Source organism: Lactuca virosa, chromosome 7 (assembly GCF_052849685.1).
Source record: "Lactuca virosa cultivar CGN04683 chromosome 7, Lactuca_virosa_CGN04683_v6, whole genome shotgun sequence".
Taxonomy (NCBI): domain Eukaryota; kingdom Viridiplantae; phylum Streptophyta; class Magnoliopsida; order Asterales; family Asteraceae; genus Lactuca; species Lactuca virosa.
The window spans coordinates 76,389,194-76,457,253 of NC_136432.1; the positions used below are offsets into that span (position 1 = coordinate 76,389,194).

Consider the following 68,060-nt stretch of genomic DNA (forward strand, 5'->3'; position numbering starts at 1 on the left):
GGGGAGGCATCTTGTTCTAGAAACAATCAGGTAGAAGAGGATGGTAAGTCCTCGAGATATATAAAATATATATATATATATCTCATCCTGATAATAATAATAGTGTTCTACCCAGCGATAAGCACAGAAAGTTTACTAATGCAAGTAAGTTATTGCTTAAGGAAGAAGGGGTAGCAACACTTAGAGTGAATCTGTATACTGAGTTTGGCTCTAGCTAAAATACTCCTATAGTATTTTATGTGAGAAGATCTTGGTAAGTTTTAGGCCTGCTGTAACACCGCAGTCACTCCCAAGCACATGTTGGTCATGTCTCGACTGAATATAGTTGATCAGGCTATATTCACCCTAGACATGATTACATAACTGCCCAGGTTTAACCTCAGTGTCCAACATCCAAATACTTTTGTTTTGTTCTACCTATGACACGAATTCTGATTCTCGGTTATGCTTATATACTTTTATAAAAATACTTGTATTTTTGAAAGTATGCTTTTAGTTTAGAGCACTTAGGCCCCTTAATATTTATAGTTGTATACCATGTAAGGTTCGGTATACTTAGTTCACTATAAACAAGGGCTCTGATACCAATCTGTCACACCCCGAAACCGTGATGGCGGAAACGTTCCGGGGTGGAGGACGTCATGCGTAGTATCACAACATTTGTATAGCAAGCATAGTAAACACAACCAAACATTGAATACAAATATGAATAATGTTTACATCAGTTTGAAACTTGTTTTAAATATATCAAAAGTATGTATAATATAGAAAACATGACTCTTATTGCTCCGGCTTCACCAAATTCCTGGAAGTACCTGTCTACTAATTCCCTGAGAATACAAGCAGTTTGAAAGAATATGAGCATAAAGCTGGTGAGTTCATAAGCATTTAGTTTTAGTGAGAAAATGATCTTTTGAATCCATTTGAAAAATGTTCTTCAAGAAAATCCTGTATTTTCTTATGAAAAGCGGTCTTGAAAGAGTGTCTATTAGTAGAGAATAAACCATCAGTATTAGAAAACATGTTATCCGTCCTAGAGGTAGAGATGCCAGTTTAGAAATCTTGGGAAAATCCTATATTTTCCCTAGAAACAAGTTATCCGTACTAGAGGTAGAGATGCCAGTTTAGAAATCACATGATTACTATCGACATATAAATGCATATATAAAAACAGTTTTATTAATCAAAATAAAACAAACGAAGAGTAGAGTCTGTAAACAAAATTTAGTTTATACTTCTTTTGTGAGTCGTATAACCATACTTGATATGACCTAGAGACCTTTATAACGTTCTTCAGGCGTTTATGCTAAATGACATTTGTCCACCACAGGCGTGCCCGCCTAACTGTAGCTAGCAGTTCTGGTGTGGGATTGTCAGTCCCGAATAGATCTATTCACAAATCTCACGCCCTCCCTCCAGGAGACTCTGGTTATACTAAGATAGGATTTATCACTATACACCTAAGGGTACAGTATTGAAGTAGCGCCTCACAATTCTGTATAATCTAGTATACTAGCGAGAAATCAGAATAAAACAGTAATTATCCTTGAATAAATGTACTTTATACTTCTGAGAAAATATAAATCATAAACTAAATCTGCCATAGTTTAAATATATTCATTTATGAAATCTGATTAAGTAGAGATACCTAGAGGGTTATCCCAAACTATACCCGTTATAGTTTATTAGAGTTGATATAGAGCTGCTTTGTAAAAACCTTTCTGAAAGCTATGAAGTTAGATTTCCAAAATAGTAGTTCCCTTATGCTCAACATATTACAAAAAGAGATAAAATATCCGAATATGTTATTAAACATGGAAATCATTTATTGCATTAATAAATTTAAAACTTAATAAAATACTTTGAACTTGGCTTGTATTCCCCCCCTGAAAACATTAAAAACACGGAAAATGTAGGGGTATGAACTCACCTTTTGACGTAGGATCTGGGTGTATGATCGGTTACGAATGTTGAGTGTCAGCCGATGTTTCGTACGCAAGTGGATCCTATTAACATGCGATAACACATATGTGATTACACTTAGGGTATATAGCCACTATTAGACACATGGACACATCTTAGGGACATGAAAACACCTAGGACTAGGTGTTATAAACACCTATTGAAGTCCCCAAATGAGTGTAATGCTTTAGATTTGAGTGTAAGGCCACCAAGCTCGACTTTTATGTGTGTGCGGTCAGGTGTGCGGCCAGACTGTGTGTGCGGCTGCACACAGGAGTGTGCGGCCGTACAGAGTGTGTGTGCGGCCGTACACAGGAGTGTGCGGCCGTACAGAGTGTGTGTGCGGTCGTACACTCCTCGTTTGTGTATTATGAAGGTGTGCTGCCACCTTATGAAGGTGTGCGGCCGTACACCTTCAAAGAATGAAGAACACGAAGAACACTTTGCGTTTTAGGCTTAGATTCATGTGTCTTACCACTATAACAAGTTGGATGATGGAGAAATTCACGTTCTTGAGGCCCTTAGAGTGTTCTTGGATGATGTTTCTAGAGAGAGAAAGTAGAGTGCAGCCAAATGAAAGGAATGAGTGAAGGGGTCACCCTATATAAATAGGGATGAGTGTGCGGCCGGAGGATGGGTGTGTGGCCGTACACTCGGGTGTGTGGCCGCACACTCATGTGTGTGGCCGTACACTCGTGTGTGTGCGGTTGGGATGAGCGTGTGTGGCCGCACACCCATGTGTGCGGCTGCACACTCCATATGTTGGAGTGTTTGGCCCAATTGCAAGGTGTAGAACTCATATACACTCATCCCAAGACCCATATCTTGATTTTACTAGGTTTAGAACACCTAAATGAACCCTTAAATAGCATCAAAAATCAACAACACAAGTTGAATATTGATTAAATTGACTAAGAGTACAAGATTGAAGTTTCCGGGTTGTCACATGTAGTATCAACATTAATTGGGATTGGATCAGCTTCTGCAACAACTAATGAAATGAATGATTAGAGTCGCTTAATAATAGTTTTCAAAGTAACCAGCCATACTTCATTACCTATAAAAACTAAAAGTATTATATAAGTTTTCATTCTGTAAGAATGAAACACAAATCCAAAACCTGTTTCTACCAGAATTAAAACCAAATAGTAAATACAAATAAATTAAATTATCAAACTTCACAATAATAAAAACATATACATTTACTTAACAGCAATCTCCAGATTAAACAGTCACATTCCAATATATATGACCCCAATATACACTTACTTCTGTTACAATTCAGTAAGCATGTACACACATACCCTAACAATGATTGTATTAGGATTTTAATTCTTAGGATCAAATTCTATCAGAATGCTAATAAGTACAATGTACACACACAATTCTCTTACATTGATTATATTACAATGATTCCATTAGAATTATAATTCTTAGGAGTAAATTCTATCAGAATGCTAATAAGTATAATGTACACACACACAATTCTGTTATAGTGATTCTATTACAATTTTGCTTTTCATCATTCTGTAAGAACGCAAAACACATAAGTATAATGTTTATGTTAAAGTTAAAACCATAGCTTTAATACAAAAAAACTAAATCTTCACAAATCACAATAACAAACACAAACAAACAAACACATATACAAATACCAAATATTAATCCCCATAAGAACATTAATTTTTAAACATTGTGTGAGAATTAGACTTATTTAACCACTACATCCTCTTCTCATGTTACACATTCTTTACGAATTTAACACATTTAATTAAACTAATTATGTTAGAATTACATATACACCCTACATACAACTAAACTGCAGCATCAAAATAATAGGAATAAAACTACAAATTATAAAAATAAAAAAACCAAATTAAATAAAACAATACAACATTATATTACTAAATTCTATCATAACATAAAGAGCTTGAAAGATTTATGCATTTTTTTTAAAAATAATCTCAAAATACTATAAAAAATTTCAATAACAAACAAAGCATTAACACCCTAAATTACCACAACAGCAACTACGTTGACTCCTTTTACATATTTAGTATTCTGGAAGAATGCATTTCAACAAATAACCTTTTAGTTCTTACAGATTATCCTCAAGCCTGACTTACATCACAACCACAACAATATATTTCTAAGCGAAATAAAGGACAGAAACAACATCGTTTTTCGCGGTTACCATATCTGTACAGTAAAAAATTTTACTTCGTTTGTAAATCCCCAATTTCAGAAAACCCTAATGAAAAAAATTCTCCATTTTTACAGATTTTTGTTCTTTGTTACTTAAACGAACTTAACAACCACATGCATCTACGTCATTGTTCAAAAATTCCAAAAGAATGTTCTGTAATCAAACGATTACCTTAAAAAAAACTTTAAAAAAATTTACCTCTAGGCGGAGTAACGAAATCATCATCGTCTTCATCTAGATTCAAAACCGTTGCTTTTGTGTTCTTAAATTTCGATTTGAAAGAACTCGTCCTTGTATTCCTCATTCTACTGCAATTTCTTTTTTTTTCGAACGATCACAGTGCACTTTCTTTGAACGATCTTCAATAATATAACACTTTATACTAAGAAAACAACAGAATCTGCCGCTATTTTTGGTTGATTATAGACGATTTTCATTGATTTCGTGTTCCAAAACAGAGGGTAGTGGAATCCGGACTTATGAGAAGTTGTAGGGATTATGCGGGAAGTTATGAAAATGGAGCAGTTTCCTATTTTAATGGAGAGGGCAAATGTACACATATACCCTTCCTGATCCTTTTTCATTAAATGTGAAGACTTTTTCATTTATTGGATATCTATTTTATGATAATCTTTTTCATTTAAAAATTCCATATTTCATTGGCCCACAATTAATAATACAATAACACAATAAATAGTGTTAACAAAATAACCTAAGCTATATATATATATATATATATATATATATATATATATATATATATATATATATATATATGGAGATTCATGGAATTAAACATATGCCACACATAATAATAAACAGGAACAGAGGGAGGGAGTAAATGATTGTAACTACTTTTCTATTATCAATAATAAAATTATAGTTAAAAAGTAATTCTATACATGCATTTCCTAATAAGGCGGGTCCCGTTCCGGTGATAACTTTTTTTCGGTAAGTACTCGTAAAGACACCTTAAAGAAATTGAAAAAAAATACAAATCATTAAATCAAGCGTAGTACTATATTGGAGAGAAAAATAATTGGAAAAAAAATTGGATCATTAAAATTAAATCATGAATCATAAAAAATGAATCATGGATCATAAAAATGATCCATGATTCAATTTTAATGATCCAAAATTTTTTTTCTAATTTTTTTTCTCCAAAAACTGAATCATTACTACAAGAAAAAGACTTATTAGTGACCAGTTTTTTAGTGACCACTTAAATCCTGGTCACTAACAATGCCATTTAGTAACAATATATTAAGTGGTCACTGAATTTTGGTAATGCTCTAAATTTAGAGACCAAATACCATGTGTCGTCACTGGTCATTATGAAATTTATGGTCACAGAATTGTGGTCATTAACCACGATTAATTAAATTTAAAGAAATGCTAATTACATTTCAAAAACGTAAGAGAATGCCTTTAATTTGGGATAAATTGCATTAATAAACATTTTATCTCCAAAATACATATGTAATTTGACAATAATGCCCTTAAATTAATCACATTTGAAGTCTCGTCTCCATTACATCTCCATTACCCACAGACCTCGCCTCCTTCTTCCATCGACGCTTCGTCCTCGCCTTTCGTCTTTCAACGGCGCTTCTTCCTCGCCTTCCGTCTTCCACCGGCGGTGCTTTTGGTCGGCGCTGTTTCCTGGAACTGCTACCGCATCGACAACCACCACTTTCTCCCTTGTTCACTTCAGTATCGTGCTCCAAGTGTAAAGCCCTAATTGCTCAATTGAAGCTTCGATTAGGTAATAAAACATCTTCTGATTGGATTGATCAGTCACTTGAATTTATCAACAAATGTGTCTAGCCACTAATTATCTATTATCATATAATGTTTTCCTAATGCTCTGTTAGAGTTATAATCGGTATTTTTAAGATCTGTTAGAATATGATATGTACATCACATACGCAGCTGTCTTAACTGCTATAACATGATATGCAATCTTGATTTGTAAAGATGTAATAATGCGATTTAATTTACCCCTATTGATATTGTTTTGATTCATCTTGTTCCTGTGAATGTTGAATGTAATCATTATTGCTGCAAATATATGTCACACCCCCGAACCAGACGGCGGAAACGTCCAGGGCTTGTGCGTGACTTCATCTTGAAATATCATTACGGTGAATATAAATGAAACATAACATCATCATTATCATGCATAATATAATACAACTGCCATTGTTTACATCAAGTACAAATTTTTAAATAACATGACCAAAACATTCAATGTATGATGTTTGACAGTACATAACACAAAATCCCCTATTCTTGTTGATTCTTCTGCCTAACGAGTCCCTGAGAATACAAGTTATTTTGAAAACGTCAACATATATTATGTTGGTGAGTTCATAAGCATGTTTGATTGAAAAGTTTTGTATAGTTCGTAAAGCACCAGAAAATCCGATATTTTCAGTAAAGTGGTTTGAAAATGATATGTCAAATCAAGTATTAATGCATGTGTGTTTATTGTTTTTTAAATGTATAAATAGACAAAAATGTAATCCAGATAGAAACCCTGTATTTTCTGTTGTAAGTGGAATGTGATGTATAAATGTATTTATCCCAGAAAATCCGATATTTTCTACATATAAAAGTATCGAAATCATAAAATTTCCAAGACCGTGTATCGTTGTATGTATGTTTTTGGTATCGTCTAGATTTGTATAAATATACCATAATCCTTGATGAAGTCCGTCTCTAAGTGAACCGTTATAACCATGCATGGTAATGACTAGGTCGTCCGTCTTGTTATTTTTCCAACACTCATTTTTGCTATTTTAAGTGTATAAATCCCAGATCTACAAGTTTGCATGTATTATATGTGATAACACATACTTTTCTCAAGGTTTTCATGTAGATCTAAGTGATAAACTTCATATTCTTAACATATTTCTAGATTTATGAAGAAAATAACACATAATCACAAAATCAACTAAGAAATCACACAAGACATGCATATAACACATAGATCTACACATTTTACTTGTATTCTCCCCTAAAAATCATATGAAAACCAAAAACAAGGGGGTATGAACTCACCTTTTCTTGTTGTTCTCGGTTTTAGGTGAAGAAGTGAAGAGATCTTGGTCCTAGCAAGCTTCTTGAAGAACTTTAGAACTTAGATGGCTCTAAGATGCATGATTCACAAAATGGTATGAGTTAAGAAGATATTTTTGAAGAAATCAAGAAGCTAATCCATGGATCTAAGCAAGACTTACCCAAGATTGATGGTCTTTAGTGAAGATCTTCTTGAAACACCTAGAGATCTTGAAAATTTAGATGGAAGGAAGGAGGATGTTCTTGAGTGTTTTGAGAGAGTTTTCTTGAAATATTTTTGAGAGAATGAGGGTGGTGTGAGGTGTTTTGGCGGAGAATAAGAAGAAGAGAGGAGAGAGGGAGTGAGGTGATGTGCATGGAGATCCTCCATGCAATAAAGAGGTGGCAAGCTCTCATAATTCCTCTAATTTCCCTTTATTTTTCTTTTCTTTTCTTCATTGGGACGAGAATTGGGCTTAAGATGAATAAAATTGAATTGGTTTGGCTCACTCTTGGCTTTGCTCGATTTTGTGAAGCCCAATAAATATGTTTCGGCCCATTGGGCCCTTAAGTGCATTTACGGCCCAATTTGACATAAAAGAATGGATTTATAGCCTATTAGGGTTAATTGGATTAGTTATGGCCCAATAAGGCCCATTAGGGTTAGAATGAATCATTCTAGGCCCAAATGGTCCAAAATGTTATAGATTTGTGAATTGGGTCCAATAAGAGAGTCCTAGTCCATAAAGAGCTGGAACCGGGATTTCTAAGGTTTCCAACCCTTAGTTAAACATATGAGATGTATTTGAACGAGAATAGAGTATAGTATTCATTTAGAGTAGAGTATAGTATTCACTTAGAGTACAGGCTTTTACAATGGATGATGTTTACATGGGAATAAAATTTTCTAGCAAAATGTCAGTTGTGACAATATCTTTCATGTTTTCAACCTCAGAAAAGGATGATGACACTGGTTTATAAATCTTATCTTACTCTTTGTAAAAGATCATATGCTTTGACTTGCTAGCCTCCCCCCACACCAAGAGCTTGGGATGCCTTCTCTTTCACCCATAATGACAGAGGTCGGTGTTATTTTAAATTCAAGGGTATCTCAATACAGTTCTTTATATTGCTATGTTTACTGAGATTTTCCCTTGAGTCCTTCAACCATGGTAACATAACAAGATGGTTAAAGAAAAAAGGAAATCAAGTTGCACTCAGTGAAGTACCCTGTGAATTTGAAACAGTATGTCTCCTTCTATCTTTACTCTTTAAGTTTAACTTTGTTGACTCAATATTTGTTACAGATAGAACCACTGTACAAACGTATCATGTTATATTTTGTGAAACCTGATGTATTCTTTTTCTTACAGGTGATTCTGAACCTACAAAGATGTTTGACAGAACAACTAATCTATCAAACAATCAGATAATCAACTACAGATATGATCCATTTGGGAAATGGTTGGTGTTAATTGGAAATTCCCCTGGCTCACCAGAGGTTTCTATTTGACTATTTGATAGTATAGCATATTAGCATATGGTAAATTCCTGAGTTTTAATAATACCATCCTACCATTCTGATTTGAGTAGAGGCCTCATCTAGTAAAAGGAAACATGCAACCTTTTCAGTTGATCAGCAGCTAAGTCAAGCTCTTAAAGCACATGCAACATATTTGCTCTTTCAAAATACAAAATATAACTTAAAATGGGTTCTTTTTGTAGCCTTCATCTTAAGTACATTGGTAACAATCACATATTTATATGCCTTCAACAGGTTACTGGCAATTAGAATCCTTTGATTCTTGTTTCTTTTACAACAAAAAGTTCTAATGTAAAAGCTAATGCTTCATGTCATTGAGCTTCGTTCCCACGTCCCAACCAAGTTTATTCTCTTAACACATTCTTTTCATTTTCATTCATTTGGTGTTTCTTATTTATAAAAGCTAATGTTTCTTGTTTCTATACATGAAGGAAAACCCTCATTCACTTAGAACCAAGCAAACTTTTTCTTCCCTCCTGACTTTCAAGATGATTTTCCAATTGCCATGTAGGTAATCTGTTACTCATTTTGTGTTTTTTGCATACTTGCATTGTCAACTAACATATTAATTTCTGACTTTGCAGATATCCCACAAATATAGTTTATACTTTATACCTTTGCATCACCAATGAATAATTTAGGCCTTGTTATTTATTGTTAAAACTCACTAAAGAACTAGGGACTAAGAAATTCCTGGTTGACTTTTAACTGTCACCCTCATATAAGCTATATGATCAGGAGACTACATTTTAAGATGAAGGGTAAGATACCCCTCACCCTCATATAAAACTATTATTATTCTCGGGTTTAAATTGAAGGGTATGGTGGTAAACCCGAACAGGTAATTATCATTTATCAATCAATTTTTGTAATTGTATTAAATGTTTCACACAATAAGCTATATGGCAGAGCGCCCAAAGTTCTTTTGGAATTATGTTTCAGGTAATACTTTAAGTCTTTAAGCAACAACTCTAGAGAATTACTGTTTTACCCTCTTGTGCAGGCCAAGTGCTTAGAAACCGGAGAATCGTTTATATTGTTGGTTAGCACTAACACCTCGTAATGTTTCATCTACATCTCTTGTGAACTTTTGTTTCTTACTTTAATTTAGGATCTTCTGAACACACCTCTGGTTCTGGTATCCATATTCCTTTTGCTGGTTCAGCTTATACAAGTAAGACCGTAAAATACTCGTTTTCCTGAAATTTGTTGATATATAAATTTTTGAAATTGTAATATAATCATTTCAATATGGCCTCAAAATGTGTCTTATTTTCAAGATAATGGATTTTGGTGAAGGTGGTTTTGTTTGTTGTTCTCGTTGCAAACATTATTTCCATTCAAGATATTTGTTAATCGCGGAAGATGTTTTTCATCTGTAACTTTTGTGGTGAGTTTATATCTCTTGATTTATGTACATAATGATATGCACAAATGTATAAATGTATCTTATAATAGTGCAAATATGCATTACATGTTGCTCTTTACATGTTTCACAGATGGAAATCCTTATCGATGTAATCTCAGTCCAGATGGCAGGCAAAGAGATGCTAATGAAATGCCTGAGCTTTGTAGAGGAACAGTTAAATTTGTTGACATAAGGAATAACTTAAGTTAAAAATAAACAAAAATTATATTCTTGTATTATTATTTGTAGATTCAATGGCAGTTGTATTCTTCTTCTTAATTGACAAATCAATTTGTAAATGGGTTAAATACAAGAAATAGCAACCAAAATCAACGTAAATGGGTTAAATACAAGAAATAGCAACCAAAATCAGTGACGACTTTTATTTTGTCACTAATTGGATAACTCAGTGACGACTTTTATGGTCACTATTTGGATCAAATAGTGACGACTTTTTATTGTAACTATTTGAATAAATCAGTGATGACTTTTTATAGTCACTAATTGGGTGAAACAGTGACGACTTTCATTGTTTAGTGACAACTTTTAGTGACGAAACGGGTTGTCACAGATTTAGTGACGAGTTCACTAAACCAGTTTAGTGACGGACCTATAGTGACGAAAAGTGACGACCATAAATTTGGTCACTAAATCATTTAGTGACGACTTCTTCTATTGTTAATGACCATTTTGTTTTTGTCACTAATTGGCACTTTTTTTGTAGTGCATGGATCATAAAAATGATCCATGATTCATTTTTAATGATTCAATTTTTTTTCTCTCCAATATAGTACTATGCTCGATTTTATTATTTGTCTTTTTTTAATTTTTTTTCAATATTTTTATGTCCTCACGAGTCCTCATCGAAAAAAAAAGTACATTGATACGGACCCATCCCATACTAGGCCCGCATCATGCCATAAGCCCAAGTGTAGAACTCACTCCCAAAAGCCAACTTGTAGGAAGAGGGGACACCTAGACTTATAAGCCACCAACTTATAGTACTTTCGGCCGATGTGGGATCATAATAATACCCCACGCTTTGAAGAGCCAACGTCCTCGTTGGTCACGGTTAGCACCCCTTTTGGTCCTAGCCACCACTCCGAGTAATTGTTGGTCACGACTACGTTCACTATAAGAAAATTTCAATTTAGCTACGGAAAAATTTCATAGCAAAAAGCTGAAATTTCGTAGCTAAAGTTGAATAACTACGGAATTTGCTACGCAATTTATCAATTTGAATCTGTAGTTTTATTTCTTGTAGCAAAACGTTTAGCTACGAAATTATAATTCCGTAGCAATTTTGCTATGATAATTTCAACGACATTTATTTCGTTGCAATTTAAGTTCCATAGCAAATTCTGTAGCTATTTTTCCGTGGCAATTTTTGTAGCTTTTTGTTTCGTAGCAAATTTTGTAGCCACCTGTTCCGTAGCAAATTCCGTAGTCGTTTGTTCTGTAGCAAATTCCGTAGCCATGTGTTCCGTAGCAAATTCCGTAGGTTTCTGTTCCGTAGCAAATTTCGTAGCCGTCTGTTCCGTAGCAAATTCCGTAGGTTTCTGTTATGTAGCAAATTCCGTAGCCGTCTGTTCCGTAGCAAATTATGTAGGTTTCTGTTCCGTAGCAAACTCCATAGCCGTCTGTTCCGTAGCAAATTCCATAGTTTTTTGTTCATCAACAATTTGTCCCGTAGCAATAGATTCCAAAGCAAATTCAGTATGATAAAAATATTCAACAAAATCCATATTTTCATTTATAATATTCATAAAAATATATAAAAATGTAGTAAATATAAATTTAATAGTTACATCAATTTTATAGATATATTACAATCAACAATTTAGATTCGAACCGCCATGTACACACAAATAGCCACATATGCTCAACCAAAATGGCAAAACCTGCAAAATCAAATTTACAATCAACTAGATTAAAATCCAACTATTTTATTTGACATAATATTAAGAAACAAAATGAACCACCTTTTGAGAACCATCAAATCCAACATTAGTGTGGTTGTTTTTTTCTCTTTCCAAGTTGTCACATGATGCCAAAAGGATATGAAACTGTCACATGATGTCAAAAGGATTTGAAATAAAGTTGAAAAACAAATGATAATAAATTGATCATAGATACCTGAATAGTGATTATTGACTTATTTATATAACACTTGATTTTCTATTTAAAAAGAAAAAAAAACTGATCCTACATAATGATCTTATTATCGATATTGCTCTATGTTAGGTATCCCTGCTTTTGATCCCAAAAGTGTGTATTCTCTAAAGTATCGCTAATAAATAGCAACCTAATTTCATTTATTTCTTTGTTATAGCATCCTACTTTTATTTCATCCTATTACAACATTGTAAAAATCTACCCAACTGTACACACATTAATTTTCATTGATACAATTTGGTAGCTTTTTCAAAGTATAGTGTTCTAATAAGAAAAACTTGAAAGTGCAATGCTATATCAAGCAAATAAATGGAACTGCATTGACACCAAAATCTTGTGTAAGATAGAATTTTAATCTGTTGGTTCACAAATATTATAGAAATATCTTATTGAAAATTTAAGCATACTACTTTTTACTTTACAATACCAATGTACTTTTGTTTGCTTATCTATTTTAGCATCCTACTTTTTACTTAGAAAATTTACCTAATTGTAGCAATGTGATCTAAATGCAAATACTTTAATGAAAGTAATTGCTATTTTTTTTTATTTAGGCTTAGCCCATTAAAAATTTAAAAAATAACAACTTATTTTTAGGATAAAATGGAACTATTTTCTAAAGCACAAAGCTTAAACATGGTGGTTTTGTTATCACCTGGAGTGGAGTGGAGTGGAGTGAAACCTGAAACAATAAAAAAATAAATATGATCTCAACAAGTTGATCAAAAAGGTCAACTTGCAAATAAATAAACTTGCAAATAAATACGAAAAAAGATATATGCAAATGCAACTAGAAATATCAAATTGAAATAACAGCTAGTAATCATCTAACCTACAATAATCTTTACTTGATCTGTTTTGATATCCATACAAAATGTGTTTGTTGGACTAAATTATGTTTCTTTTTAATCTTTACTTGTGTTATTTGTTCTTCACGACATAAGAAAATATGTAATAAATTTTTCAATGTAGAGTTCCTTAAATAAATGGAATCATGGATTAAAAAAAACTATAATACCTAATCAGAAAATGACCATGATGAGCATAACTCTTTATCTGTATTATTTTGTAGGTTTGGAAATAAAAGCTGAACCAAAGTGCTAAAGAAAATCAAGGCTAAAAATAACACAAATAAAATTTAAAATATAATTATTTGTTAAAAGTATTATATCGTAAGCATTCTAACCTTAATCAAGTTAGTTGTGTTACCAAGGTTAAGAGTGGAAATCCATGTGAAGGTCATTCTACTTTTCCTATTATAAAATGCAGTCAACAATGATAGAACAATTTTCAAATAACAATAAAATTAGTTTAACTTAGCACTAATATTGAACCCAAAAAATAAATGAAAAGGACCTAAATCGACACTAGAGCAGGTAGTTCTTTTAATTTCAACCCTGCATTTCTCTTCCTAAGAAAAGAAATAAGATATGATTATTTACCTTAAGGCTAATGATTATCCATACTTATTGACCCAAGAACTGAAGGCAAACGAATTCCATGGATTACAAGATATAATAAGATTTTTCAAATCCTTAAAACACATTTCAACTCTCAAATCCAAAACTTCATTCGTGGGCCAAATCAAACGATATATAAAAGTACAAATATTGCTTCTAAAAAAGTTCTACCCACAAGTACAAAGATACCTTTTTCTTTCTTCATTCGTGTTGTTGTTGCTTCAAACAACAGGAACCTTCTCCCCATCTTCAATGAAGTAAACTGCACTTTCAGGAGCCTGCAATATATTCAAACATTTACAACATCCTAAATTACTATCTCTAATTATGGATCTATAACAGAAGTAAGAAGCTTATTCTAAATAAAGAAGACCATATCAACTTTTGCATAGTAAGTTGAACCCAAAAAAATTGAATCTGGAAAAAAGAGACTACTAAAAAAGAAACAGGATGAAGATTCATTTTATTAACAGGAACACATACTTTGGGTTCCTAATATTGTTGTTGCCATCTTTTGTTGCTTGAAAATAGAGATTCTGAGAATTTATGGACTCCATTTGTCTTAGAACAGGGACATATGAGGAGTTCAACAAAGTATCTCCTTCAACTGTTTTCACCTCCACAAAAACACCCTTTCTACTGGCTTCTTTTAAAAGCAAACCTTCATTGCAGTAAGATTCATTTTATCAGTGACAATATGCAAAACATGAGACAAATTTATGTTATTTGATTGCCTTATTGTAAATAAAGATGAAAAAACAGAATTAACACCAGTATTCCTACAAGAAACTGCATGAGTATCTTACCTTCAAAGCCTTAGCCTCAACAACATTCGTTTTGTCCTATGAAAGTCAAAATGCAACAAAGGAAAATGAATTACTATAGATAATCCAAAGAATAACCGGTAACATTAATGACTTCAATGTTCCATGGTTACATCAGATCTTGGGAAAATAAGCCAATCAACTCTGTGATACATAAATTCCAATTTTAGTTTACACATACATATGAATAATATATTGTATGCAAAATAATCAATATTCTTCAATGTTGCATTTTATCGAGCATGTGGTATGCACAACGAATTAGTAAGCTAAAACGCACCACTCACATCCAATTGGAGGGAAGAAATATAATAGAAGAAAAGTAGTGGATAATTTAGTCAAAATTGACTGGCCTTTTTACAATTTCCATGTTACGACTCGTTATACATCAATTTTCAATAATCTCTATCGACTAATGTTTATCAATCTTTCTTGACACCGATCAACACCAGTTACAGTGTCGATCCTATGTGGTCTCCCTCTACTTGAAATTTTCATAAACACAACAGCAAAAAATCATTCAGAGCTGATTGGAACATAAGAAAGCAAAAATACCTCTTGAAATTGGAATGCTATAAAAATGGAGGATGAAAAATACCGTTGTGAGCAAAAACGACTGGTGTGATGGGGACGTTGAGCAACGACGACAGGTTAAGAGAGAGAGAGATGTGATCGGCGACAGGTAAAGGTTTGATCGGGATATCTCTGATTTGGGGAGGAAGTATATTTGGGCCATGTGATTTTACCAATTCGCCCTTAATAAGAATACATGATTTTTGATATTTCTCATTTGCATCGTATTAACCCAACACATGATACCTTCCAATTGAATCATGTACGTTTTTATCCAAATTAGCCTAAATACGTTTTTACCCAAATTAGCCAAAATAAAAATAGTAACATATTTATAAACTTATTACCGATAATATGTTTTACCCTAGCAAGAATGCCCATCCTTTCCAACTTGTTTTATTGTTAAATTAAATATTATAATAAAAAAATTGTATTTATATTTACATTTTATTAACAAATAAAACAAATCAACATTTTTTACTATTATTCACTTGTTCAAGTTGAAAGCTTAGGTGAAAGTGGGATGGGCGATAGGGTTATGGTAAATGTGGGGTGTTTTTTCTATTTTTTAAAATTAAGAAAAAAAAAGAATTACAAATATTAAAAAAAAAACATTAAGGGCAAAACAGCTATGAAGTTTCGGTACGTAGCAAAGTGGATACATAATTTAGTTCTATAGAAATTTTTGTAACAAAAGAGCTATGGATTTTTCCACTGTAGCAAAATAGCTATGTAAATCAGTTTTGTAGCAAATTTATGTAGCATAATAGTTATGAAATTTCATTTTGTAGCAAAATAGCTACGGAATTTGTTTCTGTAACTAAATTTCGTAACAAAATAGTTATGGAATATCATTTTGTAGCAAAATAGCTACTGAATTTAGTTTCATAGTAATTTCCGTAGCATAATAGCTATGAAATTTGACTTCGTAGTAAAATAGCTACGGAATTCATTTCCGTAACTAAATTCCGTAGCAAAATAGCTATGGAATATCATTTTGTAGGAAAATAGCTACGGAATTTAGTTTCGTAGTAATTTTCGTAGCAAAATAGATATGTATTTTAACTTCGTAGCAAATTCGGTAGCAGACTAACTACAAATTAAAATTCCGTAATTAATTCTAAGTTTGCAACGGAATTTTATTTTGTAGAAATTTTTGTAACAAAAAATCTACGGAAAATCGTTCCGTAGCATATTCTGTAGTACTTTTCCGTAGCTAAATTGAAATTTTCTTGTAGTGGTTGGTCACGGTTGGCACCACTCTTTTCAGGTCCAAGCCACCACTCCGTAGGCCACCACTCCAAGTGTTGGCACCCCAAAAGATGGCCAAGTGTAGAATTCACTCCCAAAAGCCAACTTGTAGGAGGAGGGGACACCTAGACTTATAAGCCACCAATTTATAGTACTTTCGGCCGATGTGGGATCATAACATTCCCACATGATCCTGTTTCATAAAAAGGCTGGCTTATTCCTTTTACCGACAATAAATGGTTAAGCAATTTCATATCTAGATGAGTCTAAAATAGATTTTTAGACTAAAATATGAATATGACTTGGAATACATATAGTGAAATAGACGTTTTGGGAATATATTATCATCCAGTTAAAACCACCAATCCAACATGTGCCGATAAAATACCCATGAAGAATAAATAGGGGTAACACCGGAAATTATGTCCAAAATAAAGAAACGCCTATAATTATTGAAACTAGACTGTCAAGGACCACTTTCACTTTTCCTAGTAACAATATGAAAAACAGATTCCAATGAACATATCACAAATTACTGATAAAATATTTGATTTACCTCTTTAATTTACTGATAACAATTTTTTTATTTGTAGAGACAACGGAAACCAAAAGGCAGGTAAAACAATTTTTTTTTGTTACCGTTACTTGAATAAAATATCCAATCGATGCCAATCCGCGTGAAGAATGATGATTCATCAGCGCCAACTTATAAGTTTTGCTTATATCTCTCAATGCATCCTTGTCTTCTGTTATTTATGCCCCGATATGCCCTCGTCTTTCTGGGTCAGTCCTGTCAACGGTGGAGATTTGATGTTTACGGTAGAATGTAGCGGTGGTTATGGTTGAAGAACAAGCAAATCAGAGAAGAAGAAAAGGCATAAGGAAACGAGGGGTATAGCTGTGACGCAAGGGTAGATAACACAGTCAATAACCCTAACACCCCGTTCCCGAGTTCAACTTAACGAGAGAAAAGAAAGGAAATGGATGAAAATGAGAAGAAAATAAAAGAAATTAGTGTTCCCAAGTTTCATTAAAGGAAGGAAGTGAAAGGAAGTTGAGGGAAATGGAAGAATCATTTTCTCTCCTAACTTTCCTTCCGATTTGGGAGGATTTGGAAAGAACCATGTCTGTTACATGTCGCCGCTAAAGGCGTTGTCGCTAATGGTGGCATAGTGTCGATCCGCGTCAAATGAACATTGTCCGTTCGATTTGCTTCTAATCTAACGGTGGGAAATGAGTAAAAAATGCGCTGACTTTTTCGCTCAGGGTTGTCGCCACTAATACCCATTTGTCGCCGCTAATACCCTAGCGTCGCCGATAATACGCGTCGTCGCTAAAGGCTATCGCAAATTACCCCCCGACTTCAGTTGTTTCCTGTGTCTACCTCCTTTGCAAACGCCTGAAATGATCCCCCCCCCCCCCCCCCCCCCGACTTCCTTCCTTCTGACCGACGAAGTTCGATTGCTGCCACAGCCTCGTCTCCGACAACATTTACCGTTGACCACCGCTGGACCTCCATTACCGGTGACGACCACAACGTCTCCGGCAACAGAAGCAGCGACAATTCGTGAAATTTGACTATTTAAGGTCGAAATCCTCCCTTATTTTCTATTCCTCTTCTGTTTTGGTGTTTGTTTTACTGATTTTAAGCTTTAATTTAAGGATTATCGTTAGAAAAATCTAGTTTCTGCCGGAATTGTGGAACTCTTGCCGGAAAATTTCGAAATTACACCACCATAGGTTCCTTTTCATCTTTTTATCTTTAATTTTGTGTGTGGAATGTATATGCATGTGTATGATGCATGTATGTGTTTTTTCATGTGTATTTTTTTGTATGTATGTGTTATTTGTATTGTATTATTTGTGTGTGCATGTGTATGACTTTTGAAATTATATATGTAATTTGTATGTATGGAAAAAATGAAAAAAAATTAGGTTGCTATAATGGAAAAAAAAACTATGATGCAATAATGAATATGTAAGATGTGTAGGAAGCACGTTTATGTGTATTTGTATGTATAATGTGTGTATTTATGTATGTAATATGTGGAAAAAATAAAAAAATATATATAATGCTATAATGAATATGTAATATGTGTAGGATGTATGTTTAAGTGTATTTGTGTATATTGTAATGTGTACGATGTATGATGCAATAATGAATATGCAATATGTGTAGGAAGCATATTTAAATGTATTTATGTAGAAAGTACAATGCTATATTGGAAAAAAATGAAAAAATAAAAAGTTTGTGTATTTGTATGCAATTTGGAAAATACAATCTTATAATTGAAAAAAAAAATTAAAAAGTTTGTACATGTATTTGTATGCAACTTGAAAAGTGCAATGTTATAACTGAAAAAAAAAATAAAAAAAAAAAAAGTTTGTGTATTTTCCCTGTACCCGAACTCCAATCACCACACCCAACCTCGACCCCGACCCACCAAATACCCGACAGATTCGGGTGAAAAAATATATGTCGGGCACGACAAACCCGATGGATACCCGATTAGTTCAAATTTTCATACCTAAAATAAGAAAAGTTATTTTAGTTCTAATTTTTAATTTAAAATCTAACAATTTTTGCTAAATTAACAAAAAGTTAAAAACAAAGTAACCAAAGATCGACTTGGTCACATGCTTTAGTATCAAGTAAACACCTTTCCTTTATATATAACAAACATGCTGGACAATTTTTGTTTTACCGGCAATGTGGGATGTTTGGTGCTTCCTTGTAAACTATAAATATAAGCATCCTATTTCACATTGTTTGTAATAGAAACTTTATTTGAAGTGTAACTTTTATTCATACTGTTTGTCTAACTTTTATTCATGTTGTTTGTCTAACTTTTATTCATATTGTGTTTCTATATTGTACATCTTGTAATTTTACAGGCTACAAATGAGGTTTAGTTGGGTGATATTCTTTACCATGATGGCCGATGTTATGGGCCTTGGACACGGAGGTGATGAAGTCGGGGATTCACCACCTCTGGTAGGCTTTGGTCGCGGTCAGCACGAACAGGATGGTAAGTCTTATTATGATATATTTATTAGCTATTTTTATTAATTTATTATAAATTAGTGTGACAAATATTTTTAATTATATTTTTTCAATTGAGCTTCTAAAGAAAAGAAGGGGTTTATCTAAAAACATCAAGCTAGGAAAGTTGATAAGGGCAAACAAAGGAAAGCCCATGGATTTGGATTTCGACAGGGAGATCACATATTTCCCTGTCGGGAAGCGTGCGAATTGGTTTTCACGTGAGATTGAGAGATATATGTGGATGAACATCCCTTTCAGCGTATCTGGTTGGGACAATGTTTCCCCTGCTTTAAGGAATGCAACGGTCGTGCATCTAAAGATAACTTGGATAGTATTTTAAGTATAGTTGTGATTGGTATTTAATTAACTAACTTTTAGGTATTTGTAGAATAAGTTTGATTTGGATAGGTTAACTTGGATCCCAAGCGTGCTCAATTGTTGCGGAGCATTGATGCGAGTCTTGCGAAAATTACAGAGGTTGTAAAAATAAAGCCCATACTTATTTTAAGGATATCGGGGGGGGGGGGGGGGGGGGAGGGGGGGCTGCAGATATCCCAATGGCATTAAACACCCCCCCCCCCCCATGGTATGTCACATGAAAATTGGGCGAAGGTAGTCAAACATTTTCAAACGCCCGAATTTTTAAAGTGTTCGACGTCATACAAAGAAGTCCGTGCAAAACAGCAAGTTCTAAACAGAAGGGGGTCGACCTCGTATAGCAATGCCCATTTCAAATAAGTAAGTAATGATATATTTTTAACTGTTTATTTAAGTATAATTAATTTAATTTTTAATGTTAAATAGGACATCACTCGAATCGAAGCATTTCGTAAGGCTAATATCAATCGCCAAGGGGTACTTAGTAGTCCTGCAGTCGAGCAACAATGCGTAAGTGGTTAATTTGTATTTTCATATAGGTGTTTATATCGTCAAGGGGTATTTAGTAATCTAATTTTATGGTGTTTATCATTTTTTGAACATACAATTGGCTTTACTCCAAGAGATCAATCAACAAACTCAATCTTCTTATGAAGCAAGCGGTCTAACACCAAGTGATATAAAAAACTGTGTTGAAAGAATATTGGGTGTTCGACGCGGACATATCAGAGGCATTGGGCGTAAACCTCCTACGGTTGTGTCTATGTACGATCAAGAACAACCGATGACACAACAACCACCAAAATCACAAATAATTGTTAGTTTAAGTTGAAAAGTATAACGCTATAATGATATGTTGGTAATTGTTTGTTTAGTATATAGTACAATGCTATAATGGAAAGTAGAATGTTATAATGATATGTTGGTTATGGTTTCATATGTTGATATTTTGTATTTTGGTAATTTTTGGAAAGTACAATGCTATAATGGAAAAATGAAAAAAAAGTACAATGTTATAATGAATATGCAATATTATTTATCATGTAGTTTGACTATAGTTTGATATGTTGGTATTTTGTAGTTTGGTAATTTTTTGGAAAGTACAATGCTATAATGGAAAAATAAAAAAAAAAGTACAATGCTATAATGTATATGCAATATTATGTATCATGTAGTTTGGTTATAGTTTGATATGTTGGTATTTTGTAGCTTGGTAACTTTTTGGAAAGAACAATGCTATAATGTATACATTGTGGATGATGTATGTTTAAGTGTATTTGGAAAGTAGAATGCTATAATGATATGTTGGTATTTTTGATTTTGGTAATTTTTGGAAAGTACAATGCTATTATGATATGTTGGTAATATATTTCGCTTTCTTAGTTGGAAATGCTGCAAACAGTACTAAAGGACCCGACCTGTTCTGCGGCACTAGAAGACTGGTTTCGCTCATTGCCGCCACGAAATGATAATGAAGGAAACAATGGGAGTGATGAGGACGAGTAGCTACATTGTTAGGATTTTATGAAATATTTTGTTTGAGTTAATATTTTGGATATATTGCACTTCATTTGGATGAATATTTGGTTTGCATGAATATTTGGACCGTTTGTGTATAGACTAATATTTTGGATTAATATTTCTGCAAAATTAAGTTTTGTAGCAGTCTGTATGCATGTTATAGCAGTTTTATAATTTTAATGTTACATAAAAAAAGGGAAATGTTTTAGCGGCGACACCTATGTATTAGTGGCGACAACTCTTTTATGGCGACAGATAGTATTTGCGGCGACAAATTGAAAAATTGCGACGAGGCAACAACGGCGAGCCTTTTGCGGTGACGTGTCGCCGCAAATAGTTTTAGCGGCGACAACCGTACTCTTTAGCGGCGACACGTGTCGCCGCTAATGCTCATATTTCTTGTAGTGATTGTATGATATTAAATATGAGAAATTAAATATTAATGATGCAAAAAGCCGAAAATTTGAAACAAAAGCAGGCGACCCAGTGTGGATGTTTAGGGTGTGCGACTGAAGACCATGTCGTCAAGAGGTCCTGAAATTTGTTTACGTTTTAGTAAATTTCTATCACTAATTCATCATCAATCTATTGCTAATCGGTTGGTATCATTTGCTTTGCTGAGTATTTGTAAATGAGCATTTATTTTATTTTATTTTATTTCCACTCACTAATATAAATAGCTACTGTATATTAGGTGTCAAATTTTAGTATAGTTTTAATGATTTCTGCATATATATAAAAAACTATATTTAAGGATTTATTTATATTTTTCGTACAACCTTTTAAAAATAATAGACCCACCCGACCTTAAAAATAATAGACCCACCCGACCGACACTAACCTCTAAACGAACCAGTTTTTATTTTCTAATAAATTACCAAAAATATTCATATTCTATCCCAATTAATTTTCCCCTTTTTTTAGGTAAAAAATGGAAGTGTTTGAAATATTTTCATTTATGGTGGTATAGCCACCATCACTGTCAACGAAAAAAAAAAAAAAGAGGACGATATTTTCACGTGTTCCTATTTATAAATGTAGCATTACACTTCACAAATTATACTGAGAAACACAGATCCAATGGAACCAAAATTCGCAACCAACAAAGGCTTATTGGAAACTCATGAGTTATACAAGGTTGCTTCACAACTTCTTTATTATTTTTGCTTCAAATCTTCAAAACTAACCAACTTATGTGATTTACATGCAGTATATTATGGAGAATAACGTGTACCCTCGCGAACCCAAACCATTGAAGGAGCTTCGGGATCTCACCACTACACACCCACGGTAAAAACTTCACGTTTTTTGAGCTATGAACATGATTTTGTGCAAATTGAATTACAGGATTAATTTGTAGGGCTGTGATGGGCACGGCACCCGATGCTGGCCAGTTGATTGAGATCTTGTTGAAGGTCATTGGCGCGAAAAAGACCATAGAGATTGGGGTTTTTACAGGTTACTCGTTGTTACTAACTGCTCTTGCGATTCCTGAAGATGGCAAGGTTTGTCATTATGTTACAATTTGAGTTTAAGGATAAACAAACTTGTAATTATATATGCATGCTAGTTTACAAAGTATTGAGTTTTGAGCAGATTGTAGCTATAGATGTGGATCGGGAAGCTTATGAGATCGGTCTACCGGTTATACAAAAGGCCGGGGTTGAGCACAAGATCAACTTTATTGAATCCGAGGGTCTACCAGCTCTTGATAAACTCTTGGAGGATGTAAGTGTACATAATTTGGTCCAAATTGTGCTTTGAAACGTGGACTAGGTTTTGCCTCTTCATACTTGAGGTTCACGATTTAATCATTAATCCAAAGCAAAACGACAAATGATTCTTGACCAAATTATATATCAATAGTATTTAATTTTTTATTTTCTCCTGAACTTGGTTATTACAAACACACAAAATTAACTGCTTACCTAATCAATCAACCAAAGGGCTTTTAGCCCAGCGGTATCCGATGTTGCCCTCACTCCTTGATGTTGAGGGTTCAAGTCCTGTTGGTCAATTATAGTGAAAACTTTTTTGTATAATTAATCAGGAACAGAATAGAATTTTAGAATATGGGATCTTACATTATAATATTTGAAAAAAAAATTAATACATACTTAGGTACTATTAAGAAGTTGAGGTATGTGGTGTTTATACTACCTATTTACCTATTATGATTGAAAATATTCGGATCAAAAGTCGAACAATACATAAAGTAATTCTGTTGGTAAATATTAATTGTGTTGGTAAATATCCGAATCAGAAAAAATCTGAGTTTCCGGATTTGGAATTAAATAGTGATTTTAAAAATTTTCGGATATTTCAGAATATCCAATTTTATTTATTTATTTATTTATTTATTTATTTTTGTATTATAAACATTTTATTATTTTATGATATTTATGATATTTTGGATATCCCATTGTTTAATCAATGAAAATATGAAACAACAAAAAATACTTGATGTAATGTCGGTAGCTGCTTTTTGTCTATGTGTCGCCTAAACAACTAGATTTAGTGGTCTCTAGACAATCTCTAAAATGATGGTGATTTGATTGATCCATGGCATAAGGTTATTGTTTTCTAATGTGTAGCGTTTTATTTCTAAATTGTTTAACTTATTAAAAAGGGGAGCTTGGTTCTGTTTTTCTAACGAACTAAGAATAAAAAAATTGAATACCACAGATTAGATATACTTATAATTAACTTGTGATGATGATGAACTAATATATCTAGATAGCACAACAGTAAAATCATGAAATAATTTGTATTATGAATATTACAAATAATTACCTTGTAAATATTAAAAAATAATAATAATAATAATAATAAATATAGTTTTACATATAAAAACATTTGGCGATGAATAATATTTGTTATATTATTATATATATATTAAAATTGTGGAAGAAAGCAATAGTAAAGTTGAGATACTTTGTCCAGGTTTGGTCCCTTGATTTACATATCCGGTCTCTGTATTTCTTTAATTAATTTATTCATATCATTTTGTTTGTATTCCATTCAACTTCCCATTTTTTGGCAGAATTGGTCCCTGTATTATTGTTGGAAGTTAGGAATACTAAATTTGGATGTTTTTTGGCAACTTTGGTCATTATTCTTTACCCATTTTGACACTTTTGGTCCTTGCAATAAATATTTTTACACTTTTTTGGAACCTTTTAATATTTAAAGTTTGGCCACAAAACTTTAACGGTTTGACAACTTTGATTCCTTTTCTAAAAATTTGCTAATTCCTACCCCTTTAATTCTTTAGCCATTTTCACATTTCTGGTCCTTGCAGTCAAAACTTTTATATTTTTTGTCCGGGGCAAAGTCCGGACTTTTTATCCTTGCACTTTCTATGTCTATCATATTTATCAATTCAGAAACAACATTGAAAGCTTCTGGCCCCCGCGTAGCGGGGTAACCTTTCTAGTTAGCATTAATTTGATTTGATGATATGTAATATTATTATATAGGATGGGGATAAAGGGCTTTATTTGGTATGGATTATAATTGGCTTTCTGGGATGGATTTGTGACTGATTATTATTTAGCTGACCATTTAAGAACGTATGAATAGTTATTTATTTATTTATTTATTTATAGCTTTAGATTTTCTACATGTAATATTTCTCAAAATTCATTTTATCTCTTAATCTTAATTGAATTTTGAACATTTTTTTTATTCTTTTACTAGTTAATTTAGCTTATTAAAAGACAAAATTGCAAAAATGGTCCATGTGGTTGGCAATTTTATATGATTTTGGTCCAAAACAAAATGTTGGTGCACCACTGGTCCAAAATTGGATATTTCTATTGTTTTTTGTCCTTATCTATTTAAAAAGACCATTATGCCCTTATAATTTGTTTTTCCATTTTTTTAAAATCTATTTTTATTATAAATAAAAAAAACCCACCACCATCCCGTGTCTTTCTCTCTCTCGTTCTGCAATTGAAACTCACACAAATTAGGGTTCGAACAAAGAGAGGAGGTTTAGAGTAATGGAGATCTCTCCTGAAGAACTATGAAAACACACACACACACGTATTTACAGATCTGTTGAATTGGATGCCCGAGATGGGATGGCTTTGGATTTATTCATGAACTAGCAAAAAGGGGAAAAGAACATTGCACTAGAAGTGCTCGATGAAATGGTTGAGATAACCTGCAACTCTATTGAAGGTATTAAATCCAAAAAAACAAAGCATTCATGTGTTTGTTTAAAGATGGTTTACATCTTCCAGCATCGACCACGAACAGGGGCCACATCGGATGATGGAGTTAAGGACGGAAGAACAAGGGCCAAGATTGAAAGAATATCGAACCAGCAATGGAACGTAATGGTGGCACCAAGGGTGGTGGGGGTTGTCGGAGGGAAACGTTAGCAACGTACAGTCCCTGAGTTGGTTAAGACACAGATCCCCGTATTCCGTTTCTAGCAATATCGATCTACGACGATGTAGATTCCTCCTGGGAGAAATAAATGGTTCAGGTTCTCGAGTTATGACTATCGGTGGTTTGGTTTTGTTTTTAGATTCGGGTGGACGACCTCTTGGTCGTCCGGCCACTTCGATAGATGCTCCATCGTTCACTGTGGTGCTTGACACCTTTCTTGGTTTGGGTGGGTGTGATCGCATGGTTTAGACTACGACGACTGCGACTATCAGCTTCCTCTGATGTGTTGCTGAGCTGAAACTGGTGGCTGAAGATGGCGAAATGCTGCTACGGCGGTGTTTGTTGTTGTTCTTGATGGTGGTGATGCTAGAATTTTGAGAACATGGTGGTAGTGTTTGAGAAACACACTAAACAGAGAAGAATTACATGAGGATTACTTTGTGCAGGAAGATATTTGTGATTAATGCGAGAGAGAGAGAGAGAGAGAGAGATTTATTTAGTTTTTATTTTTCATTTTATTATAAGAATAAGAAAATAAATAAAAGAAATTAAAATATAATTATCTAAGGGGCATATTAGTCATTTTAGGTGGGATGTGGACTAAAAACACAAGAAAATATAACCATAGGGACCAAAAACCACACAACCTATTTAAAATTGGACCAGTGGTGCATCAACATTTCGTTTTTGACCAAAACTACATAATTTTGCCAACCACAAGGACATTTTTGCAATTTTGTCTTATTAAAATTAAATTTACACCGATTATATAATATTTTCAATGTTTTTTATTTTTTTTTTTTTATAAATTTTTTATAACTTAATATAAAGTTTTCTCATAATTTATGTATTTTACGTAAAGACCCGGTATAGTTGTCTTGAAATACTAATTTCTATAATATTTTTTATTAAAATGTCCGTAATATATTTTGATGTGAGTTTGAAAACGCAAATTTAAACGAGGGAGTTTATAGAAAATTTGAAACAGGTGGTTAACAAATTAGTTAAATTTGAAAAAAAATGGTATTGAAAAATATTAATTAACCATTAGTGAAATATAAAATTAATGGTTAAAGTTAATGTAAATATAATCTTTCAAGTTTTAATAGGTTTAAGTCTTAGCAAAACTCAACTTTTATGGATGCTTTAAGGTTAATTTTAAATTATCGGTCAAATAGGATTAAAGGGTTAAAGTTAATGTAAATATAATGTTTCAAAGTTTTTTTATTTTTTATTTATTATTTATTATTTATTATTTTATTTTTTGTTTGTTTGTTTGTTTAAAGATATAAAAAATAAACATGTTTACAAAAACTATATTACTCAAAGAACATTATAAACAAATCGATCCAGTAGGTTAAACAACTGTTAGTCGGTTAATTAACCCATTTGACTTCTCATCGTTATAGTAATTTATTTAATCTATTTGACTCCTTTTCAATAAAACACAATCCAAATTGACCAACTTTCAACTTACCGAGTTCACGAATTGAGATTGTGACATTTACAAAACCTTCTATTTTAGCCTCTTCGGACTTATATTCCCAATTCAAACCACGTTGTCCCAACTTCAGCCAAAGAGTTTCTTTAATTCATTTCACTTGATAAATGTAATGATTTTGTATTACACAACTAACGACGATCTTTCTCCTTGTAGCCTGAAAACCAAGGTAGCTTCGACTACGTTTTTGTTGATGCAGACAAAGGAAACTACATCAACTATCATGAGCTAATATTGAAATTGTTGAAGGTCAATGGGATTGTTGTATATGACAACACACTTTGGTTTGGAACGGTTGCAAAACCCGAGGATTCAGTTCCTGAAGGATATAGAAGAGGGAGAACTGCCATTGTAGAGTTTAACCAAGCACTCGCAGCTGACCCTCGTGTCAACATCTCTATGGTTCCATTAGGTGATGGTCTCACCATATGCACACGTCTCTAGCTATACTAAGATTTGAAACATCGGTTTCTTATCCCCTTTATGTATCAATTTCGTATGTCACGCCTATTGTTCATCTTTTAAATAATTAGTTTTAATTGTGGAATGTGAAGCCTTTGTTGAAGTAGTTGTATGAAAAAATAAAAAAGGAAACGAATTAAAATAAACAAAATACCAAGCTTTTTGTTGTCTCATCTTAACTATTGCTTAAAGCTTCATGTTGTTTTAATTCACTATTAATCCCTCAACCCAAGACACAAAGTACCAAACAATATCATAAGACCATTCGGTGAGGGTCAAACGATGTCCAATTGAGCTGAAAATTTACAAGAGTCCTACCAACTGGTTGATCTTCGATCTCGGAAAAAATAAACTGATGTGGACATGTTTTGATATGACTTTTGGCCTCAAGAACAGAAGAGCAGGAGGCTGTCCAGCAGCCTATCTTGGCAGCCCAAAATGCAATTAAAAAACCATCATCATATTTTATTTGGGCAGGGAAGGAAAGATACGAATGAGCACAAATGTGAGTCAACTTCGGTGATTTATTCAGCAGCCCATTACAATTTAATTTGCCCATTTTTCTTGTGTGGGGTAGGGTAGAAATGCACCAAGTAGAAGAAATAAATGGGCATCACATTTCATTTAAGCCAACACGAGCCGAGGGACGATAAGGCTAGAGCTGGAAATGGGTCGATTTGGGTTGGATTTGGGTTCAATCCATTTATTAATTGGGTTGAAGATTTCAATCCAACTCAACTTGTTTATTTAAATGAGTTGATATTTTCAATCCAACTTAATCTTTCAGATAAATATATTGTCACCGGGTTGACCTGTTTATGTATTTATTAACCCAACCTATTAAATAAATGGATTAAACCTGGGTTTACTCATTTACAATAAAGTAAGTAAATAAATTAACTAAAGTTTATACTATTTAAATTAGTTCCAAACTTAAATAAAATTTCAAAATATGTCAAAAACACAATCCAAATTCACAAATACAAATAAATGTTCAAATAACATTAAAAATAATTAATTCAAAGTGATTTTAGAGAGTGCCTCCTGTTGTCGGTGCCAGAAAATGATAGGAATTATGATTGCATTTTTTTTAAAACATGAATAATAACACAACATTATAATTTATAAAGTAATATTTAGATTAATACATTGTAATATTTAAATAATTATTAAATTAAATATATATTAAAGTTAAATGGTTGGTGGGTTGAAAACATGTTGATAACTTTTACCCGACCCAACTTATTTAATTAAATGAGTTAGACGGTTTGACCCATTTAATTTAAATTGGTTGAAAAATCTCAACTCAACCTGCTAATATTGGGTTGATTTGCTGGGTTGGGTCGATTTTTGCCAGCTCTAGATACGACGCATTTTTTTTTGTTTGATCTTTCTTTGCTTACTATTATTTTTCGAACTTAAACAATATTATCATCGATATTTATATCATGATTTTATTGTCTCGTAATTAGTTATTTTCTTAAGACTAGATTAGGTTAATTTTTACTTTGATTTACGATGAAGTTTTTGGAGCAACAAGAAGTGACGATTTCAAGAGGTTATGGTTATCTTCATTTGACAGTTGGTATTGATATAATTTTCTATCATTTTTTTTATTATTATTATGCATAGTTAGTTTTTATTCCCAATATTGGGTGAAGCTATAGAACTATTAATATTAGGAGTAATTTTGTGTAGGTTTTGATGATATTCTATGAACGTATTTTCGAGTAAAACATCTATTTATGTTCATATGTCTTTAATCATAAGTTTAGATATGTTAATGTTTAATTAGTTGGTTAATTTCTTGATTACATTATAGATCTTTCAATTAACAAGCAACAAATGATTTTTGTGTTTGTTTTCTTTTCACACAATCATGAAATTTTTTTTCTCCAACATGTTAGTGAAAGCATTTTGAATCCTCTTGGATTTGGTGACTTTTAAATATTAATGCTAGTTAATTTTCATTAATTACATGCTCCATGGAAATTGTGACTTTAACTAAGAAAATATCTTATGACCTTCTCTAACCATTGTATTAACTAAGAAAAGTCTAGGTAATATCAAACTTCTTAGATTGCTATAGCCAAATTAGGATCCATCAAACTCATTGCACCACAAAATTATGATAATTAGTCAACTAATTGATCTTGTGATTTATCCCGATATTCGAACATTTTGTTATATAGATTTTATACTTCTGCATTTTGTCATTTTTGTAAATTAGTTTTTATCACATTTAACATTTTGAAAACCTTATATAACTTTATATTTTTATTTTGTAGAAACCGAATGCATAAATTTGATTCGAACCAATCCCTAAGGATTCGATCCCTATTACCGCTACTATAATTCATTTTGTATTGCGTCATATTTAGGTTTTTTATTTGGTGGTCTTGACAACCACCAACAACCTTAAGGAGGAGTTGACCGAAAATGATACCAACCTCGATGAAGGGAACTTGAATATTGGGGGTAGAGGTGTTGGTGATGACTTTCTAAAGTTGTTAGAAGAAGTACAAAAAGAATTATATCCTTTTTGTACTTCATTTTCGTCTCTCATCTTTATTGCAAAGATGTTGCATATCAATGTGCACAACAAATGAACTAATAGTTCTTTTGATCAATTGCTTCAGTTGTTGCAATCAACATTTCTGAAAGAAAACAAAGTTCCCCCTTCACATTATAAAACCAAATAGAATCTTATAAGATTAGTTTGGGCCATGAATCGATACATGTGTGTAAAAACGATTGTTCTCTTGTAACATCCATAAAAATCACAACAAAATTTAAACTTTTAAAATTCAACCCAAATTCATAAAATGTTTACAAAATAGTTTTCAAAACATTTTCCAACATCAAAGTCTCCGAAAATCATAAGTCATAAACAAGAGGATGTGTACAGTCACACCTTCGTCTTTTCGCGGGCATCCGAAGTACCTGAAACATTACCCAAAACTGTAAGCCAACGCTTAGTGAGTTCCCCCAAGTACCACCACATAAAGATAATAACAAACAACATGCATATAGAGCCTTCAGACTTACTGGAACACCGCACCGGCCTACAAACTATCTGGAACGCTCACAGAACCATTAGCATGGCTGGAATGCCTCACCGGACCTTCAACCTATCTAGACTGTTCTCTGGGCCTTCGGCCTGACTGGTACGCCTCTCAGGTATGTAGTCTATTCGGGACGCCCTGGGTCTCTTGGCCTTCAATCTACACTGGTCCGCCTCAACCCAAGCACACACAACATGTCGAAATATACATAACAGATAAACATACATATAAACAGTCAACAAACAATCAGGCAGATCTTACATATCACTAAGCATAGCATCATCCTATATACCAAGATACCGATCTAACAGATTACTACAGTACTATAACATACTATCACATAACAAGATATCTAATCCAATGGGTTGGCCTTGGTGCCTTTGACTCGTAAGTACAGTGAGGAAAACCACCTCACTAACTGGACAAAAGATGATGAGGTCTCGACTCCGAATCTCAGCTTTAACCGTCACCTATTCCAACCAAATGACCAATCTCAATAAAAATTCCAAAATTCTCAAAATACCCTTAAGTCAAACACGGTCAAAGTCAACGTCAAATAGGTCGGCATATCGCCGACCTGAAACTCCAAATCTGATTGGCGCCGGTCGACATAACTCTTTTGTCGACTCTGAGCGGTCTATAGTCTCCGCCTGATCTACTAGATAAGCTCCATGTTCTGAAGGACTACTTCGTTCCTTCCCATAACTGTGTGACCAACCTCTCCCCAACAAACCGGGGTGCAACATCTCCGACCATACAAGAGCTTAAATGGCCGAGCACCAATGTTGGAGTGATAATTGTTGTCGTAGGAGAACTCTGCAAGAGGTAGGTAGGAATCCCAACTCCCACCAAAATCAATAGCACAGGCTCGCAACATATCCGCAAGGGTCAGTATAGTCCGCTCACTTTGGCTGTTAGTCTGCGGATGAGATGCAGTGTTGAAATGTAACCTTGTGTCCAGTTCCTCATGGAACTTCTGTCAGAAACAGGAAGTGAACCGAACATCACGGTCGGAAACAATAGAGACATGAACCCCATGATGAGCAATGATCTCCCAGACATACACAGCGACCAACTTTTCGACCGAAGAGCTCTCCCGGATGGCCAAAAAGTAGGCACTCTTGGTCAATCGATCCACGATGACCCATATAGCATCACAAACCTTTGCCTACTTCGGAAACTTGGTGATAAAATCCATGTTGATATGTTCCCATTTCCACATGGGAACCTCCAGAGGTTTCAGCTATTCATGCTGCCTCTGATGCTCAGCCTTGACCATCTTGCAGGTCAAGCACCTCTCGACATACCAGGCTATTTCCCTCTTCATACACGTCCACTAGTAACTCAATCTCAGATCCTGATACATCTTGGTGGCTCACGGGTGTATAGAGAAGCGAGACTTATGAGCCTCCTGCAACACTATCTGCCTGATCCCACTAGAAACTAGAATCCAAACCAGACCACATCAGGTCAATAACCCTCGACTATCAGTGACGAACCTGTCGACCTCACCCCTGATGCTTTCCTGATTCCAGTTCTCCTTTCGAACTCCCTCTACCCATGCCTCTCTGATTAATCCCAAAAGCAAATAATCAACAAATATCCTCATACACACTTCCCCAACCGAAGACCCAACCGATTTACGGCTCAACGCATCCGCTACCACATTCGCTTTACCCGGATAGTAAAGGATCTTGCAGTCATAATCCTTGACCACGTCCATTCACACGTGTTGCCTCATGTTCGGGTTCGGATGATCTATAATATATCTCAAACTCTTGTGATGCGTGTAGACAGTACAACGGACCCCATAAAGATAATTTCTCCAAATCTTTAGGGCAAACACCACTGCCCCCAACTCTAGATCATGTGTGGGATATCGCGTCTCATGCAGCTTCAACTATCGTGAAGCATAAGCGATCACTCATCCTCTCTGCATAAGGACCGCCCCCAAACCTTTGATGGATGCATCACAGAATACCATAAAATCCTCGACTCCCTTTAGGAGGGTCAATACCAGGGCCTCACATAACCACGGACGTAGAGTCTCAAACGCCGACTGCTGCTCAGAGCCCCATAGGAAATCGAATCCCTTCCTCGCCAGACGAGTGAGGGGCACTGCAATCTTGGAGAAATCCTACATAAATCTATGATAATACCCTTCCAAACCCAAGAAACTCCTGATCTTTGAGGGAGATTTCAGAACATCCCACTGCATCATAGCCCCGATCTTGGCCGAATCGACCAAAATTCCATCCTGGTTAACGAGGTGCCCGACGAACTGGACCTCTCGTAACCAAAACTCGCACTTCGAGAACTTGGCATAAAGTCATTCCCGCCTCAAAACCCCTAGAAGCTCGCGAAGGTGATCCTCATACTGCTCTCTGGTCTTGGAATACACCAAGATATCATCAATAAACAAAATGACGAATCGGTCGAGCATCAGCCTGCACACCTGATTTATCAAATCCACGAAGATAGCAGGTGCATTGGTGAGCCCAAATGGCATCACCACGAACTCGTAATGCCCATAACAAGTCTGGAACATGGTCTTCTCCACATCCTCCTATCTCACTCTCACCTAACGATAACTAGACCTCAGATCTATCTTGGAGAACGAAGATGCACCCTACAACCGATCAAAGAGGTCATCAATCCGAAGAAGGGGATAACGGTTCTTCACCATTAACTTGTTCAACTCCTGGTAATCAATGCAGATCTGGTGTGAACCATCATTCTTCTTGACAAATAATGTCGACGCTCCCTACAGAGAACTTGTGACATTTGGACCTTGTAACTTTTCCCTTTAACCCTTGTTAAATAAAATTCTTGCATTGGTCCTATGGCTAGTATGTGGGGCGTACTCTATGAGTACACTTAGCGTACTAGCTAGATCATGGTCATGGGCATCAACCACATACGCTGGGCGTACGTGGGTTACGATATGCGTACACTGGCTTAGGACAAACCCTAATTTTTAGGTTTTGTGCCCTATTTAAGCTTCTTTAACCCACCTTTTGGACATTTTAGACTAGCCTCCATATCCTCAAACCCTAATTTCGTCCCTTAGCCCTTGTGTGGTGCTTTTGAGCTATTGTAAAGATCCCTGGTGTGTTTTATGCATCTTGAAGAGGTAGAAGAAGAAGATTGAAGACTCATCCTTTGGAGAAGAGCTTAGTGATCTAGATTTAGCTTCTCCATTTCGTGACTTTTGAGGTATAAAGTCTGTGGACTTGTCAACTCTTTGTATAGATCTTCTTTTGGGCTTGTTTATGGCTATTTTGGTCCCTTTTGGTTGGTTCTTATGAGCTAAGGTCGTTTCAGAAGCTTTCCATTTTAGATCTGGACATTTTAGGGGTCCTTCAAGCATAAAAATGCAAACTTTATGGTGAATATGGACTCATGCATATGTTAATACCATTTGTTATTCTCTTTTGAGCTCTAGAGCCCCATTAAGCCATGTATGTATGTAAAGTTGCCAACTTTACGTGATAAATCATCTTTTGAGACAAGATCTGAGAATATGGAGTAAAGACTAAATGGATTAAGTGCTTTTTGATGTGGGTTGGCCAACTGGGGAGTACGCTGGGCGTACATGCTGGTACGTTGCGCGTACTAGCCCCAGAACATGTACGCCAAGCGTACGAGTTGAGTACGCCCAACGTACTCAGCAAATGGGCTTTGGTTTTGGGCAATGTGTGGACTTTAGGAGTTTAGGGCTTTGTTGGGCCATCAGATTTCTAGTGTGGACTCTCTTGGATGAAGGCCCACGAAGGGGTTTGGGCCCAATTTGGAAAATTGGTCCATAATTGGGTCTTGGGTGGCTATTTTTGGAATTGGGACTTTTTGAGTAATCGTGTTGGGATTTGGCTTTGGGCCAAGTTAGGTAAAGGGTAAAATGGTTTTTTACCCTAATTTGGACTCTTGGTATGAGTTAGGATCCAATCATTAATTGTATGTTCTTTTATGATGATAGCACGGGGATTTTCTGACCAGCAGCTAGAGATTTTCCTGTGAGATTCAGCAGTCTGAGGTGAGTCTTCCTCACTATGTTTAGCGGGTCGAAGGCATCAATGCCGACCGATGGTTTATTATGTTAGGATGCTAGATGCCTGCATAACTTTTGCATGTTTATGTATTTTCATGCTTAGTGGGTGGGGTCGAATGGATAATCTGTATGCTATTATTTGTTATACTTGTATGTTTGTATGCTGGGCGGGGCCCGTTGTGCGAGTTAGGGTGAGGCCCATTACACTCAGTGGGCGTGGCCCGTTATGTGAGTTAGGGCGAGGCCCGTTATACTCAGTGGGAGGGGCCCGTCACACTTATCGGTCGGGGCCCATTATATGTATGATATGTGTGGTATGTGGTATTTGGGGGAAACTCACTAAGCTTCGTGCTTATGGTTTTTAGTTTATGTTTCACATACTTCTGGTGCAAAAGGGAAGAACTCGGGGTGACTGCAATGAACACACGATATTGTTCCGCATTTTCATGTTACTCTGATATTATATGATGTTTAGATACATTTGTTCCACTTGGGATTTATGATGATGTTTATGGATATTGTTTTTATTAATCGAAAAATGAAATATTTGGGTCTTGTTTTTGGGACGTTACAGAATTGCTCGAACTGATTAATTGATTGCCTATCAGCTCCTAAAGCTGAGATGACAACTCCTGCATCTCAGGTGGCGCCAAGTGGTAAGGCGCCTTGGCAGTCGGGGCCGCACCTGGCACAAGGTCAATCCTGAACTCAACCTGCCTCTCAGGAGGCACATCGGGTAACTCCTCCGGGAAAACATCGGCAAACTCACTGTCAATTGGTACCTATGAAACTAAATTCTACTCCCCAACCCGAGTATCAACCACATAAGCTAGATAACCTACACATCCATGCTAAATATACTGCCAAGCCCTGGCTGCCGAACAAAACACTGAACCAACCCTGGTGCCCTCTCCATAGATAACCAGTTCTCCAACACTTTGGGTTCGAACTACCATTAGCTCTCCCTTGCAAAACTTTGGGTTCGAACTACCATTAGCTCTCCCTCGCAATCAATCATGGCACCAAACCTGCTTAGCCAGTCCATACCCACTATCACGCATACATCCCCCATGGGGTCATGGATCAGATCAATCGGATAAGGAACCTGAAGATCTTCAATACACATCCCTTATATACAACGGATGCAGAAACCCCATGTTCGTTGGCGATAGAAACCCGCAATGGACACTCTAACTCCCTAATAGGCATATCAAATTCCTTACTGAAAGATCGAGATACAAAGGACCGACTCGCGCCCGAGTCAAATAACACAAGAGCAGGAAAAGAGTTCACTAAGAACGTACCTATTAGGAGCATATACATGACCATAAAATAAAACATAATCAACAGAACAATAAATAGAAACATTCTAGTCACGACATCTGAAGCTGCTTTGGCCTCCTCGGCAATGAGTTAAAAAGCACAGCCCCGAGCCCTCGGGGGATCTGCCCTCCCTTGGCGTCCGTCGGTGATCCTTTGAGCAGCTGGTGCCGGCCTTGTGCCGGCTTGGCGGTGAGCAATGGAAAATTGACCTTCATATGGCCAACCTGATCACAGTGGTAGCAAATCTTGGTACTCGGAACTGGGGCCGACTGGCAACAATCCCTCGCATAGTGCCCCTCCTTGCCACATTTGTGGCATACACCGGCAGATCGACAAGCCCCATCATGAACCTTGCCGCACTTCCCACATGTGCGACCCCTCTGACTCCCAGATCTAGTATCAGTGGCCATGAACTGCTTCGGCGTTGCTACGACTGCGCAGGGGTCTGTCTCCGCTCCCTAGTCTGGAGTTCCATGTCAATCTCCTTCCGCCTTGCAGCCTCTGCAACTCCAACAATGAACCATAACACTGCTTGGATACAAACTGCCTGATGTCCATCTTGATCATGCAGAAGTAACAGGTCATCTGAGCTTGCTCAGAAGCAGCAAGCTGAGGACAAAACATGGCCCTATCCATAAACATCTTAGTGATCTCCGTCACCGACTCAGTCCCCTGTCTCAAATCCAAGTACTCCTGGGCCAACCTCTCACTCTCCACTAGCGGAACATATCTACAACGGAACATCCCCGAGAACTGCTCCCAAGTCATAGCAGCCCTCTGCTCAGAAGAATATGATCTAGTAACAAGTCTCCACCAATCCTTCGCTCCGGAACACAGAAGGTTCATGGCGAACTTTACCTTCTGGTCAGTTGGGCAAGAGCAAGTGAAGAAACATCCCTCGATTTCAGACAGCCACCTCATGGTTATGATTGGATCCTGAACTCCATCAAATGTCAGCGGCTTCATATTGTCGAAGTCCTGATACTGGAAGGCTCTCCCAGCGCTGATCCTGGCAGCCGCAACGGTTGCGGTCGCTTCAGCAGTAGCAGCCTCCGAAAGTGTAGCTTATCTGTCATCAAAGAACTCCATCATAGCGGTCTTGATAGACCCAAATAGCTTAGGTATCTGATCCTGAACAATAGAAAAAACTCCTCTCGCATAATCTCCCTAATTCGATCCTCAGTTAATCCTGGCCCATCCTAGCCACTTGTCCTGGCTGCTGATCTGGATCCCATCTCAAATCGTCTCGTAACCACCATACTGAAAATAAACCAAGGAGATATTAGATAAAAACACATATCATACCAGGGGAACCAACTCCCAACAAATCCCTAGGGGTTGTGACTTCCCTACCCATATTTGTCTCAGAGGATAATCACAACAACCCTAACAATACTCACTAATTACACATATACTCTATACTCACTTCCTAAATGAAGGCTAAACATTACGAAACTGGCTGGCTGACCCCACACAACTCATCCATGAAACTTTCACCAACCCTGCAACACTCGTGTATAATAATCAGACATAACACTGGATCCTATAGACAGTCGAATACCTGATTCTACCCTAAGCCCTTCATCAAACAAGAACAAGAAATAAGGCTAAATCAAACATTCTCAGGCTATAAAATCTTAGTTATGTACAACTATGATGCATACACTAAGCAACTACAGAAATGATGTCAATTTGATATAAGGAAGAACCCTAGGCCATCAGGCATCATATAATCATGCAATTCCTGAAGATCCCTAGCCTATCATTAGCATGTTGTTCTAACATATCACAACATCAAATAACAGTGTGGTAATTTGGGGTCTACTTACTGGCTTTGTGTTGGGTATTGTTATGTTGCGTCATGGGCTTAGTTTTGTATATCCGGATTGGGCCTGTCCATCCGTGATTATTATAGGGTTTAGCTATAAATGGTGCATGCATGTATGCCTTAGAAACTAACGTGATTATAGTGATTATTGCTTTGTAATCCTAAACACCTCTACAGTCGAAGTTCTTAATTGAGCTCTTCTGAGGTGTTAAAGTTTAATCATTCGACATCAGTTAAACCATTCCTGTGTTCTTCATTACGTCTTTAATTGTTTATCTGCTTAGAATCTATCGATCCTACTAGAACTTTGTTTAAACAATTGGTATCAGAGCAGGATACTGTGTGATCAATACACATTCCTTCTGTGTTAAGAATTCTTTAGGGTTTCCGCTTTTATCGAATATATAGAAGTCGTCTTCTTCCTGTCGACGGTAACTCTTGTGTTTGATAAAACCCTAATCTCAAGTTTACAGGTCTGATTCTAGCGGTTCTAAGGAAAGGCTCACCATGTCTCACGAAGATTCTCAAACTAATCCCATCAACATCTCTAACAGCATTAGATCCACCACAAGGGTTCCTATTCTTTACACTCAAGACTATGAAGTATGGGCGCATCACTTTGAAGATTACGTGGTTGGATCTGAAGATAATGGTTATCTCATCTGGGAAGCTATCACGCTTGGGCCGTTTGTTCACTCTGGAACGAACACGACTGTGAAGACTCAAAAAGAGTATAATAAGCTTGTGGCGGACGTAGATAAGATGCCACAGGATGAAAAGGACAAGTTGTTATGTAATGTGAAAGCCATGAGAATGATCAGATTCGCACTGCAATCTGACACTTTTCGGTTAGTTTGTTCATGCACGACAGCTAAAGAAATCTGGGATAGGTTGAAGGAACTCTACTCAACCGATGAAGATCTAGAACACTCTATTCAAACCTTGCTGCTCTCAGAATTTGGAGTTTTCGAACAGAAACCTGAAGAGAAATTGATACAAACCTTTGATCGCTTCAATCATCTCCTAAGCAAGATGATCAAGCATGGTATAGAAAGAAAGTTGATCGAGCAAAAGGTAACCTTCATGAATGGTTTGAGACCATAATGGATGGCAGTGGTTTCAACAGTGAAAGCTCACGAGCAATTTAAATCTTACTCACTAGCGAAACTTGTGGGCATACTTAAATCCCATGAGAGTGTGGTAACCAAGGAAGCGAAGGTAGTTTCGGGTGTGGGATCTTTGGCCCTTGTTTCAAAAGGAAAAAGTGTTGCAGAAGAAGAGGAGGAGTCAGATATGTATGAATGTGACCTTACAAGCGAAAAGTATGCAATGATGGTCACCAATCCAAAAAGGTTTGCACGGAAGAAGTTCCATGTCAATAAGAACCGAAACTGGCAGGGAAGTTACAGTTCTGAAAAGGTGAAAGATGAAGCGAAGAATACTTCTCAAAAGGATGACGACAAGAAGGAGAGCAAGCTTGCAGGAGACTCTGGATTCAACTGCAATTACTGTCATGGCAAGAACCACTTTGCCAAAGATTGCATGCTGAGGAAGATGGCTGAGAAAAGAGATGGTGAAGATGATGAGGCATATTACATGCGAAAGTTGGAAGAGATCAAGAAAAAGAAGGCAACTAACAGTTCAATGAATGCCTTGATTGTACAGGAAAATGCAGATGAAGATGAATTCGGTGGCGTTGAAGTCTGGTCAACCGATTCTGAGGATGAAGAGGTGAGAAAGCCCATACATGGAAGAGCGTATGTGGCGAGGGATACAGGTTCGGCTGGAAAATGTTTGATGGTTACAGCTGGTAGACCAACCGAAAGTGAGTGTAAGGAGCCGAACGTGACTGAGGACAAGTGCTTTGCAGCCAAGCCCGTGATTGAGAAGATCAACGACTGCGATCGGTTGATAAAAAAGGTACAATCCATCCTTGAATCACTTAAAGTCCCAGTAACAAATTATGAAGAAGAATTAAATGAATTAAAATTTAAATTTTCTAACTTAAGTGGTAGTCTCATGCAAACTCGCTTAGCGAACTCTAACCTAACTGACCAACTCAGCAGGGTGTCTTCAAAGAGTGAAGAGAGAAGGATGTGGATTGAGCTGAAGGAGAAAGAGTTAAATAGGGCTAGGGATGAAATTATTTATTTGCAACGAGACAATTTAAAGTTTTTGAAACAAAGGAATGTTTTTTGTTTAATTGCTAAACGCTTATATAAAAATATTGCTCAGTTGCGCTTAAGTTGTGAAATAGGGAAAAAGATTCATAAGATGATCTTGCCCTTCCTTGAATTTAAGGAGGATGAGGTCATAGCCGAATGTGAATCCATAATGTCCTCAGAAGAGATATCCATCGCTTATAAAATCGGACTGGACAAGATTGAAACCTTCATTGACTCTAAGGAGCATAAGTGTATGCTCAAAAATCTTTTAGATGAAAATGATAGGTTAAAAGTAAGTCCAAGACCATTCAATCATTTGACTCGTCTAACGCCAAATTAATTTCAGAACCTAAAATGAACATAGAAAATACGTCTGAATTTGATGAGGAAAGTGAGATGAGCGAAATCTCGGTAGAAGACGTGGTTGATTGTTCTGAGTTTATGAAAAGTGAAACCGAGAATGAGAAACCCCTCATATCTGAAAATTCGGTTGAATATGCTCGGCTGTCAAAGGACAAGCCTCAGAAACTCAAAGAGAAAGCAATGGTTTATCAAAAGGTTCAACAGTGCCAAATCAGGTATATGCTGTTACAGGGGTCACTGCAAAACAAACAACAGAATTGAAAATCTTGGTCGACAAAGACAATGCTGAAGGGTGCGATGATTATTTCTGGTCATCCCCTATTGATAACGCAGACGAAACCATCGGCTTATCGGAGCAAACCTCATGGAGGGTAAAAGGAAGATATGTTGCTGAATCCATCAACAAACCCTCGAGTTTCGACAAACCAAGAACAAGTGGAACAAAAGAGATCCCTGAAGAACCAAAGAAAACACCGAATGTTCCTTCCAAGACTACCGAAACTCAAAAGGAGAAGCCAAAATCAAGCTTCAACATTCACAAATCTCAGAAGGAGTTAGCTGAACAGAAACGCCAAAGAAATCAAAGATACATGAAAAATATGAATGAGCGAAAACGTTATTGACAATCTCAAAACCCCAACTACGTTCCTTCCAAGAAAGAGTCAATTGCCAAAGAAAAGGAACAACTAAAAGGAAAAGAAAATTTTAGTCCAAGCTCCTACTATTCCAAAGCACAGAACTGAAAGTCTAGTTTCGGTTCCAACACCAGCGCTCAGAACCGAACGTCTAGTTTCGGTCCCAACGTCAAGGCTAACAACCGAAAGTCAAGTTTCGGTCCTTCCTACTCCCAAAGAAAACCAAATTTAGAGAAGGACATCAAAGGAAAGGGAAAGCTTGATTCAGATTCTGATATCAATAATAAGAAAAAGTCAGCTAACCCTAGGATTAAAAAGAATATCCCAAAACCATCTAACAACTCACCATCTAATACACCAAAATTTAAACAAGATAAAAACAAAATCAAGGTGTATACCATCAAAAGAAAAGACCAAACAACTCTAATAAAAAGAACTTATTTGGTTGATATTTCTACTGATATTCCTTTTTCTATAAAAGACTCACAAGGGCCCAAGAAACTTTGGGTTCCTAAATCTGCTTGAATTTGCAGGTTATAAGTGACGAGCAGTTCGATGACGAATGATACATAGACAGTGGCTGCTCGCGTCACATGACAGGAAGGAAGGAAGAGCTGAGGGAGTTTCGGTCCCTAAAGGATGGTGGATGTGTGAAGTATGGAAATAACTCGTATGGCACAATCAAAGGATATGGAATGATAACCAACGGAGACTTCTCGATTCGAAAAGTAGCTTATGTGGAAGGGTTGCAGCATAACCTCATCAGTGTATCACAATTGGTTGTGGGAACTAGTTTGAAGGTTTCGTTCGATGATGAGGGATCAGAAATAATTGAGAAGCAATCCAAAAGAGTTCTGTTGAAGTCTGAACGCAAGGGAGAGATGTATTCTTTAAATCTCAACCCAATTCGAGGAAAACCGGCAATATGTTTGTTGTCAAAGGCAAACACTGATGAAAGCTGGTTGTGGCATCGACGCCTATCGCACCTGAACTTTAAAGACATTAATAAGTTGGTGCTTGGTGATCATGTTCGAGGCCTTACTCTTCTCAAGTTTGATAAGGAACACCTATGTGCAACATGTGAGATGGGCAAACAAAGCAGAAAGAGCCATCCTACACGTATCAATACAAAGATTGTTGAAGCTCTTGAACTTCTGCATATTGACTTATGTGGAGCTTCGGCTATCGAAAGCTTCGGTGGTAGTAAGTTCATTCTTGTTATAGTAGATGATTTTTCACGCTTCACCTGGGTTTTCTTTCTTAAATAGAAATCAGACGCAACTCCCAAGTTGAAGACGTTCATCAAGCAAGTGGAAGTGCAACTGCGAAAGCTGGTGAGGAATATCAGAAGCGACAATGGGCTTGAATTCAAGAATACAGATTTTGAGGACAATCTGGCTGAAAATTGGATATCTCACAACTTCTCGGCCCCCTATACACCACAACAGAATGGGATTGTTGAAAGACGAAACCGTTCTTTATGTGAGGCAGCCAGAACCATGCTAAGCTTCGCTTCTCTTCCGCTATACTTCTGAGCTGATGTAGTTGCAACCGCGTGCTATACTCAAAACCGATCCTTACTCAACAAACGATTCTCAATCACTCCATATGAGATTCTGAACAATCGAAAGCCCAACGTCAAATTTTTCCACGTGTTTGGTTCAAGGTGTTTCATCTTCAATTCCAAAGAGAACCGAAACAAGTTTGACGTTAAAGCCGATGAGGGAATTTTTCTTGGCTATTCACTCACTTCATAGGCATATAGAGTTTTGAACAAACGTTCCAAACGTATTGAAGAGACATACTATGTAACCTTTGATGACAACTACATGAAGAAAGTTCAAAGAAGCGAAAGTGCCTTGGGGGAAATATTTCCTGAATCAGGACAAGTCTCGGTTCCAATATCCAACCTGTTTGAAGAGTATATAAGGCTATTTGATGAACCAGAGAAGGCTGCACACTCAGAGGCGAAAGCAGCAAACAACAAAATCGACAATCTGAAAAAGATCATTGATGAAGCTGCAAAAGAAATGGAAAATGAACCTCCTAAACCGACTGGTGGTCAACCCTCTACTGACCCTCCAAACACCAGCTCAATGTTCAAGGGGGAGGGTTCATCTGCACCAAAGACAACCGATATGTCTTTCGAGGGGGAGAATCCAATTCCATCCCCAACCCATAAAAGTCCAGGCGAGGGGGAGCATCCAACTCCAAACCCACCCAATGATAGTCCAATCGAGGGGGAGAATCCAACTCCCACAGAGGAGGAAAACTCTAAACCTGACAAGGGATACACTTCGCCATTTGAGGGGGAGAAAGAGAATACAACTGACGAAGGTGATCAATCAGAACTTAAAGAAGAAGTAAACGCAGAGTTGGATCCAGCTTATGACCCTAATTACCCTCCTCTAACGAAATGGACTAAGGACCATCCAAAAGCACAAATAATTGGTGAATCATCTGAGCAAGTTCTAACACGTTCTCAATTGAAAGCGAAACAAACTGCATTATTCTCTAATGTTGAATTTTGTATGTTTAATTCGTTTGTCTCCAAAGTCGAACCGAAGACGGTTAATGCTGCACTTGATCACGCTGATTGGGTACAAGCCATGCAAGATGAACTCCATGAGTTTGAACGTAATCGAGTTTGGAGGTTGATTCCCACTCCAAAGGATGCTTCGGTGGTCGGCTTAAAATGGGTCTTCAGGAATAAGTTGGACAAAGAAGGGAACGTTATACGCAATAAGGCTCGGTTGGTGGTGAAAGGATATTGCCAAGAAGAAGGGATAGATATGAGGAAACCTTCGCTCCAGTAGCAAGGTTGGAATCAGTTAGAATCTTTCTGGCATATGCTGCTCATAAAAATTTCGAAGTTTTCCAAATGGATGTGAAATGTGCTTTCTTGAATGGAGAACTAGAAGAAACGGTGTATGTTGAGTAGCCACCTGGGTTCGTGAATGAGAAATACCCTGATCATTGCTATGTGTTAGATAAAGCTGTATATGGTCTGAAGCAAGAACCGAGGGCCTGGTATGAAACTTTAACTCGCTTTCTTAAAATGTCAAAATTCAAGCAAGGTTCGGTTGACCCAACCTTCTTCCGAAAGAAAGAAGGCGAACATCTAATGATAGTTTAGATTTATGTCGATGACATCATCTTCGGCTCCACGAATCCTAGCTTAACGGCTGAATTCAGGAAGTTGATGGAGACTAAATTTGAAATGAGCGCAATGGGTCCGATTAATTTTTTCCTTGGTTTGAATATAAGACAGGGACCAGAAGGTATTTTTATCAACCAGGAGGCCTACACGAAGAACTTGCTGGAAAAGTTCGGTATGACGGGAGATTCAAAAGTGAAGGTTCCTATGGCGTTTGACACAAAGTTAACACCGTCTTTGGAAAAACCTGCTGTTGACGTAACTTTATCGTTAAATGATAGGGTCTCTTATGTATCTAACGGCTAGTAGACCAGAAATTATGTTTTCTGTTTGTTATTGTGGCAGGTTTCAAGCAAATCCAAGAGAACCTCACATGGTGGTAGTGAAAAACATTTTCCATTATCTGAAGCGAACCTCTTCTTTTTGTCTTTGGTACCCTGCTAGATCTGGATTTTTTGTTCAAGCCTTTTCTGACGCCGATCTTGGAGGATGTGGTCTGGACCGAAAGAGCACAACTGGTGGATGCCAATTCCTTGACGGTAAACTTGTTAGCTGGCAGTCCAAGAAGCAAACATGTGTGTCTCTTTCAACAACCGAAGCTGAGTACATAGCTGCAGCATCCTGTACCTCTCAAGTAATATGGATACAAAGCCAACTAAGAGACTATGGGCTAAGTATGAAGAAAATACCTCTCTATTGTGACTCAGAAAGTGCGATAAGAATATGTCACAATCCGGTGCAACACTCAAAGACAAAGCATATTGCACTAAGATACCATTTCATCAAGGACCATGTAGAAGATGGGGACGTGGAAGTACATTTCGTTCGGTCCTCTTATCAACTGGCTGACATATTCACTAAAGCCTTACCAGAAGCAAGCTTCAATAAAATTTTACAAGGTTTGGGAATGATGGAAGCAGAGTCGGTACCGAACCCTCAAATCTCACTCTAAAAATTAGACAAGCGAAATAGAGCGAACGCTCGGTCTATTTCGGTTCCGGAATTTTCGGGAACTGAAATGAACCGAACGCTCGATCTATTTCGGCTCCATAATTTTCGGGAACCGAAATGAACCGAACGCTCGGTCTTTTTCGGCTCCGGAATTTTAAGGAACCGAAATGAACCGAACGCTCGGCTTATTTCGCTTCATTCTTTTAAGGTTTGGTTTCGGCTGTACATTTTGATTATTCTTTTAAGTCTATTTTCTTACTCTATTTTCTCTTTCATTTTTTATTATTTTTTTTAGAGTGTTTTGTGCTAATTTCTTTTTGTTTATTTTTCTGTTTTTATTATTTTTTCAGAAAACTTTAAAAATCCAAAAATATTTTTTCTTTTATTTTTCCGTTTTTTTTATTTTTCAGAAAATTTCAAAACTCCAAAAATATTTTTCTAAAATTTTGTTTTCTTTTGTTTTGTTTTGTTTGTGTGGTCTGTTTGTTTGCTTGTTCTTTTTAATTAGGTCCCAAGTATTTCTGTGCAACATAATTTGGAGCTAAGGCAGGTATGATTCTTTTCATATGAACTAGTTAAGTGTCCCTAGAAGCATGTTGTTGCATGTAGACCGAAGCCTCTAAGACTAAGAGCAAGGCCTTAATGATTCGATCTATACCTATCGTTTCTTCCCAATCAGGCTGATAAAATCCACTCAAGTCAAGAGCTACCTTACTCTTCTCAAATGAGTTAAGAGTTTTCTGCTTTGTCACGTTTATATAGCAGTGGTACTTTCGGTTCCTTAACCACCCTCCTTACATTCTCCATCAACTTTCGGTTCACCACTGTAACCCTTGAGACTCTCAGCTTTTACCACTGAGGTTTATGGTTGCATAAAATCTGTGTTTATGATCTTAGATACGTACACCACGTGCTGAGTGAAACCCACAATCCAACACCAACAATGAATTGACGGTGAATCTTTATATTCAAGATCTTACTTGTTACCTAACGAAATCTCATTTTATTTTTGAGTGGTCTTTTATGAAATTGTCTAACACCAAGGCATTTCTTCCCAAAAAGATCCAGCTTGTTTTTGTTTTTGAGATTTCTTTAACATCTTTAGTCATAGCAAATTATATCCCACCTACTTGTTCAACAGCCCACATCGGTCTCACAAGTACTTCATCCAATGTTCGGTCTTATGTTAAGAATCGACGTTCGGTTGAAGATAAGCCACCCTTAGCCTATTATTTAAAAGAAGCCTTTCGGTGTTTCTTTACAAGCACTCGATCTTATTGTTTCGGGATACCACGCAAGCACTTCAAGTCTCTCTTGACTTTGAAGGAAGCGATTCTTGCCCGGAATCATCTGCTTTATGTCTTTTCACAGAAATCACTCACATCCTATACACATTTTGCTTTATTTATTACTTTTTGGCACACTCTTGCACGAAAATACTTTGTGATTTTTCAAAATTCTAGTTGTTGTTTCTTATGGCCTGTTTGAAGTTTTTCTTTAGGCGCGAAAATGGTGATTATCATATCTGAAGCGAAGGTGAATTTGAAAAGACGATATGTGGATAAGATTTTGGGCGCGTGAATTTGAACGGTTCCTAAACCCATGCTTGCTGACGTCTATCTGGGGGAAACCAAGCTGTCACATCGCGCTTTTTCAGGCGACATTTTAGTGATCGTATCATCACGAAGATTCTTTCTCTCTCCTAGCAACGGTATATAAAGGGTTTCTCGCACACATTGTACCTTCTTACCTTCTTCAAATTCTCTCAATACACAAGGCGATCTGCAACTGTTCATCTTCTTCCTTATCTGAACAATGGCGGATTCCTCATCTGTTCAAGATCAAACTGCATCGTCCTCATTGCTCGTGATCAAACCCAACCAGAACATGATCATTCATCTGAACCCGTTTCTGTATGATTCATACATGCTCCAAGTTGTTGAATGCCTCAAATACTCTCCTATGGTCATCGCCCTTACACAGGTGGAAACTGTCCCCATGTCTCTTCTATCCCAAGTCTATTCTACTGCAACCTATGACAAGAACAAAGAGAGGATCTACTTTCAAATCTTCTCGCACAAGGCATCAATTTCGAAAGGGCGCTTTTGTTCCCTGCTAAAGCTTGATGTCGATGCCTCTGTTATCTCTCCTGACTTCGTCATTACAACTCAAATATTTACAATGCTCTACGAGATGGGATACACTGATGTTCTTACCACCATCGTGAAGGTTAAGAAATCATGTTTGCCGCCCCAATGGAATGGCTTGCTTACTCTTCTCAACAAGAGTTTGGCGGAGAGGGTTGTTGGGTCTGATGGAACCATTAAGGGTTTTCTGACCATTCTATATGGTCTCTACAATGGGATAAATCTCGACTATGGGTCGATTATTTGGTCACATGTGGTGCAAAGTCTCAATACTTCAACGAGACACTCTGAAATTTATTGTGGTCGCTTCTGGACTATCATCACACGCAGGGCTATTGATTCGTTGCAAATTCCGGTCATGAAGGATGCCCTTGTCTCTTCTGTGGCTACTTTTCACACGAAGAAAATTATCTTCTTTGATCCAACAAAGTTCTTTCACAACGGTTCCATACCTGAGACGATGTACAGGTCTGTCTCAGCCGAAAGTAAGATGATGGCTGATTATCGCAAGCTTCCTCCCAAAGGACCGAGAGTACTGTCTCCTGAACAGCAAGCTGCTTTAGAAGCTGTGGAGAAGCCAGCCAACCGAGGCAAAAGGGAAACTACCAAGAAAGAGAAGACTGAAGGTGCTTCGTCTAAGCCTGCCAAGTCTAGGAAGCGAAAGGCTGATAAAGGTGAATCTTCGGCTCCAAAGAAGATTAAGAAGATGGCGAAGAAATCAAAGAGTCCTTCTCCTTCAAGCTCAGAAAATGATGAGGAGGATGAGGAAGAGGAAATTCAGCATCATGAATCACCGAGAGGTAATACACCTCCTCGTTCTCCAACTCCAACCGAACCTCTTAATGACAAGATTCCAACACCTCCTCCATCTCCACCGAAAACCACTGTTCCAATTTCGGTTGCTCCCATTCCACCACCTACAACATCTCAAACAACTTTTGTATCCCCACCACCACCAGTGAGTACTATACCAATTTCTACAACTCCTTTACCACCTCCTATTGTTTCCCAAGCAACTACCACCACTACAACTGAACCAACAGTAAACGTCAACGTATCTGATACGGGGGCAAATACTGAAACCGAACCTCCTGTTACTTCTAAAACTCTTACACCCTCACCTTCAACCGATTCTGGTGCCACTCTCGGTGGTGATAATGTTGAGTTTGGCTCAACTTATTACAGTCCCTATCGGCTTCCAACAGATGACGATGAAGAGGCTCCTGTCTCACGACAACAATTGCAGAATATTGATGAGAAGCTTGATCAACTGCTTGCCGCTAACAAGTCCTACAACGATGTTGTACTCAAAGCTTTTATGGACACCGCTTTTGAGCAATATTCTGGGGCCATTGAGAAATCGACGAAGGCTGTTGAGGATTCCACTTCTTCTTGCAAGAAGGCCACTACTGAAGTTTCAGAACTTGTTCACAGCTCTCAGATTTTTCTCGAATCACTCAAAGGACATGCTGATTCAAATGCAGCCAAAGTAAATGCTTCAGTTGATTCCTTATCCAAGTCACTAAAAGAGGAGCAAGCTAAATTTGAGCTTGTTCGTTCTTCCATTCAAGCTGAGAACACTTCTCTACTAAGCTCAGTGACTTCTCATCTTACAACACTTCAAGCTGATTTAGCAAAGGAGAGTGCATTGAAGGAAGATCTTGCACGCCAAGCCTCTACTATAGAAGTTCAGAAAGTGCAGTTAGCTCAAGCTGAAAAGGAAATCTCACTGTTAAAGACTAAGCGAGATGTCTTCAGGAGCTATGCTGGGGATGTCAAGAATATGCTTACCAATCTTCTTGGTGCTCATGATCCTATCCTTACTCTGACCATCAGGAATCATTTGACTTCCAAACTTCTTCCTACCCTTGCTCTCTTACATGAAATGAAGGGTGTTTCGGAGAGATTCGTACCTCCAAAACAAGGGGGAGAAGGTGCTCAATTTACTCAACAAAAGGTCACAGTCAAAACCGAGCCGAAGGGTAATGAAGCTTCGGGTTCTGGTAACAAAGATAAGAAGAAGGGATTGGATGATGATAGTGATGAAGAAGAAGAAACAATTGCTAAAGCCTTGAAAAGAAAAAAAAGGGATAAAGAATTGGATGAAACCCTTCGGGTAGCGAAGGAAGCTGAAGAAAGGGAGAGGAAGAACAAGGAAGAATGATCGGTATATTTTACATCACGCTTAATATACTATAATTTATGTAAAATAACCGATTTTATCTAAGAATGGTGCTACTTTGACATGTATTTGAATTATGTTTGTAGGTGGTAAATATGATGAAAATGGTACAAAAAGATGCAAAAAGAAGTTCAAGGAATTACACGAAGAGAAATCAAGATTGAAAACAAAAGAATTGAAGATGTTCGGGTTTGGAAAGACGAGAAAACAAAATAAAAAAATGAAAAATTGTATTTTTAAAATAATTATAATTTAATTAAAATGATTTATTTAGGAAATAATAATTTTATTATTTTCTAAATAATTTAATTTAATTAAATGTATTTTTAATAAAATCAAAATAAAAATAATATATAAAAATCATGTTTTTTTAAAATAAAAATAAAAAGAATTTAAATTAATTAATGAGGTTTAATTAAAATAGATTATTGGGAATTAATTATTTAATTTCTAAAAAAATTATATTAATTAAATTAATTTAATTTAATTTAATTCACAAAAAGAAAAAAAAAATATAAAAGGAAAAATTTCGGAATGAGCCCAAACCCGGAGCCCAAACCCAGAAACCCAAAAGCTCGCGACCCAGATCCGGAGATCCGACCCCAATCCGGAGACCGCCCCGCAATCCAGATGCTCTCACAGTGAAACCCGGCTCCGACCCGGGTTGGATCCGCGCTTTTATCCGCACGTGACGTCATCGATAACGTCGTCCGATCCATATCCGCTTTGATCCGGCTCCGACCCGCCCCGTTGCCGCCCCGTTTCTACTCACAGAAGATCCGCGTCTCGACCCAACTCGGACCCGATCTGGACCCGCGAAAAATGGCCCTAAACGACGCCGTTTTGATGCCAGCTCCAAGTGATTGTGCCATGTGCTGAACCTACGGGTTTTCCTATCTTTTAAACACTTTCCAACCAATTTTAACCACTTTTTCACCACTTTTCCTATTTTAAACTCAAATTCTTTCCAACAAAAACCAAATAATTCCATCTTTTTAATTCTTTTGAATTCTTTTTCATAAGATTTAGATTGGATCTTAGGTCCAATCTAAAAGCTTAATATTCCTAGCTTTATTTCATTCTTTTTGATATTTAATTTTCCAAAAATTCACTATAAATACCACCTCAAAATCACCATTTCAAACACACCTCTTACCTCTAAGACACCTCTTACCTCTAAGACACCTCTTACATTCTTACACACCCTCTTATACCTCTTATACCAACCTACTTTCATACCACCACCTTCTTTAGGAAATTTCTATATTTTTTTGGAAGCATTTTAGTCTTCCAAATTCTTTTCTTTTTCCAAGAATTCAAGCCATCAAAGATTCAAGACTTTTCAAGATTCAAGATCAAGACATCAAGAATTCAAGAATACAAATATGAGTTTGTATAAGTCTACAATGCGCGGCTAAATCCTCTCGTGATCGCAACCGGGAGTAGGTTTTAATTCTTACTTATTGTATTATTTTTGGGTGTGAACATTTGAATTTGTTGAATATTATTTGTGGATTTTGTTTATGTTTTTAACATTATAAAATCGTTACACTTATTTTATTCATTTATCAATTAATTATTCCAAGTTTAAAATAATTTTAAGTGATCTCCCCACCGTGCCAAATCATCCAATAGCGGTGTGTAGGACGGAGGGCGCGGTTACACTTATTTTCTATTTTGGACTTAGACTTTAATTGAATCGACTATGAAAAATTAATAACACTCATTTCTAATTCATATAATTATTAATTCTGAAACCGGAAGCGATCATTTTTTTTAATTGAATTAAAATCATATATTTTTTGTTTGTCATCATATTTATAAATCTCAAATTAATCATTATTTCTTTATCGTTAAATCAAAATAGTAACTAAACTATTAACCATAAGCTCCTCTGGATCCGACCCTTACTTACCACTCGCTAGATTAGTGGAAATAAGGTTTATTTTTGACGCGACAACGACCGCTCGTCAAATTTTGGCGCCGTTGCCGGGGATCTATTGCGCTTAATATTTAGTTATTTATTTTGATTTTTATTTTAAATTAAAAAAAAATTTTAAAAAAAAAATTAAAAACAAAATTTTTGATAAAAAAATTTCACATTTTCTTTCTAGTTGTTTATTTGATATATATATATATATATATATATATATATATATATATATATATATATATATATATATATATATATATATATATATATATATATATTAGTATAATTTTCTAATATATATATAAAATAAAAAAAAATCACAATTTTTTTTTGATTTTTAAGTATAATTTCGAAAATATATATAAAAAAAATATAATTTTTTTTTTGTTTATTTGATTTTTTTTATAACTTCGAAAATATATAAAAAAAATATAAAAAATACATATAAAAAAAATTTATTTGATTCTTATAGTCTTTATTTATAATTGTTAAATTCCTTTTACGCGTTTGTATTTTTTTTGTTGTGCATGCATACTCGTTATTCGAGACGATCCTCTCCATTGCTTTTTAACTCAGAAATCGAAAGAGCGGCAAGAAGAAATCGTGTTACTCACCGCGCCTTAATTTTTGAAGAAGCCAACAAAACCGACGACAAGATGACAGACCGAAAAACCATGGGAGATTTTGCACGACCCTCACTTGACGGGACCAAATCATGCATTAAACGACCTGAAGTAGGAGCTACAACTTTTGAGATCAAGATGCATGTGATCCAAATGGTGCAAAATAGTGCGCAATTCGATGGCTCACCCGATAGTGACCCCAATACACACATCACTAGTTTCTTGGACATTTGTGACATGTTCAAGATGGATGGAGTAACTGAAGATGCAATCCGACTACGCCTCTTTCCTTTCTCTCTACGAGGCCGTGCCAAGAGGTGGTTCTCAACATTACCCGCTGAATCCATCACCACTTGGGAAGACTTGGCTGACAAATTCCTAACCAAGTACTTTCCACCATCAAAGACAAACATGATGATCAATGAAATCCTTTCATTTCAAGCTGAAGATGGCGAATCGCTATACGAAGCATGGGAAAGATACCGAGAGCTACTCCAAAGATGCCCACATCATGAGCTACCTATGTGGAGGCAGGTCCAAACATTCTTCAATAGTTTGGACATTCATACATAACAATCACTCCATGCAGCTGCCGGAGGTTCCATAAGGAACAAAACACCAGAAGAAACTTATGAACTCATAGATGAAATGGCAATGAATGGCAGTCCCGCTCATTCGGTCCAATATCGTGGCAACAAAAACAAACAACTTAAATTTGAGAGTGTACATCAAACCGATGAAGTGCTGACTGAAGTCCTTTCCCAAATGCGGAAACTGACAACTGAAATCAGTCAACTTAAACAAAACCCTCAATCTAATGTTCAAACTGTTTGCAGTTTATGTGAAGGACCACACAAGACTAAAGACTGCAGAAAAGGGAACATGTTCGCTCAAAACAATGATAAAGTTGAAGAAGTCTTTTATTCTTCCGGTGATCAGGCTGACTTGAATGAAGAAAGGCGAAATTTCTATAGACCACAACAACAACACAATCAATTCAACAACCAAAGCAACAATGACCGATGGAGGAACAACAACAATTCAAGTTCAAATTGGCGGAACAACAACAACTACTTCAACCCCTGGCAAGGCAACAAGGTCAGCAACAACAATTCGGGCCAATCCAGTCCAAATCAACATCATGGGCCAGTTTCTTCTCAAGCAAATCATGGAACGACAAGTGAACCATACCATGATAAGCAAATGGAACAATTGATGAACATGATGAAGGAAAGTCTCAAGCAAAATGAAATTAACTCCAAATCAATTTCAATGCTTGAGAAGCAATTGGGACAAAGAGCAGAGCAAATAAATCGGCGACCACCTGGCAACCTTCCGGGCACCACGCAAGTAAATCCTCAACACTCAAGAGCTTCAACTAGCAACACCACCACCACCAACACCAACAACAACGCACATCTAAATGAGGTAACTATTCTACGTAGTGGTAAATCATATGATAATCAAGTGCATAAGCCTACACCAAACTCGTTAAAAAATCCTGATGAGGTTTTAGTGGAGGATTATGTATCTTCTGATAATGAAAGTGAAAAGACTCTTAAAACACCAATTGAACTAGAACATAAATTGAAAGGAAAATTGCATGAGTCGGAACTGTCTAAAGTTGGGGAAGGACATGTGGAGACAAATACCACCCCTTACCCAACAGCTTTGAAAAACCCAGAAAAACAAGTTTTTAAAAAAAATGATGATATTTGGGAAACTTTTCGACAAGTCAAAATTAACATCCCACTTATCGATGCCATTAAGCAAATTCCGGCTTATGCTAAATTCCTCAAAGATTTATGTACTCAAAAGAGACGTCACCGAATTCCAACAAAATCAAACGGTACAGCACATGTTAGTGCCGCTTTGACAGGAATACTTCCACCCAAATTAAAAGATCCTGGAGCACCTTTAATTACAATTGAAATTGGAAACATAAAAATCAAAAAGGCACTTCTTGATCTTGGAGCAAGTATCAATGTCCTTCCTGGTAGTTTATATGATAAATATGACCTTGGCCCATTGCAACCAACTAACATTATTGTGTCCATGGCCGATTTGTCACTTAAATTACCACGGGGGATGTTGCCTGATATCATAGTCAAGGTGGAAGATTTTTATTACCCAGTTGACTTCATAGTTATGGACTCTGAAAAACACTTCAAGGACAAACAACAAAATGTCATTCTCGGTCGTCCCTTTTTAGCAACTATAAATGCTCAAATTAGTTGTCGAGATGGTGCAATTGACGTGACTTTTGGCAACCGCAAGTTGAGACTACAAGCCTTTGGACCGAACGCTAACTCTCCAGATCATAATGATTGCTTTATGATAGACACCATCGGGGATTGTGTTCACGAGCATACCGCAAATATGCTCCTGGACATAACCAATGATTTGGAGGATGTTTTTTGTGACAGTGACAGATCTCAATCAATTGAAGATCAAAAAGAGTTTCTGAATGCTATCCATGGTCGCACGTCAACTTGGTCAAATAATTTTGATGATCTCCTAGATTCAATTGATTCAAAGATAAAGCCATCATTGGAAGAACCACCAGCATTGGAATTGAAGTTGTTACCGAAGCATTTGAAATATGCCTTTTTGGGAGAAAATCAAACGCTTCCGGTGATCATTGCATCAGATTTGACAGAGGAACAAGAACAAGCATTACTGAAGGTGCTTAACACATACAAAGCCGCAGTTAGATGGACAATTGCCGATCTTAAGGGAATAAGCCCAGCAGTTTGCATGCATAGAATCATTACCGAACCGTCGACAAAACCATCAAGAGAGACGCAAAGAAGATCGAACCCTAATATGAGGGAAGTCGTGAAGAAAGAAGTGTTAAAGTGGTTAGATGCCGGAATCATCTACCCAATCTCTGACAGTGTATGGGTTAGCCCAACGCAAACCGTTCCAAAGAAAGTTGGCGTCACGATCGTAGAAACTTCAAGTGGTGAAAAGATAACCACTCGGCCGGTAACCGGGTGGCGGGTTTGTATTGATTATCGCAAATTAAATACTGCCACTTTAAAAGACCATTTTCCTTTACCATTCATTGACCAAATAATAGAGAAATTATCAGGTCAAAAGTTTTATTGTTTTCTGGATGGGTATTCTGGATACAATCAAATACCTATACATCCTGAAGACCAAGCCAAGACTACTTTTACATGTCCCTATGGTACTTTCGCATTCCGACGAATGTCATTCGGATTATGTAATGCCCCTGCCACTTTTCAAAGATTAATGACTAGTATTTTTTCAGACATGGTCGGGGAGTCCTTGGAAATTTTTATGGATGATTTCTCTATTTTTGGATCAACATTTGACACATGTCTCCAACAATTGGTAAAAGTTTTGAAACGTTGCACGGAGACAAACTTGGTTTTAAGTTGGGAGAAAAGTCATTTCATGGTTAAAGAAGGAGTTGTACTTGGGCATGTTGTTTCTGAAAGAGGATTTGAAGTTGACCATGCCAAAGTACAACTCATTTCCTTACTACCACCTCCCACAAATGTCAAAGGCGTGAGATCTTTTCTTGGACATGCAGGTTTTTATAGACGATTCATCAAAAATTTTAGTGCGATTTCAAAACCTTTATGCAATTTGCTCTCTAAAGACGCACCATTTTCTTTTGATGAATCGTGTATGAAATCCTTTCAAAATCTAAAGGGACAACTTTCCCAAGCACCAATATTGCGATCACCTGATTGGTCACAACCTTTTGAAATCATGTGTGACGCAAGTGATTATGCGGTTGGTGCTGTATTGGGGCAACGGGTGAATAAAAAGCCCGTTGTAATCTCTTATGCTAGCAAAACTTTTTCCGATATACAATTGAATTACACAACAACGGAAAAAGAGTTGTTAGCAGTTGTCTTTGCTTTAGACAAATTTCGCTCATATGTTTGGGGGTCAAAAGTTGTTGTTTTTACGGACCATAGTGCTTTGCGTCATCTCATGCAAAAGAAAGATGCAAAACCGAGGCTTATTAGATGGATATTGCTACTACAAGAATTTGACTTAGAAATTCAGGATAAGAAAGGAAGTGATAATGTAGTAGCTGATCACTTGTCCAGACTCCCCATTGATGTATCAAGCACTTTCAAGGAAGAAATTTGGGATACCTTTCCCGATGAACAATTATTGAACATCAATGGATTACCTTGGTTTGCTAATATTGTGAATTATTTGGCTACAGGAAAAATACCAGAGTATTGGACAAAGCAAAAGATGAAACATTTCATGGCACAAGCAAAACGGTTTATTTGGGACAATCCAGACTTATTCAAGATTGGACCAGATCAAATAATTCGGAGATGTGTCCCTGACCATGAAATTCAAGATTTATTGGCTCATTGTCACTCATACGCATGTGGAGGACATTTCAGTGCTCAAAAGACGAGTCACAGAGTTCTAGACACGGGTTTCTTCTGGCCAACAATTTTTCGTGATGCGCATGTGTTTGTTAAATCCTGTTTGAAATGCCAACAAGTTGGGGGGATCTCAAAAAGAGACCAAATGCCATTAAACCCCATCTTGGTTGTTGAAATATTTGATGTGTGGGGAATTGACTTTATGGGTCCTTTTCCAACTTCTTTCGGCAATATTTATATTTTGGTGGCTGTCGATTATGTCTCAAAGTGGATTGAAGCCGAGGCCACCAAAACAAATGATCACCATGTTGTTTGTAAGTTTGTCAAGAAAAATATTTTTGTGAGACATGGTATCCCTCGTGTGATCATCAGTGATGGGGGGTCACATTTTAAAAACTTTAAATTTGGCAAACTACTCAAACAATATGGTGTGAATCATAGAATTGCCACACCTTACCACCCTCAAACAAGTGGTCAAGTGGAAGTGTCTAATCGACATATCAAAGAAATTTTACAAAAAACCGTTAGACCTGACCGCAAAGACTGGTCACTTCGACTAGACGATGCGCTTTGGGCCTATCGGACTGCTTTTAAAACACCGATTGGCACAACCCCTTATAGACTTGTTTATGGAAAAGGATGTCACTTATGATGGGTTTTAGGTACAACAAATAAACTAGAAACAATTCCTAAGTTCACATGCAACCTACTTTGGATCTATGTTTTAACTATTGAACATACAACTTTGAATTGCAAAACAAGAACCCTAGAGGAGAGAGGCTAATTTCGAAATTAACAAACTAGGGTTTAGGGTTTACATACCTTTCAATTGTTATAGCAAACAATTGATATTCCCTTGATCTTGATCTTGATCTTCTTGGAAGCTTTAGCACCACAAGTGTAATGCCTCTAATGGAATCACACCCAAACTAGCAAGAAGGAAAGTAGAAGAAGAGAGAGGGGAGAGGGAGTATGCAAAATCTCGGCCTTAGGGTTTTTCAAAAGAAAGAGTGACCAAAAACATGAACCAGGAGGCTCCTTATATAGCTGAGGGATTTAGGGTTTAAGGGAAACCCTAGTTATCCTTTGCTTAGGGCCTAAGCAAACCCAAGGGCCTTATCCAAGCCCCTATGGACGAAATTATTAGGGTTTCCCCTAAAGATTTCGTCCACCCTCTTCCAAGGGGGTTCTAGAGCCTTCCACTCAACTATTAGATAATTGCAAACTAGTCCCTGCACCTTATAATTAATTCTTTTAACCCCAAAATCAATTCTGATTAATTTCTGGCTAACAATTAATTAAACATAATGATTTCTAATTAATATATTAATCCATTAACATATTAATAAATCATTTATATATATATATATATATATATTAATTTATTAATCTTATAAATTAATATCTCTCCTTTCATAATTTCCTTGTCCAGTTGCTAGGTTGAGGGCAACCCAAAAGGACTGTGCTGCTATCAATTCAAGTACATACCAATTATAGTTATGGGCTTAGACACCTAATCCAACAGTCTCCCACTTGGATAAGTCTGTAACTATAATTGCTAGTATGCCTTCTAAATTTGACCAGCAAATTGTAGCTTCCAAAAAGCTGCTGCCGAACTCTGACCCAGTCAGTTATGTGTCCTAAGATAAGTGATCATATAACCCTTCGTTCTGCATGATATCCCCAGACAAAAGACATGGAATATAATCAATCTCTTTGTCCAGAATCTATGTTTCCCGATTCCTGATTTGTGATGATGAAAGACTTCTAATCGAACACATCAATTCAGTCCTGGCTGGGCCCAGCACATAAGTCAACACCAAATCATCGAGGGGCCCACAGATATCGCTTTTCCTGTTAGGGCAAAAGGAACGAATAAACGTTGACTCATATGCTTGTATCTTTTACTCATCAAATTATGCATGACAATACGTTTTATAACACCAAGTTACTGATGCGTTTTCGTATCACCAATGCACAACCGACTTGTAAATTACAACTCATATATCTTCGTTTCAAGATTATAAGATATTATCGTCTCAGTATTACTCGTGATGAATTCCATGAAGTAATACTCTGAGTGAGGGTTTATCCAATACTCAAATCTCAATTTCTGAGTACTCATGAACGTTGCAACAATTCTATTGCCATGTCTATCCTTAGACAATCTGCAATCCAATTCATGACAGTCTTAATTCACTACTTACTTCCAAGAGTACGAGCGACTGTGGAGTTTGAATAATCTCATTATTCAGGAAGTAAAACATGCAAAAATGAAACACAATAATAAACAATCGACAAAAGGTAGTAGCCAAACTTATAAATAATACTTTATTATTTAATCACCAAAGGTCAATTACATTTACTTTGTTACAAGTTTCAAAAACTAATCTAACTACTAAAACTAATATCATCTTTCAGTCCTATGCTCCGAGCATGCTGAATATGCTTAGACCTACTCAGACCCTTTGTGAGGGGATCTGCTGGGTTATCTTCAGATGACACCCTCTTTACTATAAGATGGCCTTCTTCAACTCTATGTCTGATGAAATGGTACTTTCTGTCGATATGTCTGGTCTTACCATGATCTCTCGGTTCCTTTGTCAAGGCAACCGCTCCTTCATTATCGCAGAACAGTTCCATAGGCTCCTGGATGGTTGGAACAACTCCGAGATCCCCGATGAAGTTCCTCAACCAAGCTGCTTCTTTCGACGCTTCACTTGCTGCTATGTACTCTGATTCACAAGTAGAATCAGCCACCGTATTTTGCTTGGAACTCTTCCAAGTAACTGCTCCTCCATTCAGTAAAAACACCCAGCCTGACTGAGAACGGAAGTTATCTCTATCCGTCTGAAAGCTGGCATCACTGTAACCATCTACTCTCAAAGTATCACTGCCACCAAGCACAAGGACCCAGTCCTTTGTCCTTCGCAAATACTTGAGTATATTCTTAACTGCTATCCAATGAGCTCTACCTGGGTTTCCCTGATAGCGACTGACCATGCTCAAAGCAAATGTCACATCAGGGCGAGTACATGTCATAGCGTACATGATCGATCCGACAGCGGAAGCATAAGGTACACGATTCATGTCATCTATTTCAACATCTGTACTCGGACATTGACTCTTACTCAATTTGGTATTGCTCTGGATAGGTAGCTCTCCCTTCTTGGAATTTTCCATACTAAACCTCTTTAGTACCTTATCCAAGTATGTGCTCTGACTAAGTCCAATTAGTCTCTTCTTTCTATCTCTCAATATTCTAATCCCAAGAATATAGGCAGCTTCTCCAAGGTCTTTCATGGCAAAACACTTTCCAAGCCAAGACTTAACCTCTTTCAAGGTTGGAACGTCGTTACCAATGAGTAATATGTCATCGACATACAACACCAGAAAAGTTACTATACTCCCACTAGCCTTGATATACACACAAAACTCATCTTCACTTCTAGAGAAACCAAACTCTTTGACTTTCTCATGGAAGCAAAGATTCCAACTGCGAGATGCTTGTTTCAATCCATAAATGGATTTCTCAAGCTTGCACACTCTATTGGGGAACTTTGCATCAACAAAACCCTCTGGCTGACTCATGTAAACATCTTCAGCCAACTTCCCATTAAGGAAAGCAGTTTTGACATCCATCTGCCAGATTTCATAATCATGAAAGGCAGCTATGGCGAGCAATATCCTAATAGATTTAATCTTAGCTACTGGTGAGAAGGTCTCATCATAGTCAACCCCTGGGGTTTGAGTGAAACCTTTTGCAACCAGTCGAGCTTTGAATGTGTGCACATTCCCATCCATGTCTGTCTTCTTCTTGAAGATCCATTTGCACCCAACTGTCTTGCGACCTGGTGCACTATCAACCAAATTCCAAACTTGGTTGTCATACATGGACTTAATCTCGCTGTCCATTGCCTCTTTCCACTTGGAAGCCTCTGGGCCTGCCATTGCTTCCTTATAAGTGACTGGTTCATCCAAGTTTACCAGTGTTCTGTCACTTATGAATGTGTCACCATCTGAAGTAATATGAAAACAATACAACTCAGGTGGCACACTCACCCTAGTGGATCTTCTAAGAGGTAATGAGTTATCAATTGGTTCAACAGGAACTGTTTCCTCTGTTTGAGTGCTAGTTTCATCTAAGGTTCCTTCATTGGCTGACTCTTGTATTTCTTCAAGGTCAATAGTGCTCCCACTGTCCTCTTTGAATATGAGCTCTCTTTCAAGAAAGACTCCTCTTCGTGCTACAAAGACCACGTTTTCACTAGGCCTGTAGAACAAATATCCAAAAGACTGCTTTGGGTAACCAATGAAAACACATTTCTCACTTCTAGCTGCTAGCTTGCCGTGAGTCTCTCGTCTTACGAAAGCTTCACAACCCCAGACTTTAACATGTGCTAACGAGGGAACTTTCCCTGTCCACATTTCGTGAGGTGTTTTGGCAACCTTCTTTGTAGGGACAAGATTGAGGATGTGGGCGGCTGTCTCTAAGGCATACCCCCAGAAGTGAATGGGAAGCGAAGCCCGACTCATCATAGAACGAACCATGTCTAACAAGGTTCGATTACGCCTCTCAGCTACACCATTTAACTGTGGTGTCCTAGGAGGAGTCAATTGTGAGACTATCCCACATTCTTTCAGATAGTCGTTAAACTCGATACTAAGATACTCCCCGCCTCTATCGGATCTAAGTATCTTTATCTTTCTGCCCAATTGATTTTCGACTTCATGCTTAAACTCTTTGAACTTTTCAAAAGTTTCTGACTTATGCTTGATCAAGTAGATATATCCATATCTGCTATAATCGTCAGTGAAAGTCACATAGAATCGATTAACATCTCTTGTAGTTGATCTGAAGGGTCCACACACATCCGTGTGTATGAGATCCAACAGTCCTTCACCTCTTTCACAAGACCCTGTGAATGGTGATTTTGTCATCTTTCCCAAAAGACAAGACTCACACATATCATCTGACTTTAGGTCAAATGATTCCAACACTCCATCCTTTTGGAGTTGGGCTATGCGTTTCTTGTTAATGTGTCCAAGACGACAATGCCACAAGCATGCCTTGTCTACACTATTAGACAAGTCAATATTAAGTACACTATTTCCTAGGCTATCAACACAAGTCACTGTTTCATACACACCATTACAAGGCAAAGCTTCAAACATAAAAACACCATTCTTATAAATAGAAATTGAACCATTCAAATCATTAAAAGAATATGTAAAACCTTGTCTGAACAATGCATGAAATGAAATAATGTTTCTCGTCATCTCAGACGAATAGCAACAATTTATTAAATCTAATCTAACATCATTACTAAGCAGAAGCTGATAAACTCCGATCTTGGTTACTGGTGAAGACTTTCTATTTCCCATGATCAGGTTTATCCTTCCTCGCTCTATCTCCTCACTTTCCTTTAGACCCTGCAAATCAGTACAGATATGAAAACCACATCCTGTATCAAGGACCCATGAACGAGAAGATAATGAGTTATTAGCAGAAATAGTGTAAATACCTGCCGAAGATGGCTTCACTTTGCCATCCTTGATATCTTGCAGATACTGTGGGCAAGATCTCTTCCAATGCCCCTTTTGGTTGCAGTAAAAGCAAACTGCCTCTTTTGGATCAGAAACATGGGGAGTGGAACCATTGGGCTTAGCCTTTGGGCCATTACTAGATGACCCAGCTTGAGCCTTGCTCTTCCAGTTTTGCTTGGGAGGACCTTTCCTCTTTTTCCCCTTTCCCTGTCCAATAGCCAAAACAGGGGCACTCGTAGGTATGGAGGGTATACTTTTACCCTTCATCCCTGCCTCAGCTGTCTGCAACAAGTTGTGCAATTGGGCCAAGGTCTGCTCAGTATTGTTCAAATGGTAAGTTAGAATAAACTGACCATAACATTCAGGAAGTGAGTTCAAGACCATGTCAATGGCCAATTCCTCATCAAAGTGAATATTGAGCTTGACCAAACGCTCTATGTAGCGTTGCATTCTTTGCACATGTGACACTACCGACTCCCCATCCTTCATCTTGCAAGCCATGAGTGACTTGACTACTTCGAACTTTTCTTGACGAGCTCGCTTATGGTACTTTTCCATAAGGTCCTTGTTCATCTCGAAAGGCCAGTAGTCCTCATAGTACCTCTGCAGTTCTGGGGACATAGTTGCCACCATGATGCATGCCACTTTGGTAGCATCATCGTAATGTTTCTTGTAGGCAGCAAGATCTTCAGGAGTAGCTTCATTCTCATCAAGCTCTTTGAGCTCCTTTTCAAGAACATATTCTTTGTTCTCGAAACGAAGAGCCATCTTGATGTTGCGCATCCAATCGTTATAGTTTGAGCCATCCATAACGACTTTGGAGCATATATTGAGCAAAGAGAAGTTTTGGTTGGAGGAGGACGAAGCAGAAGTGTTTCCAGGAGTAGACATCTGAAAAGAAAGAAAGTTTTAGTTAGATTTCAAGATACCTTAATAGAATAACCCAAAGATATAATATCAAGGTTAGGATCCAACTATGAAGATTCACAACTTAGAAATGGTATGCCGAGATCCAAGTGCAAATTTCATAAAGGTAGGTGAATGACGATTCACCAATTCCACCATTAGACGAAACAAACGAAGTGAAATTCCTAATTCTTTTGAGATACATTGAAACTATTCAATGGCATGTTTTAATCTCAGATTATGCTCTTCTATTTGTGACTGGGATGCCGAGGATCACAAACAAGATGTGAATAACCATGCAAATGTGCTTGGTAACCTCATTGTCTTTATCATTAACTATTGATGTGCTGGTAAACCACACACGCTCCATCAAAATGACAATTATGAGATACCCATTACTACTCTTTATTAGTGCCTTTTAGTGTGCTGGTTAACCACACACGCTCCACTAACGACCAATAAAGCATAATGTGCAATTTCATGGATTAGCATACTTTTCACATTTTTCCTAAAGTAACTAGAGTTGGGATTTTGAAAATAATGTTCTAGTACTTTCTTTAATATCATTATACTTTTAATGAGAAGTAGTTGTCCTATCAAATCCGTTCTGCTAACGACCCTCCACTAATCAAGGAAGCGGTGGGTGAGAGTGGACACCCATTCAACTACCATTTTATAGGCAGTTTCCTTATACCCCCCTTATAGATTAGCTTCGTGAATGAGGCATACTAGCGATTTGACTGACCATGTTCTTATACATATATAATATTAAACTTTTAATTATAATATATATATAAGGTGTGTTTTAAAACATTTTAAAACTTCAAGGGTTTATAAATTTCGAAATTTAAGCTATTAAATTTAAATTTAAATAAACCAATTAACTAGATTTAATATTTATCTTTTAATTAACTATTAATCAAATTATTAAATCTTGTAAGGATTATCTAATTAAATTAATCCATTAATTTAATCCTAATCCTTATCCCTCTAAATTTCGAAAATTAGGGTAAGGATAATTATCCAATTAATCTAATTAAGTAACAATTATCCAAAACAAGAAACCCTAGTTATCCTCTAGCATATTTCGAAATTTACAAGGGAGGAGGCTAGGGTTTTCAAAACCCTAACCCTAATTTCGATTAGGGTTCTTTGGAGGCTAGGGTTTTCGAAAAAACCCTTTGATCCAAAACCCTAGAAATCGAAAATTTGGCCTTTAGGGTTTAATAGCTATAAACCCTAATTTGCAATTCAACAATTGTAGCAATTTAATTTTAAAACAATAATGGCTCTGATACCACTGATGGGTTTTAGGTACAACAAATAAACTAGAAACAATTCCTAAGTTCACATGCAACCTACTTTGGATCTATGTTTTAACTATTGAACATACAACTTTGAATTGCAAAACAAGAACCCTAGAGGAGAGAGGCTAATTTCGAAATTAACAAACTAGGGTTTAGGGTTTACATACCTTTCAATTGTTATAGCAAACAATTGATATTCCCTTGATCTTGATCTTGATCTTCTTGGAAGCTTTAGCACCACAAGTGTAATGCCTCTAATGGAATCACACCCAAACTAGCAAGAAGGAAAGTAGAAGAAGAGAGAGGGGAGAGGGAGTATGCAAAATCTCGGCCTTAGGGTTTTTCAAAAGAAAGAGTGACCAAAAACATGAACCAGGAGGCTCCTTATATAGCTGAGGGATTTAGGGTTTAAGGGAAACCCTAGTTATCCTTTGCTTAGGGCCTAAGCAAACCCAAGGGCCTTATCCAAGCCCCTATGGACGAAATTATTAGGGTTTCCCCTAAAGATTTCGTCCACCCTCTTCCAAGGGGGTTCTAGAGCCTTCCACTCAACTATTAGATAATTGCAAACTAGTCCCTGCACCTTATAATTAATTCTTTTAACCCCAAAATCAATTCTGATTAATTTCTGGCTAACAATTAATTAAACATAATGATTTCTAATTAATATATTAATCCATTAACATATTAATAAATCATTTATATATATATATATATATATATTAATTTATTAATCTTATAAATTAATATCTCTCCTTTCATAATTTCCTTGTCCAGTTGCTAGGTTGAGGGCAACCCAAAAGGACTGTGCTGCTATCAATTCAAGTACATACCAATTATAGTTATGGGCTTAGACACCTAATCCAACAACTTACCGGTTGAGTTAGCACATCGAGCATTGTGGGCCATCAAAGAAGTAAATTTGGAGTATGATCAAGCAGGAAAGGAACGAAAACTACAATTGAGTGAACTGGAAGAACTCCGGGATGAGGCATACAATAATGTTGTCACATATAAGTCCAAGATGAAAGCATTCCACGATGCAAAATTAAAGATCAAAACTTTTGAAAAAGGACAAAAAGTGTGGCTATTTAATTCACGATTAAAGCTTTTTCTCGGGAAATTGAAAAGCAAATGGTCAGGACCATATGAAGTAGTTGATGTCACACCTCACGGAGCGATTGAGATCAAAGATGAAAAAGGCGGTGAGTCATTCAAAGTAAACGGGCATCGTCTCAAGCCCTATATTTCATCCGCCACACGACATGAGGTACAAGTAGAACGGGTTGACTTTTTACAAGAACAACCCACTTACGTCATCTAGTTTTTGCTTCGAGGTAACACGTCTGGCTGAAGACGTTAAACTTAGCGCTACTTCGGGAGGCAACCCGAGAACTTTGTGGGTATGTTCACTGCAAACCCTCACGAGACTTCACTCGTCCATTAGGGTAACCTAGGGGTTTAAAAGGCTTGTTGCACATGCCAAGTGCAATCGCGATCCTCAGCAAAAATGATGGATTTATTTTATTTGGTGTGTTTGTGGTTTATTTCATTTTATTGTTTTATGGTTTTCTTTTGTGTTTTACATCGAGGACGATGCAAAGTTTAAAGTTGGGGAGGTATACTTAAATGAGAAAAAGGTGACAAACCAAATATGCTGCAATTTTTGGTTTTGATGGAGCCCAACAAGAAAAAAAAATTCAACATTTTTCTCCTATTTTTGAAGATATAAAAGCCTCCTCTACCAAGAACTATCAGGTGATCTCGATTTTTTGTTTGTTTTGTGTGATTTTTTTTAATATAAATAAGAAATTATCCCAAAAAGGAAAGAATGTAATTGTGTTAGTATGTTAGTGTGCTTTTACCAAATTATAGCAGGAAACATAAAAAAAAAACATTTTGAAGCACCAATTAGTATTACTTGTATGGATATAGAAACAAACAATAGGATGCATAACAGTGAGAAAGTGGACCGTAACAGACTGATACATTTCATGCAGTAGATCAGCTTTCTAGAACTTGTTTTAACTCTATTTTAAGAATACTGAATATCAAAATGATAAAGGCAATTCATTTATTTTTATTTTTAGCCAATTAACCCTTAAGCCTACCCATTTGTATTTAAAATCCCTGTTGTTAACCACTTTGAGCCTTAGCCTGTTCGTTTCTTAAGCAGATTTAAGCCATATCCCAAACACTTTCCTACCATGTCTTTCGACTTTATAAGCAAAGTTTTATCATTTCCGTGTATGTATTTGTTATATATATTGTTCATATTTTAGCGAGTCAAATAAATTGTGAAATTTCAGAAAATTTCTCTTGCTTGGTTCTAAAAAATTGGTTTAATATATATATATATATATATATATATATATATATATATATATATATATATAAATTGAAAAAGAAGACAGCTACCCCTTTATTTGAATGTTCTCTTTTTGTTTGTGTAAGTATTTATAGTTTTATAAACTTAAGGTTAGATATCAAGAAATTAACGTTGTTCGAAACATTTTACACAAATTTTCGACATTTTTAGAAAATCTAAGCCTAAGTTTAAAGTTGTATGATGTGAGATTTTTTATGTGTTATTTGTTATTTTTAGAAAATCAAAGTTTAGAAACAAATCTAAAGTTTGAGCTTCCATATTTTGAAATATATCTGTTGTGTTCAAAAAAAAAAAATGTTAAAAATAAAAGTATAGCGTTAGTGAAGGTTAGTTAGAAATATTTTATATGTTTGTAAACGTTTGCAATTTTTGTTTTAAGTTGAGTCCATATATATACACTTTGGGGTTTTGCTGTGCAAAAAAAAAAAAAAAAAAAAAAAAAAAAAAAAACCCGAACCAAGCATTTTAGTTTGAATAACTTTTGTGTTTTTATTAATAATACAATTTTAATTTGAAATGACATATTCAAATAATGTCATGATTTTTAAGTTGAACATAATCCAAAAAGATTTTTGTCTTATCTAAACATTTTGAGTCATTTTAGATAAGTTGTAGATGTTATTAATGTTTGTATATAGTTGTATTGTATTTATCGAGTTGTAATAATTATCTTTGTTGTGCTCTTAAAGTCTAAAAGACCAAGTCACCAATCCAAAAACATCCCTACCCTACCCTTAGCCAAACATTACAACCTGAAAGTCCTTTTGATTGATATTTAAGTAGTCACTAAGTAGAGGTAGATCAAGCCTATGGTAAAGCGATATCTTTAAATCGACCTTGATTGTAAACACGTCTCCACTTCAAAGAAAGAAATGTGACCTCATCCTAACATTTGTTGTTATATCTTGATCAGGTGGTATTGATTGGTGTTATTTAATTCTGTTATGGTTCCATGTGAAAACTAGTTTATAATTCATATCTTTAGTTTTCAAAAACATCAAAGAAGTTTTCTAGTACGCTAATCAATTACATTTGGATCTTTCTCGGGACGAGAAAGAGATAAGTTGGGGAGGTTTGATCGGTATATTTTACATCACGCTTAATATACTATAATTTATGTAAAATAACCGATTTTATCTAAGAATGGTGCTACTTTGACATGTATTTGAATTATGTTTGTAGGTGGTAAATATGATGAAAATGGTACAAAAAGATGCAAAAAGAAGTTCAAGGAATTACACGAAGAGAAATCAAGATTGAAAACAAAAGAATTGAAGATGTTCGGGTTTGGAAAGACGAGAAAACAAAATAAAAAAATGAAAAATTGTATTTTTA

At 36.4% G+C, this 68,060-nt stretch overlaps 2 protein-coding genes, 1 long non-coding RNA gene and 1 pseudogene across 4 annotated transcripts; 3 read left to right on the forward strand and 1 right to left on the reverse strand.

The window, feature by feature from the left end:
* The first annotated feature begins 5,710 nt into the window (after positions 1-5,710).
* LOC145123863 (uncharacterized) lies at positions 5,711-10,455 on the forward strand. Of its 2 annotated transcripts, XR_013715371.1 has the most exons (5): positions 5,711-5,933; positions 7,257-8,474; positions 8,602-9,278; positions 9,356-10,161; positions 10,271-10,455. It is a non-coding gene; the product is annotated as an uncharacterized LOC145123863 (long non-coding RNA). The 2 variants fall into 2 exon arrangements; XR_013715370.1 differs by having other exon boundaries at positions 8,602-10,161.
* Positions 10,456-22,437: 11,982 nt separating this feature from the next.
* LOC145124391 (cation-dependent phenylpropanoid and flavonoid 8-O-methyltransferase 1-like) lies at positions 22,438-27,871 on the forward strand. The gene is made up of 5 exons (XM_079059717.1): positions 22,438-22,544; positions 22,618-22,697; positions 22,768-22,912; positions 23,004-23,135; positions 27,463-27,871. Exons 1-5 carry the CDS (start codon positions 22,488-22,490, stop codon positions 27,748-27,750), a joined length of 702 nt encoding a protein of 233 aa, XP_078915843.1. The 5' UTR covers positions 22,438-22,487; the 3' UTR covers positions 27,751-27,871.
* Positions 25,532-26,531, reverse strand: LOC145124545 (AT-hook motif nuclear-localized protein 17-like; annotated as a pseudogene).
* Positions 27,872-52,836: 24,965 nt separating the features above from the next.
* Positions 52,837-57,228, forward strand: LOC145126789 (uncharacterized). Its single transcript, XM_079062089.1, has 4 exons — positions 52,837-55,096; positions 55,820-56,014; positions 56,216-56,576; positions 56,823-57,228. Exons 1-4 carry the CDS (start codon positions 52,837-52,839, stop codon positions 57,226-57,228), a joined length of 3,222 nt encoding a protein of 1,073 aa, XP_078918215.1.
* Positions 57,229-68,060: the final 10,832 nt, after the last annotated feature.

Bases quoted from the DNA above. Each gene is read 5' to 3' on its own strand.
- LOC145126789 (XM_079062089.1), top strand. From the start codon at position 52,837: ATGGCAATGAATGGCAGTCCCGCTCATTCGGTCCAATATCGTGGCAAC. The intron at 55,097-55,819 runs GCCCAACGCAAA...TGCTCTCTAAAG, and splicing joins CTCTGACAGTGTATGGGTTA to ACGCACCATTTTCTTTTGAT. The intron at 56,015-56,215 runs GCAAAACTTTTT...TGCTACTACAAG, and splicing joins CGTTGTAATCTCTTATGCTA to AATTTGACTTAGAAATTCAG.
- LOC145124391 (XM_079059717.1), top strand. From the start codon at position 22,488: ATGGAACCAAAATTCGCAACCAACAAAGGCTTATTGGAAACTCATGAG. The intron at 22,545-22,617 runs GTTGCTTCACAA...ATTTACATGCAG, and splicing joins AAACTCATGAGTTATACAAG to TATATTATGGAGAATAACGT. The intron at 23,136-27,462 runs GTAAGTGTACAT...TTCTCCTTGTAG, and splicing joins TTGATAAACTCTTGGAGGAT to CCTGAAAACCAAGGTAGCTT.